The sequence below is a fragment of the Anarhichas minor genome, unplaced genomic scaffold (assembly GCF_050575085.1).
Source record: "Anarhichas minor isolate MPS153535 unplaced genomic scaffold, ASM5057508v1 ptg000002l, whole genome shotgun sequence".
NCBI classification, from domain to species: Eukaryota; Metazoa; Chordata; class Actinopteri; order Perciformes; family Anarhichadidae; genus Anarhichas; species Anarhichas minor.
Window position 1 is genome coordinate 6,550,878 of NW_027466448.1, and position 70,718 is coordinate 6,621,595.

Sequence of the window (70,718 nt, forward strand, 5' to 3'; positions counted from 1 at the left end):
GACTTAATTCAGATTCATACGTTTTGACATTTGAAAGGATTTACCTGCCACAGACAGGGGAGGCAAGTCAGAAAAGTATTGGTCTTTTCAATGGGATTAACAGACAATAAGAAAAATATAATATATTGCCAGTTTTATCTTTCAAATAAAATCCAAAAAACCTATAAAAGAATGAGATTGAAAGGAACTGTGAATGAGTCAACAATGAGAGATGGAGGAGAGATAATAAGAAGAGTCATTCTCCACACAGACACTGGAGTATTTCTCTCTCCCCGCTTTAAAGGCAATATCTTTAAACCGAAAGGCAGACACACACTGCACACCCCTGAAATACATTGTGCTGCAGTATGAGGTTCATATGCAAAATGGGAATTTTATTTATTTGTCATTTTTCGCAATAAACAGGTACTTAACAATTCAAGTTCTCTCATTCTCTCATAGGTTTTCCCTTATTTCTTTTTCTGTTTATTTGTCCACTGTATGTATGTCAAATCAACATAGTCCTTAAAGAATCTCAACTGTATTTTTCTTTTTCTTTCTTTATCCTCCTTTGATTTTCTCCCATTCTTTCACTCTATTACACGTCCTTACTGGACTCTGTCTTCGTTCATTGCTTTTAATCACCGCCGTCGACAAAAAGAGACTCTATAGAACAGCAACATCTTTTCCGATGCTGTAGAAATGTCTTGACAGGCCGAGGCATACAGTACATCATCTGCTCATCCATGTATGTGTAGCCTCGGGGGTTTGTTCCTATATGCAGGCTTTCAAGATGAAACTAGTAGATTCATTCAGTATAATTAGTCATTAAGGAAGGCAAATGCAGACAGCAAAGGAAACTCATTGTTGGTTTCAGTTTGAATATCACACTGGGAAAAGTACATCTCCACATTAAAGCTAAAAGGAAAAGGAAAGACAGATGATGTTTGTACATTTTATTAATTCATGAAAAAGACCTTTTTATATATTAATTTTTTTCTGGGTTTGTTTCCCCAGTGTTGTGCATTTTCACAGTTTTCAATATTTGCCAGAACTGACCCATTTTCAAGTATTGGTGTAAAAGTCAAAGCTGAACAGAAGTACACAAACTGCTTTAACTATTTCAGTGCTGTATACGCGGAAAACAAACCAAACAAAAATGAGAAACATACAAGTCGCTTATTTTATCTTCTGTGCTACATCTGGGGTTGTGTTTCAACCATGGGGACTGTGTTGATTTGGTTTATGAAGGAAAACCGCAAGATGAACTTTTCAATTTCATGGGATAGAACCACAAGTCAAAGTCAGAAAATGAAGGCTGGCGATTGTGAACTTGGGATGTCTTATTGGTTTAAATAAAAGGGTTTGTTGATTCACTGATGATTCGTGGGGAGTTCAATAGCTACATGACGATCAGAAGCAAAGGAAGCAGCCCTCCCTTTCAACCACTTGGCTCAGCCCTACAAGCAGAACACACCACAACAAAGAATCTTCCACATGGCTACATTTTGCATTTGTAATGTTTCTCAGGAAATACAAATATGCGCGATGCATTTAATGATCAGAAACAACTGAAAACAGGCCTGGTATTGAATGCCAAGAGTTCATGAGTTACTAGCAATGTCCTACTGCATAGTTTTGGCGTTATCCAATTTTGGCACCATTGGCCCTCCATACAGCAAACACACAATGTGCCATTTTGTTTTTCTGTGGCTTATTTAAGGAAGCACATAAAGCATTTATGAAGTTCTTCTGTTGTGTTAACATAAAATACACATTAACACATCCTAACAGATTCAGACACACACACACACACACACACACACACACACACACACACACACACACACAGAAGACAATTAGTGCCCTTATCCTACAATATATGCTGTTGATCGTTGACAGGCACCCACTCAATGACCCCAATACTTCCATTTCTCTTTCACATTAAAGCATGAATCACTTCCTGATTATTAGTAAACAGGTGTGTTTGTGCATATGGCTTTGTAGCATGTGCATGTGTTCAGACGGTCCACGTGCAGGGCTGATGAATGAGTTCTCACTGCCAATGTACTGCTGTGACAATCAGATACCACACCAGGCCTGCTCCTTTCCCCCCAGGGTGTGTGTGTGTGTGTGTGTGTGTGTGTGTGTGTGCGTGTGCATGTGAGCGGGCAAGCTCTGTCCCTGTTTTATGACAAGGACGTAACCTTTCATGCACTGTGTTTGTGTGAGAGAGAGAATCATGACTCAACAACAGCGGAAGCACATCAGTGGAACTCCTCATCCTGCCTAACACACACATGCGCTTGCATGAATACACACACACACGTGCATGTTGTGAGGGCGGGAAACATCTGCGTGTCAAGGTTCAATAACATTAAATGTAGTCCAGCTCAGGTACTATCCACGGTGTCCATGGGTCATTGCAAGACATGATGAAGCAGATACAAATACTACGTCAGGCGAGAGGTCGCTGAGTTTATAACATGAGCTTTCTCTGCTGCATTCAAAACAAACCACCAATTGAAATAACTTGTGCTTGACATCCAAGTTGGGCTTGGTAAATGTCACTGTTATTTTAGGCTGGCTATAATGTCTAAATGGATTTAATTTGTTGACACCCTTCATATTCATTCCGCCGCCTCTCGACTGTCTGCAGTACATTTTAGGACTTTGACAGCTCGCCTCACCCAAACACTTTGACCCTGACCTTTGCTGTTTGGCCTCACTTAAACCTCAACCATGACTTTATCCGGCCATTGCGTTGCATGACACCGACTCGGTGCAGTTCAGCCCATCTAGGGCATGCAAGTGTGTCACTGCAGATCTAATTATGACAGCAATCCCCCAACAGCCTCTTACTTCTCTTCTCCCTTCTCCCTGCGACCCAGCCTGGAGCAAAGGCTATCGCGGTTGAGCCGAGGAGGAGTGGTCTGCATGTAGCCATGTGTAAGTGAACAAAGCAGTTCAGTTTGTGGCATCAAGTGGACATCGGGAGTTGATGTTTGAGCTCTGGTTCAGCTAAGCTCTCAATATTGCATGCTAAATATGAAGCTAGAGCCAGGACACGCTTAGCTTAGCATAAAGCATTGAAACACCGACTGATTCCCCCTTTTTCCAGCCTCGTTAAGCTAAGCTAACTGCCGGCTGTAGCTTCGTATTTAGCTTACACACATGAGAGTGGAATCAATCTTCTCCTCTAAGTTTCTGCAAGAAAGTGAATAAGCATATTCCCCAAAATGTCAAATTATTCCTTGGTAGAAATATCGGCCAAATCATAGTACTTGCCTAATGAGACATAATGTCCTAAAAAAACACAAAACCTGTTTGAGGGATAAAGGCTTTGTACAGTCACTAGTAAGGAGACGCTGATGAACTGAAATAGCAGCAGCTTACTGATCTTTGTGAAATACATGAGCAGGTGAGACTTGCACGTAAATTATTTCTTTGGTTTGAGACAAAACACAGAACTTGGTCAGAGCAGTGAGCTTGCAAGATGTTTGTAACATCTGAAAGTGAAATAGAAATAGAAAAAGGAACTTACAGAGCTCATTAACAGATTCTAAAAGCTTATGTGTGCATAAATAACTTTATACCCATATTTTGGCTTCTCTCTCTGCTTTTAAGTGTTTGGAGTTTGCAGCTGATGCACTTTTCAGAGATTAACAGCCAAACAGGCATCATCTCATTTAATGTTGGTGTCTATAGCTGACCAGAGCTCTTTATGTATGCGTGTCTGTGCCTTACATTTGCTGGCGGTGAAATAAAGGGAGAGAAACCCCCACGTTTCTGCAGCGAGAGCTACAACTGGCAGGGCAGAGAAGCGGGTCATCTATATGCCAACCGAGCAGTCAGGATCAAACTTGCATGCCTCTTGCTCTGCTCTTCAGCCTCGACAACAGACCAAAAGAAAGAAGAGGGGAAGTCAGGGGGAGGAAGAACTCTGGGGTAGGTGAGGATTACAGATGATTGAGGGTGAGGGACAAAACCACCGTTAACATGAGAGACATGTTTTGAGTTTTAATATTACAGAAAGACAAGGGGTGTTATTGTTTTGAAGGAGGGCAACAATTATATATAAAATGTGTATAAGATTGTCAAGACTGACAGCCCAGCAAGTATCCTGCTGTTTTCATTCTCCAGTTATCAAGTCCCCAGTTATTTCTCCTGTGGCTGCTTATTAATCAAAGTATTGATTGTTCAATGTGAGCAATGCAAACACAGTTACTCACTGTGGCCAGACAGGATGGATGCTACGAGAGAAGGGAAGGAAGTGAGAAAAGGGGCCCTGAGATGGAGTGATACAGAGAAAGGAAAATAAGTGTTCTGATGTTGAAAGCAATGCCTATAAACAGAATAAAGTGAATTAAATGAGGTTAGCTGAGGAGTGCCATTGAGTACTTTGTGCTCAAGTTGTTATTGCACGTCATTGTGCTGAGTGCTATTGACGAGGGTTGGCTTCACTGGTGTTCTCTGGTATCAGTACAGAGCATCACTTCTGTTGCATAACGCACTTGAAACACAACTAGTTAGTCGGGTTGTATAACTGTGTCTACGCATAATGCTGGTTGTACTCGTGAGACAATACATCTGTCGTGTAAATGCAACTGAACATAAAAGCCTTCAGACCCGGGTCTTCTTCTGTGGTATCGTCCCTGTTCTAAACCCACACATTCCAGCACCAACATGTCTGGAAGAGACTGGACAATTGAGCAAAAATACTGCATTGCACTGTGTTTAAGGCGAAAAAGTTTGCAATGGGAAGCAATGTAAACTTAAGGCAGCATGGATTGAATGTCTTGCATGTTTTTAAAAAAAAGTCCTAAAATCTAGTATGTCAATGCAACAACAAACACAATTAAATGCACTCTTCCCAGCCCATAAATAAAAACACAACTGGTATTCATACACAAGGTTTGTGCATATCCATGCGTGTAGCATGTGTGCAGACATGGTCATGTAAATACTTAAATCCACCCACACTCACAAACCCCATATCACTTGGCCCAAAACAGCCAAAATATAAAAACTGAAATGAAAAAAACAAAAGAAATTATTTTGTTCTTCATTTTTTGCAATGATTTCATTTAGCACAGTGCGACCCGACCCAGTTTGAAGGTAGAATGGTTGCAGTTTGTTCACTCCAGTTTCAAAAGTGTGTTCAAGCCCCCCCAACCTCAGAGCAACAGCTGGTCTTCTTCTCAGAGGTGGTTTCGTTTGCCCGTTTTTCTCTCTGTCAGTCTCTTTTGAAACATAAGAGAGAAGAATATAGAGGCAAAGAAAAGAAGGGAAAAGGGTTAAAGCAGTGAGAGCTGGTGATGAGCAGGAACAAAAGAAAGAGAAGAAATAAGAGATGATACGGTTCAGGTATCCAAGGCCAGTCTGGTCAGTGAAGCAGGTCAGTATTTGGGTGGGATCACCACCATGGGGTCACCATTCTTTGGCCGCCACATCAGCACCTGGGCGTCATTGGCGTTGGGCTTGACCATGGCGTTAGAGGAGATGGGCTCACTCTTGCCCAGGATCTTGGGCTGTTCCTGGGCCACGGGCTCGGTCAGAGCAGCCCTGTGACCCAGAGGCTTCTCTGGGTCCACTTGGATGTGAAGCCGCATCCTCCAGTGGATTGTCTGCAGCACAAGTGTCTCTGAGGTGGTCTGGTTGATGGCCACCAGCCACGTCATAAAGCTCTGGTCGCGGCGGATGCTGCTAAGCTGAGGCACATTGCTGTCGCTGACGGGCACGCCCCAGGTCACGCTGGGGTAAAAATTGTCATTCATACTAACAGTGAACTTGGTGTCCTTCTTGGTGGGGCCTACCACAGTGCAGGTCTCCGTGGTGTTGCCGTACCACGGGTAGTTCACCCCATCCGAGTCGCTGATGGCCTGGATTTTGCCATCACGCAGGTCGGGGAGCTCCCAACTCGACCTGGAAGTTAAAAGTCACAGATGAGGATTTACCCAGAAATGGAGCTTATGTGGCTGTTGTGATTAAAACAATTGCACTTTATTACAAATTTGGTCAATTTATAGTTTTGGTCATCATGTCTATCGGTTATAATAACTGACGGGGCAAGAAACACTAGCGAACAACAATCAAGCTGTTTTTTATTCAAACCACTTCCTTTGGAAGCGAGCATTCGTGAAATGTAAAATATGGCGTAATTGCACAACTGTATGCACACACAAGTGCAGTACGCCAAAGTTAAACCAGGAAATTGTAAACTGTCATGGATGTTTGAAACTGTTAGTTTGATAAAAATAATTTAAATCTGATGTCATCATTTCTGTTGCTGATATGAATCATGGCCAGAAAGTACAAAAAATAAGAGTTGTAACAAACCAGAATTATCCTTTAAATTTATCTCTGGCGCACTAAACCAAACCAAAAGGATTCCTCGCGTAAAACGCTCTCCAGTCTAATCCTCTCTGTATAATAGCGGATAATTTGCATCTTAATAGTGTGACAAGTCTCCTTCTTGCTATCGTTACCAACAACACACGACAGACACAAGGAGTTGACTCAAAGCCTCACAGTTGGATCTTCTCGAACTGCAGAGGAAAAACAGAATGCAAGAATAAAATACTGTGACACACACAGCGACACACACACACTGAACGGCTCAAGTGACCTGACACCTCTGGTCTGTCCGTCTATGGATTTTCTGCCCGCAGCAGGAATAAGATTACCTTTCATTCACTGAGGCCGAGGATCAGCAGGACGGACGAGATAACAGTGTGATCACCAGCCACATAACTTCCTGCCTGCTTGGCCTGGTCTCGCATTCTGATTTATGTATTCACCCAGGGGGTGAGATTAGCATGTTATGCATGATAATAGCTGGCCCTTGTGCGTGTGTGTGTGTATGCGTGCGTGCAAGTTCTGTTCTTAAAAAAAATATCACTTAATCCTCTCAACGGATATGCCTCCAAAGCAATTTGCAGTAATTCTCCATTTTGTCAGGAACTCAGACGATATTTTAACAGTGAGCACATCAAGCAGAGCCGACTGCACACAGGTGCGATGGGGAGTCGTCCACCCACTGAGAAACTGCAATCATGAGTAGAGAAAGCGTTGCAGAGATATGGCTCACTTCCTGTTTTTTGTCTTCACTGCCTGCGAAATGGTCTGACATAAGTGTTGTGAGTGTTTGTGACAGAACCGCAAGGATGTTGAAAAAACATTCACTCAAAAAAAAAAAAAATATATATATATACAGTATATATATTTATATATATATATATATATATATATATATATATTCATATATGTATATTCAACTGCATCACATTGTGACTCTTGAGTCAGTTATTGCAAATGTTGCAATGCACTCGAGCACAGTGATTCCCAACCAGGTACTCAGCTCAGGGAGTACTACTGCAGCTGCCAGGGGGTAAAGATCGTGGATTATGATTTGACACAAAACAATATATGTATCCACAGATTGATTGAGCTATAACACCTGAGCACCACAGGTTGTGACTGAGAGTGTGTGCAAACTAGTTAGCAAGAGAGCAGTCTAAACAGTTAAAAGTAATGGATGGCCGAAATAGATAGCAAACATTTAAAGGATTATAAAGAGTTTAAAGAGTTAGCTACACATATTGTGGTTGGAATAGTTGGCCAAAGAACGGATAAATGGTTGATTCGTCCAGCTTCAGCCACTGGTAGTAGCCTACATTGTAAACTTGACCAGACTAAAAGAAACACTGAAAGTTCAATTGTATAAAATATATATTTTTTAACAATATCCCCTTTTATATAGTTAATACTGTTAAATAACATCCAGTTTAAAATCAAATGAACACATCTGGAACATGACTTTCATTGAGAAATCGTGTATCTACTGAGCAACATGGAAACACAGCTCATTTCCTGTTGCTGCAACTTTGCCGCAGCATTCATTTGCATGTTGCGAGCAAATGGTTTCAAGTATCACAATTCTGTTGATGAGGCACAATGACAGATGGTGAAGATTGGACCAACTTTGTAGGAGTAGAAATTAAGAAATAGGATGCCAATGCAGTTAATGAATCAATTACAGCATGCGTAAGCCTCACCACCTGTGTATGTGTGTGTGTGTGTCGTGTGTAGACTACCACACGGCTCTACCAAGAATATTGGCAGGAAGTTCCGTCTGAAATATGAATGTCTCGCCTTAACGTTCATTTTAAGAAACATTAGAGCTAATGCAAATCCTATCAAACTGTTACAACATATACACACTCGCTTCTTTTTTAGTTTCACTTCTGCCACAGCTCCTATTTTTAGCACCTTGACATTTTTAGGGCAACAGAAGACGGCTCATGTAATCAACATATGCCTGTTGATAAATACACACATCCTGCTCAACCGTTCAAAACTGTACCACAGTAAAGCCACTCTAAAAGACGTGGTACGACAAAACAGGGAGGAAAGATGATGAACGTGTGCAGAATCCAGAGCACGTCATCCGAAAGCCAACAGAGAAATCATCCACATTACCGTCTTCAGCCGTTCGGTCCAATTACAGCACGCTGAAGGTTTATTGCCATCAAAGAAACTACTTAGTATGAGAGTCTCAGCAGTGAGAGCAGGGCCCGTCTCTTGCATCCTAAGAGTGGCTTCAAAAATGAACATAAAGTATAGGTGGCCTTAATGTGGTTGTGAAGTTTAACGACTTTAATACCGGGGTATGCGATGATATAGAAAGTACATTTTTTAAGTGTGACGGCTACGTGGGGTAGAATGTAGATGTTGGTGATCAGTCTTCTTTGTCTATGTGGGTTGTCTGTATTTATGATTGTGCTGACATGACTTTGGAGAATGCTATCTCTTAATTGTGTATTGTTTGGACAGAAAATGTCGTGCCTTTGGAGCTTTGTTCCTATAAGCACGTATACTTACACACTACTTTGCAGCCCGTTTGTTTGTAGTTAATACAATCTTTAAAGGAATCTTTTACACCTTGAAAGATGAGAGAAACTTTAAAGTGGGGGAGCTATTCTATTTTCTGTCTATATTGTGTTTCAAAATTGGACTTTTCTGAATGCGTCCATGTTCCTTTTATACGAACAGTACAGCACTAACAAAAAAAGAACTTGACAAAAGAGCATGGCAATTCAAGATAAAAGAGTAAATATTAAAGCTTGGATGAAAAAAAAAGCTATTACTGTAAACACAAACGCAGTTTACAAAAGGCATTGATCATACTGGACTTTTAGAAAGTAATGGAGGACTTTCTCTATCTCTCTTTCTCACACATACACACACACACGCGCGCACATGTAGGACTATACTGGGTTTGGGGTGTTGGGGAGGGGACTGTGTCTCTAATCTTAGACGTGCAGCTGCAATGTCTACAGATAAAGCATGTTCTGGGTACATGTCAGCTTGCCCATTACAGGATATAAGAATGCTACATTTCTGTACCAATATCGCACACACACATACACACTCTCACTTTGAAAAAAGAGGAGAAAGAAAGGGACGGAGAATGAGAAAGAGGCCTATTATCTGTGTCATGAGCATTTTTTCTTAAATCTGATTTTGCCCATGTTTGTCACGGCTAATGCAAGATAACTGTGTATTGACAAGTGCCCTGCCCTCATATCTGTCAGGTTTTCAAGTAGCCTGCAGGCCTGCAGCCACAAGCCCACATACTGAAGATAGCTCAGCTACTGATTGAACATTAAAGTTCACTTTCAGACAGTTCAATTTATTTTACTTATCTTTCTGAATACAGATATTAATGTGTAATATGTTGATTGCACGGCACAGACTGATGCTGGCGTTCCACTGGGCAACTCAGATGCAACCATAGTCAAGTTTCACTAGAATATTTCCATTGAACAATGTGCTCAGAATGATGTCTAATACGAAAACAGGAACGCCAACACGCTCACAATGACTCTTTCTTTGGCCATGGGTCCCTCGTGTGCTTGAGTTCAAACAAACTATCGTGTAGTTTTCTATTTTTGGGAGATTTCTCCAAACGTGTCTCGTGTTTTAATCAGAGTTTGGTGGTACAAAGATAATAGATTCATCGTTTCAGTCATTTTTCAAGAACATTTTTTACTCTTTCTCAGGTTCCAGCAGGAGTTGCTGCTGCTCTTTGTCGTATTTGACAGTAATATGAGTACATTTGAAAATGTCTCCTTGGCTCTGAGAAGTTTTGACTGCCATTTCTTCAAAAATATTTTACATTTCATGGAACAAAAAATTAACTAATTAATAGAAGCAGAAAAATTCTGAATTGTGGAAGAGGTGACAGTTGCATCAAATGAACCTAACCGAGCTTTAATGGCTTTATTCACCAGTTATAATTCTCCTTAAAATAATATTTGTCATTATTGCCTGGTCCATGAGTCTCAACCAAATGTGCTCAACACATGCGCATCACCTAACCATCACCTAATAATGATACTCACATCCCCTTGTTTCCATACGTATTGTAGAACTCCATGTGGTTACAGGCTTGAATCCAGCCAATGGTCCATGTCTCTTTACCGGCTACTGGCGGCACTAGGACCCGGGCATAAGCTCGGAAGTGCGGTGTCCTGTAGCGCAGGACCACGCTGGATGACTCGTCGATGCTGGTAGGCTTTGGGTCGATGGAAGTGTTCACCTCCACGACGATGATACTGTCTCGGAAACTCTTGGGCTTACACCTGATACTCTGGATACAGCCCATTGCATTAAATAGTAACACAATCCACAACAACGTCCAGAGGTCTGAAGATTAAGAAAGACGCATGGAAACAGCAAGAAAATCACCACAGGTGGATCCACATCATGTTTTCCAGAAAAAAGCTTACCAGATTGAAAAGTGCTTATTCATAGCAGACTGTCTCAGAAAGCCATGCATCTTTGATGCAAAAACTACTTTCAGAAAAGAAAAAGAAGACAGGCCTAGGAAATCTTCATATTTGTTGAGCGCATGCTTTCCGGTGCGTAAACGCAACTTCATCAAACAAGTGCAGGTACAATAACTTTCCTTTTTCCGTGCACTGATGTTTTCATGCTGTCAAGTTACAAGTCATCGCTTTCTCAATGCGCTTTTATCACATAAGGATTTGATCTTTTTTGGCGACATGCATCCATTGGAAAGATGCGCGTAAAAGGTTCCGGTTAATTATGAGCTAAATAATTAACAAATACTACTAATGTTACATCTTGGCGTCATGTTCTCTTTTGTGTGATTCTTTACGTCACTACCAGCTCATCGCTGGACCATTCAAAGGCTAATGCTCTCTGTCCAGCTGGTGACAGGAATCATAATCAAAAATGTTGTGCTGGCCAGTGCACGCGCGGACAGTTACAAACGACTAATGGCAGCGCAGGGGTGACGCTCATATTATGTGGAGCAGCCTTATGTCCATTTAATCCGCAATAGCCTCAATTCCTCACAATAAAAAGTGTAATTTAACGATGGAAGCGCGTTACACTGAACGATTTTATACATGTGCGGATTAACGGCTCGTGCAGTGCAATTGCATGAATTATGGTCTATTTTTGGCTGACAAAAATAACATGCAAAAAAGTCTACCTATAAAACAGTGCACTGGGAAGTGTCCAGTGTCTGTAGCAGGGTGAAATCCTGGAGAAATTCAGAGTGAACGGCGGCACACACAGTTTCTTCGGTCCGAGAGGTAATTCCGTTATCTCCTTCACAGTCGCTCCCGTTATTTGCAGCTGCAAATTATTTCACCGTCCCACAGAGAGAGGTAGCCTTTCCACAAGCATTGCAATCTAGTCGAGTTTCATCCACGCGACATCCAAAGGACACCGCCGGGTCAACTTTATCACCCATTTCACCGGATCCATTCTTAGATTTTTACAAAATAAATAAAAACAGCCTATAATGCCTCGAAAGGGAGAAAAGATGCCAGCTGTCACATAGTTCGACCGAGCCGACAGTTGCAGCCCTGTCTGTGATGGGATGCAGTTCAGCCGAAATTCCTGCACAAGCTGTCATTTCTCCGTGCTCGTCCCATCGCTGCCACGGCAGGTTCACCCCGCTAGGTATTGGTCTATTTCAGCTGCCTGGGAAGCAGCTTTATAAGTATCGTTGAGGCGACACTTCCGCTCTGGGTTGCAGGCATGCCGGGAAATGTAGGCGCAGGGGATTGCAGCCTGATACAATTATAAATATTTTAACAGTTCACCTCAAACCACCTTCTAGGCCTTTGTGTGATGTCGAAAATTATATTTTGTCCCTTTACATATGCACGTTATAATGTTATTAATAATAATAATAATGTATTCTAATTATTAAAGGTTATAGTCTTTGTGTAGTAGTGGCATTTGTTTACTAACTTGATCACATTCATTTAAATAATTAACCTGGGGATAAATATACAATAATATGAACTTGTGCATATTTATTTATGTTATAAACAATGTTTATATGTAATGTAATATTCAACTGGAATTGCCATCAACATTCATGCCAATGAAGTTTATTTGAAGTTTATTTATTTCGGGGCAGGCTGGATATGTCTGTGATCGGTCATGATAGGTAAGAAATAATCTATAAGATCTATGGTCTGACGATCATATTTTGATTATGTGGTGTGATTTTATTTTTTTTATTAGCTTTTTGTTTGGGAGCATTGTAGCACTTTGCCAATCCCCCCCCCCCCCCCCCCCCCCCCCCCCCTCTCTCTCTCTCTCTCTCTCTCTCTCTCTCTCGCTCAATAAAGCTGGCATCACAATAGGGTGCTCCTCGGTCCTGCTACTGTCTGTTTAAGCACCTTGGACAACTCCGCTCCACAGCAGAGAGCACTGCAGAGGTGGAATCGGGTTTATGCGTAAACTACGTAAAATCCGCACGGAAGTACCGAATGCTGCACTGTGGCTGGGCTGCCTCGTCTTCGCCCTTTGTTGGGGATGTTGTGCTGACGGTTAACCGTTTCAGGGTTTTGCCCGCGTCGCTTTATGCTAGATCCCCCCCCCCCCCCCCCCCCCCCCCCATCTCTCCTTGCCGCCAGGATATCAGAGGTGTTATGGAGGCAGATTTAGAGTATTCATCCTTCGCTTGGTAAGACGACTCCGTGTGTTGCGTATTTCTTGCACATTTCCTACGCTGAGCCTGTTGTTGTCAGCAATACGCGCAGTAAAAGCACCTGTTTACCGTGTGATTGTGCCATGCTGTGGCGTAACGAGACGCTCATGTTGTTATTTTATCTCCATGCTGTAGATCGGGTTTCACTGGATTGGCCGAGGCGAATGCCATTCAATAGGTCTCTCCCAGCGTGCATGGGCTGCGGTATAAACAGCATGGCCATCGCACATTCCAGTGATTCTAAATATATCTATTAAGGCCACAGGAGGGGGAGGACTTGTGTAGGGGGGTTTATCCTGGGACGTTTCACTGTCGTGGTGAACTCGCACCACTTGAATCATCTTCAGGAGATTGACAATCGGCTGCTGCGCCCACAGAGGAGAGCGTGGCCCTATCCAAAACAATGCCCTCGAGTTACAATGTGAGATCCAGGGCGCGGGAGAGAAACAGCGTCCTGAGCAGACCGGAGTTCGTATCCCTGAACCAGCCTCCCCGCGGCGGTGGCGCCGTCGGCGGCGGCGGTGCTGGCGGCCCCTCCGAGAGCCGAGGCGGCGCAAGGCGACCGGGTCAAATCAAGCACCAAACAAGCCAGCCGAGTGAAGAGCCCGCCGACAATGGCACCAAAATGCCAGAGGAAGACTGCATGCAGCTGAACCCTTCATTCAAGGGGATAGCGATTAACTCCCTCCTCGCCATCGACATCTGCCTGTCCAAGCGCATGGGGGCGTGCGCCAACACGTCCTCCTCCTGGGGAGGCTGCCGCTCCATGGTGGGCATGTTGGCGCTCACGGGGCACGGCATCACGTGGATCATTGGCACTATCGTGTGCCTCACGAGGAGTAACACTCTGGCAGGGCAAGAGGTGCTGGTCAACCTGCTGCTTGGTAAATGCCACACCACACTCACCATCTAACCAGCTCCAAAACTTTCAGTAGCAGTTCGGTACCCAGAATGCACCGCACAAGAGAAGCAAGTCACTAGAATGGCATGCGCTCACAACCTTCTTTCCCTTTTCTGGGTGAAGCTATAATTCACATTCTGTCTTTGGCCTGTGAAAACAGCCAGCTGTGTCAACCTCCACTGTGTTGTAACTGCAACACCTAAAAATTGTACTTATAACTGACTTATTACTGCTCTATAAAGTATCAATGAATGTATTATTTACCATTATAAAGCCATGGGCTAAAAGGTTTAAATATAAGGTATGGCTTGTTAGGAAGTGGTACCAGTTTGTGTTTTCAAACTCAGACACTTAATTGTACAAAATAGACCTTGTGCGTCATTCTGATTGGGCACGTTATACACATTGTGATGATTGTCCCTCAGCAACAGAGAAAAGAAGAAAAATCAGCAAAATTCAGACTTTGCAAGAAGAACAAGACAGAACGTCAACATTTTTGTTCAGTAAAGTCAATATGATGTATTAAAGGGGAGGGGTTTAATATTGCGTTTTTTCCTGGTGTTGATGCAACTTCTTATTATGAGTTACACCGCACCAATATTTACTGTAACAATAGATGCCATCCATCAAGTACTGACTCAAAATGACAAATATGTCCAAAGTATTTTCTGCAGAGTTGCATCCTACTTTAAGCTCTGATTGGAAGCCAGTAAATCTCTGGATTTAGGAGACTGTTGCATTGTGTTTTTGACATTGTTCAGCCCCAAATGCGTGTTCATTATTTGTCGCTCCAGGATCATTTCTAGTCTATTGAGGTCTGTCTGGAGAAAATCTACGAACATGCTGAACAGTGGTGGGGAATTAATATTTAACGCTGACTGAAATTCTGTTTTGTTTTCACCTAACAGGGAAGTAATCAGCCCAGACTGGACTGTCAGGTTTGGTTTAATTCAGTCTACTGCCATCAGCATATAAACTGCAGTGCAGAAATATTTCCCATACAGTGTTTTGAAATGACTGGGACTGTCTACAAGACTACTGAACATGTCCGAGACTCCCGAAGCAGACCTTGACTGTGCAGAGGATGTTCTCATCTTTATCAACCGAGGTGTAGCTCTGCTTTGGTTTCTTCTTCTACTGTGTAACTTAGTTACTCCTTAAATATACATTCATTCAAAAAGGAAACATTTAGCCAACTAGTAGATGCTTCAGGTATGCAGATGTGATTGCAACATAATCCATGACATCACTATCGTTGCTTCTCCAGATGAGATCAGATAAGTGAGGCTGGTGTACTCTGAATGCCCAACTCCTTGTACTGTCTTTGAGGCCTGCATGGATGATGACGGTAACAAACAGACATGACATCACACAGCTGTTGTCTCTAATTCATTTGTCACTGTGCTGTATGGAACAGATAGGTTAGCATTATATTTAGAGTGGCTTACCTGTAGTCCTAGACTTTCTAGTAGCAAAAGAATCCAGCAATACAACAATAATTGAAGCGGCTGTAATCAATATTTTTATTTTAACGATGGACCACATGACTCTTTGTATGTGAAAGTTGATTGTAGCCAAGAACACTGAAGAACATAAATCCTGTGAAGCTGTGAAGAAGTCACACGATCAGCAAGTTTTTCTAACACAACCAGGACTTTTTAGGGGGGGGGGGAAACTGCAAAAATGAAAACCAGAATTTTGATCAATAATCCCCATCTTCCTACTATGGAGTATCAGTCAGTTGAAGGGCACCACAAACAGGCTTGAATTTACAGCTGATAAAATTCATTATCATTGCTTGACTCACCTCACCTGGGCCCTGCAGCAAAGTCCTCACTCACATCTCACCGGTTTCATCGTCTGCTTAGCTTATGTCCTGAACAGTTATTACTTTTTTAACTAGCCTGCTCACTCACCTCTCTTTTGTCCCCTCACCTCTTCCTCTGGCATTTAGATTTCTCTTCCACCCCACTAGCCTGCCTTTATTTTGCGCGTGGCTGGTTGAGTGTGCATAAAGATGGCAGGCTTGAACAGAAGTTAAAGACAGCAATGGTAGGGATATTTTTGGGAGTGCCATGGAGCTATAAAAAGCATCTGCAAATGTCTGGTATGAGGGCTCAAAGCAAATGCTAGACGGTATTGTATGCCTTATTGGTTATTCTTGGTCACCAAGATATCTGTTTACAGATGTACTATAGTTGTTTTCTGCTTTATTTGAAGACATTTGAGGCAGTTTGTTACTCTTAGATGTTAATTATCTGTACAATACCCTTATCACTATTGTTCTGTCCTGTATTGTTTACAGATTTATCAAAAGTCAGAGTCTTAATCTTTCACCACTGGAATTGTCTAGGTTATAGCATTTTAATAACTCCCTTTTTTTCCCCACAGCCCTCATTGTTGACATCCTGACGGTGGCTGGAGTCCAGAGGCTGGTGAAGCGCAAAGGACCTTGGGAGATGGCGCCGAGCTTCTTGGACTGCATCGCGATGGACCTCTACTCCTTCCCCGCTGCTCATGCCAGCCGTGCCGCCATGGTCTCCAAGTTCCTGCTGTCTCACCTGGTCCTGGCTGTGCCGCTACGCATCCTGCTGGTGCTGTGGGCCCTCCTGGTGGGTGTGTCCCGGGTGCTGCTGGGGAAACACCACCTAACTGATATGGTGTGTGGCTTTGCGCTGGGCATGCTCCACTTTAGCTTGATGGAGACGGTGTGGCTCTCATCAAGCACCTGTCAGAATATTATTTCCATCAGCACGCTCAGCTGGAGCCCCTTTTTCTGAGCTTTTGATAGAAGGCTATGCTTGCACACAAGGCTTATTTGATACACTAACCTCACAATGTCAAGAATGGAGTTATTTTTGTAAAGGTTTGAAGTTCTTATCGCAGGGTGTGAACAGAGAAGCATTCATATTTAGGAATCAGATGCTGGCTTGCATGTAACACCCAAGACAGGCGGGTCGCAAGACATCACGAAACCTTCATAATGCTTCACAAATCCTAGTAGCTTCAGTCAAACCTACTAAAACGCACCTCTACTGCTCCTTAACATTAGTTAAGTGCTAACGATAAAAGGAGAATTAAGACAACTGCAAACTCACAATGATTTGGCGATAGGGTTTTTGAAGATTTCTTTCCTTGTTGTTTTCGATTTGTGATTCTCGTGCAGTATGAAAGCTGATACCATTTATCCATAACTGAACCCCTTTCTATTCAACAAATCCTCTCTTGAGTCTCTGTGCCGCTTCCTCTTTGCCATCTTACTTCCCTTTACATCCTCCTTCCCTGCTATCTCTTCCTCTTTTCTCATTTGTTTTGAATATTCACGTTTTTCTTTTTTGGAATAGTGATATAATTAAACTACGTTGGACACTGAATAGTTTGGTCTGAGGCTATACTATTGGATGTAACAAAAAAATATTTAAAGTGGATGTTGCTTGGATATTCCACATTCTTCCTTCCTTGGCATGACTATTATGTTTGTATATTTCTGATGGGATTCTGTTCTTCTTACCGAATGTTTATCAAATATGAACTTTTTGGATGCCACTGAATTTAGCTGCTCGTGTAAAACAAATGTCACACTTGCGCAGAATTGATTATTTTTCTCATGAGGTCAAGTATCATTTCCTTATAATGTGCCATTTATGCTTTAATGAGTTTAATGTTTTTTTATCGCAGATATTTCTCTTCAGCTCTTTCATTTCAGGCTGCTGCAGTCAGCACATCAGCCTAACAGATGCTTATGTATGGTCAATGATGCTGATTCTGTGCCCCACAAAACAACTGAAGCGCGTGTGTGTGTGCGTGTGTGTGTGTGTGTGTGTATGTGTGTGAATATTGGCATACAAAGTAAATAATGTTAGTTAGAAATATCAGTTTTGAACAAATTATGCTTTTATTTTCCAAATATTTTTATGGACCTTTGAATGAAACCCGCTGTTTTTTTTTGTTGCAAACTTTTTTTGTGGTTTGATGTGTAAATACAGTTTTTTGTCACCTACATTAGTTTGCGTAGTTCTGTACAGGGATCTGTATGTCATGTTTGTACTTTGTCTTTTTCCAGCATTAATAAAATGAGGCGGGCTGTCAGTAAAACGTGGATGCCTGTGTTTTTTATTATTTTTTTGTTTGTTTTTATTTTCATTTTCAGGGTGAAGGGTGTAGGTGTGTGGTGTTGTCATGCATCTGTTCATCTGAAATACTCAATACAATATAAGGTTTTTACAAATGTCTTAAAATGAAATTTGGGTGAATCTGTGTGCGAGATAGAATGAGGAAAACATAATTTGTTAAATGATAATGAATCAGCTGAATGCTATAGGAAGCTTAACTGCTTTATTAGGCGGGTTTCCGCAACAAATTGTTTTGATCGCTTCAATAATCACATGGACTGTTAAGAATCACATGCTGGACTACTTGGTCAGCAAAATAATAAAGAAGTATGACACCCAAAGTCATGAGACAGCTCTGACATGCGGCATTATACACTTTCTGGCTGTGGTAAACAAAAGGGGAAATTATTGCTGCAAAAAACATATATATATCCTACTTGTTACACAAAACAGAAGCTAATGGAAATGGTTAAAAGCATTACATCCTTACATCAACCTAAAAAAGAATTGTGAAGATCCTCTATTACATCTCTGCACTTGCAGTGCAACTGTGAAGCCGAAAGAGTGCTCTGTTCAGTATGCAAAGTAGGGTTTCACTTGACATGAAGCTTAAGTGCTTTTATCAACATACAGTGTTTCAGCCTTAGTCTCACGATTGCCTGTTAACTGCATACACATCATTTTAGACCAAATAGTGTATTTGACTGGGAGAGCAAACATGAATGTATCGATGCAACAATATTTCTGAATGTCATTAAGTCTGTGTCTCTTCAAAGCCTTTAACTCTAGTTTCCTGTCACACAACTCTTACCACAGAAAACAGACAGGAAACAAGGGCAATGCAATGTTGTGTGCCCTGAAACGGTTCAAATAGCAGGAACAGAAACTGCTTAAAAAAAACGTCTGGCAGAGTCAGAGGGGAAAGAGATTCAGCAGTCAAAGATTTGTGTTTGTTACCTGATTAATTGTGCATTGTTAGACATCAGAACAAGTTGTGACCACCTACAAATATCAAGGCATCACAAATAATCAAAGCCTTTCCTTCAAATGTCATATTGATTCTCTTTTAAGGACCTTCTGTGTCTCAATGACATTACCTGCCTAAAAATAACAACAACAAAAAAGCATCACCATATTAGAGCTTGTCCCAGTACAGGTTTGTTTGATTTTACACCCAAATCAAGGCTATACAACCCTGCATATAATGTACCCAAAATATCCCTGTGGGTAAGAACTGATAGTGCTTGCAGGTCTGTTTCTGCACTGACTCAACAGATGCCACACTTCCTGCTGCTGTGTCTTGATGCTCTGTTTGTGTCATGCTCTGAGGAAACATTAGACTCCACCAGTTCCCAGGTGCCACTGACCTTTGTGTATGCTGTAGGTATGTAGCTCTGAGCATGTTTTATTGCCAAACGGGTATTCTGGAGATTGTCAGTGACAAAAAAATAAAAGCAGTTGTCACTAGTCTGCAAAATAGCTTTATAAAGATTTAATGAACTTACAAAAAAAAAGAGGGTTTGGGCCCCATTGGAGTTAATTATGTGTTACACTAGAAACATCTTATAGGCCCACTGTTATCTGCTTTAATAAACATTTGTTTCAATTCATCATTCTTAGCTTGTGTCCAGTTTAAGTCAGTGCAATGTGACTTTTGTTAAATATCTGCAAGGGCAACATCAATATTACTGACTTTTTTTAATTAAAAAAGGACACAGTGAGTGCTGGTGGATCAGTATATTTGCAGCCGTTTAAAAGGAATGGTTGATGAAGGGTAAGACAAGTGCTCCCTCTAGAGGGCTCTGCCTGTCTTGGCTGTTATGAGCACTGGCAACGCTGTGGAAAGATCTTGTTTTTACTTATAACAGACCCTGATCTTTGAATATCAGCCAATCGAGTAAAAATGCAGGATACAGAGAAAAAATCATTAAAATCATTGAATCTGTTGCTCTAGATTTGAATGCTCTGCATCTCTGTTTCATGCTCATTCCCTAATTTCATCCCTTAATTTATCTTTTTTCCTACTGTCAGTGGTGAGAAAATTTGTAATTAAGTAGACAAATGAAAAGCTAGAATAAAGATCATATTGTTTTTCCTTTTCCTTTTTTTGATGGAAATATTTCAACTGACCAAAAAACTAATTTTCTGTCGGAGATCAGTCATAATAGTAAAGAGTCAGTCACACCTGGAATAAAATCACAGCTATAATATGATTAAAAGCTGTCTTACATTTCAATTAATTTCAATATACATTTAAGATGTATTCTCAACATATCTTTTAATGTATTCTGCACACATCTTTTTTTTATTATTATTATAAAATATTATAAAGTGAATTTGTTTGCTGTTTGCCTTTATTCGAAAGTGATCAGGACAGAGGTAGAGGGGTAGAAATGCAGAAAGGACCATGTACATGGGGTGTCAGATGTTATTTATTGCAGTTAATAGTAATGGCCTACTCTCATATATTTATAGATAAATAGAAGTTAACACTAGAGGAGTTGACTCTACCCTACCTACCCTGCCGTTGTCTACCTTATCACCTAATCCCTGGGTGCTCCTTATTTAATCTCATATTATTATTTTAATTAAATGTTAATAGGCCTGCAATGACATTTACAGCAGTTTGTAAGATACATTTTTTTTCATAAATGATGATTGAACATTGCTAAAATGAATATGATGTTCCTGTAGTTGCTGGAATCAACCAGCAGGGGCGCGTGTTGTGTTGTGCCAAAGACGTTTTGGTGACGTATGACGTTTGTCGCGAGCCGAGCCAGCCTACACACAGCCGTGATCATTTCCAGGCCGGGTAGAACCCCAGCAACACCGCTGAAATCGGTTCAACCTATGAAGATTGGGCTTTTCAATCTCCATCCATCCTTTGAATAGACAACATTTTGTGGAAATATATCACCGTCACTGATCCGAAGATACACTAAGCCGTTGAGTTGGTGAGTTATGGAGGCAGGTGGTTGTGTGAAAATATCCCAATTTTGCTTGTCTTTCTCCGCTGCCCAGTTTTATTGTTGCTTTGTTCTGGGCAGCAGCCATTTTTAATCGCCTTGCCCTACATTCCCATCGCTGTCGTGAGACCGTTCTGTAAAAAAACAACAACGAACGGTTGAAAATGTTAACATTGGTCTGTGTGTTTACAGAGATTTCCCTTTAAAAAAGCAGTGTGTTTTAATATTGCCATGCACAAATGTAAATGCTGTGAAAACTCCAGGCCTACCAAGGTTGTTTTTGAAACACTAGCTAGAGTGGAAGTTAAACGGGATCGCTGTTTCGCTAGTTTTTGACTGGCGAAGCTAGCTAATGTTAAATAAGAACAAGTGGCTGTGTGTTGTGATATCTACGTGCTAGCTTGGATATACAGCAAATGATAAATGCATCCGTATGTTCACAGTCTAATACGTGGTAAAATAAATAAATACGATATGATACACAGCTCCCCAGAAGCACAGCCACTGTTGGCCATGTTTACATAGCCACTGACTTCAGTCACCAGCTAGCATATCTGACTAGTGATGGCTAGCAACAGCACTTACGGTCCTTTTTGACGTTTGTGTTACGTTTCAATTCAACGTAAGTTAACGTTAATATTCGTTTTGACTTAATTACCTGCTAAATAGACTAGGCCTATTTTTTGTTTTTATATTAACGTCAGTTGTTTTTGTTGTTGTGCAGCGAACTGGCTGGTGTGTAATGTGCTGGAATTAGCATTAGCTTCCAATGAGGTAACGACACCCACAGCTAACGTGAAGGAGGTCAAACGTTATTTTTGCTGCCGTCCAAAAGCATGTTATACTTAAAGCTTGTAAAGTCATATGTTGTGCTTGTTTCGTTTTGTATTGATTGTGTGATTGAAATAACCGTTAAAATGTAAACGCTTCAATGCATTTCTAATGTTAGCTGTCATAACGTTAGCTAACCAAATGTCACCTAACGCTAGGTTTCTAATTTTGGTGGTCCCTAAAGAAATGTTAGGGTTTATCTGAAATGAAAGTATAAAGGAGTGGTATTATCTGTTTTAATACTCTGCTAAATCGAACTCGATGGACCGATGTTTTTCCTGGTAAATCCCGGTAAAAACGCCTATGCGGAGCTTCAACGCAGCGGCCTTCGATAACCTAAGTTACGTTACGGGATGTCTGGTATTCGGCTGAAACGAACATCATTATTAGCATAGGCGTTTGTACAAAATTCAAAACATCTGGGGGCTTTTATTGCTTTAATCTAGTTATATAAACAAAGAAACACGAGCATTTAGCCTAGATTATGAAAGCCTTGTGTTTCCATCTTTGTCGTGTTCGTACTTATTATTATTATTATTCGTACGTATTAAGCAATCACCTCGAAATGTTATAGCAACTTAACGTTGTCTTGGTCAAAACCATTTTATTTATGATCAAAATAATAATAATTCTGCTTTCCTATGTATAACACGTTGGTGGATCTTGTTTTACTGCGATTGCTATAGTTTATATTTGCGGCCACATGAGCTCCACTGGTAAACCCAATGAATTTATTGCCGTTATATTTCAATTTAGTATTTACAGTGTCTTGCATAATTGAGTTTATCTACATGTTTTTGTGTACATCTGTCGTTGGTGCCATTAGAAGTTACAGTAGTAAGTGCGGTATGTTTTTGCATGACATTGGATGTATGTCAGCATATTTCTGTGTGGTAACAAGGAGTGTTTGAGCGAACAATTGTTATTCAAGTATGTAACTTCAGGATTTTGTCAGACGTGAACTCTGGATAAGCGCATTAGTGTATAAGCTTAACCTGGTGTGTTGAGTGCTTGGTTCTAACTTAACTGCATATGTGCCACAATCCAAAGCTTTCCTACAAACATTTAAAAGGATATTTCTGTCAAAAGGCTTAAACACATTTCCCCCTTACTATTAGTGGTATCAAGCCAAATGGATGGTTAATGTGACGGACTTCATTTTGTGGTGATCAAAGCATAGAACAAACTTTTTTTTTGAAATACCCAGAAGCTAAAGAAACGATGTTCCCTTTTACTCTGGATACTCCACACACCTGAGCTGTTATATCATACATAAAAAATGGTGATGCTCAGATTGATTGGTGTCTGGTTTGAACACAGTGATTTTGTCTCATTCACACCTGCATAACATTACTATTGACATATAGAGAGCAGCATGTCTGCAGTATTAGTTTTGATCACAGAAACTCAGTTGTTTTAAAGTATGTATTTGTCCAAAATACCATTAATCCTACACAAGCAACCTTGCCACTTAGGCAGCATGTCATAGACAAGTAAGGACAGTGCCCTAATGTGTGCTGTGCAATGCCAATGGAGGGGGACCTGAGATTTATTTTATGCAAAGTGGATTTCTTTTATTAATATATAGAACTTTGAAATTATAAATCCTATATTTACATTTCTCTTTTTTTGTAACCAAAAGACAAAACAAAAAAACTGAATGCCTCAATTACAATTTGCCGCTTTTTGCAGCTCCTGAAAATGATTTTTTTCTTTTAAAATATGGTGTCTTTTCGTACTCGAGCATGAATTCACAAATGACAAAATGTAGATACTACCCATCCTCACACGTTCAGATAGATCAGGACTCCAGACTAACTTTTCCACTGGTAGCACATGATTTGGTCCCACCCTTGTGTTGGGACAGCATGGTATTATTCAGTGATTGAAATAACTAGGCACATTTACACCAGTACTGTACTTAAGTTCAATTTTGGTGCTACTATTGAAGGAAGTATGGATTGTTTTGTGAACTCTTACGCTGCAACGTCGAGTTCACAAAAGCTAGGCAGCGCTACGTGCGCACGTATTGAGTTAAATTTCTCTCAGCTGCCTCTCAAAACCAGGTGCATGCACGTGGTACGCGTGACGAATGCGACCACATGAAATTGTATCTCGCACTCCTGAAGAGCCCTGAAGATGAACATCCTCCACCTTGAAGTTTGAATGTTTTGATCTCACAGTGAGGTCTGTACTTACGGTTGACATTTATTTTCCTCCCGTCTTTGTAGAATCAGAAGGCACTGGGAAGAGGCACAAAGAAAAATTTCCATACTAGATGACATTACATCGCAATGTCCGATCGTTTGGGGCAAATAACCAAGTCCAAGGATGGGAAAAGCAAGTATTCCTCACTTAGCCTATTTGACAAGTACAAGGGAAAATCAATAGAAAATCAGAAAAACGCAGGTACGTTTGATAATTTTTTGTCTCTTCTCAATACTTGATTACTTTCTTTGCATCTCTTGTTACCGTGTGTATATCCCACTGTAAATCTCATTCCCCTTGCTTTATCTACCCGTGTTTTCTCTCCCGGCAGTTCCGCGACATGGCTTGCAGAGTCTTGGCAAAGTGGCCGCAGCCCGGCGCATGCCCCCACCTGCTCACCTGCCGAGCTTGAAGTCCGAAAACAAAGGAAACGATCCCAACGTGATTATTGTGCCGAAGGACGGTACAGGATGGGCGAACAAGCAGGAACAACCCGATCAAAAGAGGTGAGGATAGAATGGTTTAAACTCTCTAAACTACCCACTTATCTAAGTATTATATTAAAGTTCAGGGAAACCCACTGTGCTACAAGTAATTATTTTATAGCTTATTTTAAGATACGTTGGCAAATATCATAGCTTTTCTAGTTTGTGGCTTTCGGTCATAAAGATGTAGGCTGTTGAGCAATGAAGGAAAACAAGTTAACTCTACTGGGTGCAATGGAAAGGTGCGTTCTAAGAGACCAGTATCGACTTAATACACGTTTATCCTTCTCAGAAGGCAACGTCCGGAAAAAGTTGAATAAAGCTTTGAGCTTTGTTGTTACAAAGCTTTATTCTTATGATTAGAGATAGTTGTTGCCTGGAGGTCCAGTCTGTCCACCTAAAGTCTTGTGTTTCTCTGCTCTTGCCTTTTATCAAGTCATTGTACCTGTAGCCCGCTCTGACATAATTTAACAAAACTTTTTTTCCTTGTAGTTCTATTGCATCAATACCACAGCTGCCGGAGTTGCAGCCACAGCTGGCTTTACAGAAATCTGTCTCCAATCTTCAGAAGCCCTCACCGGTAGCCAACCAGGAGGTATGTATGTGTTGCTGTGGTCATGTACAACATATGATATATATATATGATATATATATATGATATATATATATATATATATATATATATATATATATATATATACTCTTGTGCAAGAGAACTGGACTTAAAATACTCTTTCTTCATTTCCACAGAACGCAAACACAGGTGGACCAAAGCAATGGGCCCAGCTAAATGGAAAGGCAGTAGAGCAAGATGGTGAGTCATCTCAGATGTATCTGTAATTGAGATTGAGGTGTGTTTAAAATCAAGATACATGCTAATGTCCAGATTGTGACCCCACACGCCTTTGCCACTAAGTCCAACATTCTACTGTTTGCGTAAGGCAGACAAAATGTTTTTCTTAATGCAACTTCTTTCATTGACATCAGGTTCAAGGGTCTTAAACCGACTTCAGCCCTTCTCTCACGAGGAATTTCCCACGCTAAAGGCAGCTGGAGAACAGGACAGGGCTGGCAAGGAAAGAAGCGGCTTCGATCCGTCGTATGGGCCCGGACCAAGCCTCCGCCCCCAGAGTAAGTCTTCACTCAAAAGTGGTCTGGCCATCTCATAGATAACAGGATGTCTGCTGGAAAGCAAATTATTAAATTGGCCCATTTGTGATGTTCTGGATTAGCTGTTCCAGTGTTAATGAAATCTTAACTCTCCCCACTTCAAGATGTGACGAGCTGGAGGGAAGGTGGTGGCAGGAACCTTCAGCCCTCGTCCCTGACCCTCGGCTTGCCAGCTGAACCTGAGGTTAAGCTCACTGCCCTGGTTGAGAACGGCAGCCCTCCCGCCTCATCTCACCCCCCTACTGCCAGCACAACCTCCTCTAGTGTAGCGACGGCTCAGTCACCAGTCCTCGACCCCAAGGAGCCTTCGCTGCGACCCGCCCAGCCTGTCCGCAGAATAACCATCCCTACTGCTCTGCAGTATCAGCTTCACCACACTTCGACTGCTGTCTACCATGACATGTTGCCTGCATTTGTAAGTACTATGTGAAATAGCCAGAAACAACACAAATCCTTTTGACGGCTTGTTGTTTTCCTGGTATGAACACATTGTGTCCTGCTGTTTTCAGATGTGCTCTAAAGACACACGTGAAGCCCCAGGTACTGACCATGTTCCTGCCACTGTAGCAGCTCCAGCCCGATTTGAGAGCAAACCCACTTTTAGACAGAGCTACGCCAAACCTGAAGTTGTCAAGTAAGTACTTTCACAATGTGCGAGCATTCATCCGTTAATTAAGTAGGTTAACAGTCCGTGTGGAGCGCAAAAGAGGCAGAGCGCATTGGCAGGAATGCAATTTTAGAAGTCCTCGGCTATCTTGTGACAATGATTTAGATTAGTAAACTGTCTACTTGTGAAACACACCGATCGTAGACGTCATCTCTCCAGTCTCATCTGTCGTCAGACCGAAAGCCAATGGGTTCTGAGATTGGGCTAATTTGTCTTTCTACCATCTCTGATTGCAGTGGCGATGTTAGAGGAGAGAACCGCTTTGTTCGCGCTCCACCTCGACCCTCTTCTCAGCCCATCCGCAGGCCTGGAGACAGACCCCAACGTCCAGCCATCATTAATCCAGATGACCTGAAGGATCTGGATGAGCTCGACAATGACTGTGAGGATGGGTGGGCAGGTCAGTATTTTTAAGACTCGTGTGAACTGCCTTCACCAAAAAGTTGAATAGGTAATAGAAAAGTAGGATTTTAATCGCAATCACTGGCTGTAATGGAGCTCTGTTTACATGCAGGAACTCCCACATTGTTTTTCCTGTTTCCCAGCTGAGAGCATGCAGATAGGATACCGACGCCTGTTCCCAATGCTCTATATCTCATCCTACATTACTGTCACTGACTGTTACTTTGTTTCTCTAGGACTCCATGAGGAAGTTGACTACAGTGAGAAGCTTAAGTTCAGTGATGACGAAGATGACCCCTCCGGTGATAAACGCAGGATGTGGTGAGAGCTCTTTCCCGATGGCTCATTGATGCTCTAAATACGATTAAACTGTTGTGTTTTTTTTTTTACATAATTTAAAGGGCTCCTGGTTAAATTTTGATGCGTTATTTTTTAAGGACTGAATGGGAGAGGGAGAACCAGCATCAGATCCAGTCCTCCCTAAATTCAGGTGAGGTGTCTTATCCTCTGGAGGGCCCTGAGGAGAGCTATTCCTTCCAACATCACCATCACGAGCAGCCCAGGAAGACCAACAGCAGACATCTCTCCACGGACACCCTGGTAACAACAAACTATGTTGTGTTTTTCCACTCTCATCCTCCTCCTCCTCTGAGATGACTCTAAGATTAACTTATTATGATGTTATCCACAGTTATAACACATCTTGTTCTTTAATCCCTCCGTGACTGCAACACTGCAGAGCATATGAATAGCAAGTAAGACTGTCATTGTGAATTGGGAGCGATGACCTTGCAGTAACCATAGTGTCTGACTACTTTTCACTTGCCGTGTCTCTTGTTTGGCAACTGAAAACATCGTGACAGACATAATAGAAATACAGATTATGTTTCAGTTTTTTTGGCCTGTTTCAATGGGAGAAAATTTGTCCCTAAAATTCCCTGAACTAAACGAGTAGAGTTGCATGTTTGAGGTTCTTATTTGATATTTTCTTTTTGTCAATGTGAGTGGATGGACTTGGCAGACAATGTAATTTAGGGTATCCTTAAAATCATTAAATCTTTTTGGTCACTCAAGAGATTTAAAATGCATTCTAGGAAACATGCTAGATATTTTTTATATTCTCTGATATATACCTCTCCCTTGAACTGCCTTTGTTCCGTCTCTAGGCCCAGCAGAAAAACCAAGGTGAGCCACTGGCGGACCAAGATGATCACCAGCGCCAGTCTCAGGCTCCAGCCAGGGCAAAGTATGTGTCACCTGAGCTGCTGGAGGCTGTTGAGAGAGCTCGCAGACGCCGGGAGGAGGAGGAGAGGTGTGCCCGCGAGGAGCGGCTGGCTGCCTGTGCTGAAAAACTCAAAAAGCTGGACGAGAAGTTTGGGAAGACTGAAAGGCAGACATCAAGAACAGAGGAGGGCCAGAAAGAGGGAGAGGGCAAAGAGGCTCCACTGTCCCCAGACAGGGAAGAGAGTAAAGGCCACAATGAGAACTGGCAGTACAGCACAAAAGGTAAAAACCAGCTTGTAGATGTGTCTACTTATCGCAGATCATCATGGCAAATTCTAAGCATGTTCTGTGATCAAATGTTTTTTACAGAAGGAAGTGAGTGTCCCCAAGACAGCTCTCCCGGCCATAGTTACCGCGATGAACCCGCTTTCTCTAACTACCGTGCCAATGAGGATGAAGGCCAGGAGCCCTCCACCCCCCCAGGAGACTACAGTGGACGTCATCCCTCCAAACCTATCCCGCCCCGCTTTCAAAAGCAGCCCCAGCACCATCAACAGCAGGTGAGCACCGGCTGATACACCTTCTAACCCATACATTCGTTGTGCACAATCTCTTAGAAGTGTATTTGTTGCATACATTCTACAGGAACAAGTATACAAGATGCAGCACTGGCAGCAGTCAGGTCACACTGCCCCATCCGGCTCAAGCCACGGCCAGCGGGGATACTATCCCCCACATGTTCTCGGGTTCGATCCCCGCTGGATGATGATGCCGCCTTTCATGGATCCCCGTATGGCCCAAGGACGATCTCCTGTGGACTACTACCCCGGTGCTGTCCACTCTTCAGGTGAGCAATAACGGATAATTTCACATCTGTAATCACACTTTCCTCCAGTTTTTTTTATCATGAGGATATGAAATTCAAACACTGATTTGTTTTCAGCAGGAATGATGAAACCCATGATGCATCCAGACCACCTGAACAGCCCTGGTTCCGATGAGGGATGCCATTCCAACCTGCACCAGGAGAGGAGAACCCCTTCCACTGAGCCGTACCCCATGTGGAACCAAGATGGCTACCCCATGCGCAGCTTCACTCCACCTTACCAGAGGCCGCATGAAAGCTCAGACAGTGGTCAGCCAGAGGACAGGTCAGTTATTGTGTTTTAAATATTAGAGCCGTTGAATTTTGCAGTTCTTAGATTAAGGCATTATTTCATTGGAACTGGCCTCACAAAACATTCCCACGTAAAACCCTGCTTACTGACATTGGCCTCTGTCTGTTTCTGTCATTCTTCATCTTCTTTTGTGTCTTTTTTCCACAGAAGTGATGTGGCCTGCACCCAACAGGACTCCTATGAAGAGAGGGCCAATGAGTGCTTGACCCACCCCCGAGATGATATCCCCCATCATGCCTACCAGAGCCGAGGCCCAGACAGAGAACACCAACACCATGACCAAGGCTTGCTGACCACTGCTCAGAACCACTCCTTGAGTCATGCAGATGGTGATTACCCAAAACAAGACTCGAGAGACAAGCATCAGAAAGACGGCGGTGAATCTCACGATGAGAACTTGGACAACTGGAAAAGAGACGGAGGCCAGAAACAAGATGGAGGACTCAACAATGTCCAAAGCCAGTGGTCCGAGCCCAGTTCCAGTTCCAGTAGTAGTGTTGGCCAGCCATCTGAGAGCAGTGGGCGCACCTTGACTCGCAGAACTGGGCCCATCAAGAAACCAGTACTCAAGGCTCTCAAAGTCGAAGATAAAGAGAATGAGAAGCCTAAACCTGAGCCCGAGGAGAAGCCCGTCCCCTACCGCTTGGAGAAAGAAGTCCTTACTAACGTTTACGACTTGAAGAGAGATAACCAGCCTGCCAGCAACAGGCGTTCAGCATCACCTGTTGTTGAGAAGCAGCTTGAGGAGAGGCAGCGTCAGTCACCAGCTCCCACCAAAACAGACAGGCCTCTGAGCACCCACAGCGATGACTCTCCCAAAGAGAGCACATGGGACAGTGGCAAGAACCAGTCACTGAGAGAAAGCCAGGAAATTCGGGAGCCTCAAGCACCACGCCGCAACAACTGGATCTTCATTGATGAAGAACAGGCCTTTGGTGCAGTCAGGGGAACAGGGAGAGGCCGCAGTCGAGGAGGATTTAGGGAATTTAGCTCAAGAGGTGGAACCCGTGGTGGCCGAGTTGGAGAAAATCTCAGGGGGGCTTACAACAACAATAACAGCAGCAGTGGCCCTCAGCGGACAGGCAGAGGCAGAGCAACTAGGGACCTTGTCACGGTGGAGGAGTTCCAGAGGGGCAAGCCCCGCAGGCGCAATGTCAGCGAGACCTTAAGCGAAACCTCAGAGTATGAGGAACTGCCCAAGAGACGCCGCCAGAAGGGATCTGAAAATGGAGAAGGTTACACAGAGTCTGGAGAAGTCCGTAAGGCTGATAGAGACTCCTGGAGATCCAACAAGGTGTACACAGATGACCAGGCGGCCCAAGATTCCAGAGAAAAGACCAAGGTCAGCAGGGGTTTCGGAGGTCGCATGCTGCCTCCCAGACTGAACACCACTGGAAGTTACAGCCGAGGCTTTGGAGGATCCAGGGACATTTCTACATGGAGGGGCCGTGGGCCCCAGTTTAGTAGCACTGGTGGCTCCATGCAAGAAAATGGTTATGTACCTGGAGCTGAGACTACTTACACCCGCAGACCCCCTGTTGAGCGCGAGGCTCTCAACTACCCGCCTAAATCCACCGGCTCCTTCGTCGAAAATGGCACAGAGGACCGTGAAGGAGAGTACTACTTCGACAACGACAACCCTGACAGGCAGATGATACGAAGGCGGCGTCCACCCCGTCAAGACAAGCCTCCGCGTTTCCGTCGTCTACAACAAGATCCTCAACCTGGCTCAAACCAGTGGACGAGCGACGAGTACATCAATGGAGAGTTTGCAAACCCCTGGCCTGCTCGCCCCAAAGGCAGCGGGGAGGAGAACTGGCCCAGCGGCCACTACACTGGTGGACGCCCGAGCCAGCACGGTCAGGTAGAGGAATGGGAGACCGGATCAGAGAACAGCGACTTTGACTGGAGAGAGAAGCGAGGTGGAGGTGGAGGCCCGGCTACACAAGGACACGGTGATATTCCCTCAGACTCTGGCCACGGGGAGCCAGGCTCTGGCGAGAAGAGGGAACTTTGCAAGAGGAGCTTCTCCAGCCAGAGACCGTTGGTGGAACGGCAGAACAGGAAAGGAGAGCCGTCACTGCTGGAAGTGAGCAAGATGTCACGTACGCCGGATAATCCGCCCTCCTCCAACAGGAGTGACAGTTGGCAGAATGGAGGGACTTCTTGTAAAAGGTGAGGTGAATCATAGAAAAAAGTTGAAGTAATTGTCTTTTTTCTCCACAGCATTGAGCCTGAATTTCAAATCATCCTGTTTCTTTTTCTTGTTGCTCCAGCTGCTCCTGTAGCCTTTGCTGAGCCTAATTTGCTAACTGAAATATATGTTTTAGATATTTGTTTTTAAGTGCGAAAATGAGACTTATTTGACCACAGGTTTCTCAGAGGTTATTGTTCATTTTTTGATGTCAGAATGCCCAATTAAAACCCTTTGTCTCTCCCTTTCCTGTTTTTCCAGCAGAAGCTCAGATGAGTCGGGCTCAGTCTACGGCATAGAGCAACCAGAGGAGCGGGAGCCCAATGAACCCTCGGGGAAGAAAATGGACAAGGAACTGAAGCAAGGATCTATCAAGACGGACATGACTGAAAATCTGTCCCAGTATGAGCTCAGCAGCTACCCAAGTGAGTTCTTTCTCTTTTCTGATGGTGAACTGTTGCCCATATAAATTTTAGAATTGTTGCTGCTACATTTCTATATTTCTAGGACGATGCTCATCTAATTTAAACTAAAAAACAAACTGATGATGTTGCATACTGTTCACATCTGCAGTTCCTACCTATCTGCAGATCATTTTGCATTGACCACATGCCTGTTTTGTAGTTGAGGGGGACTCAGGGGGACCAGTTTCAAATCCAGACGGATACCAGGATGCCTTGTCCAAAAAGCAAAGACGCCCACAGGAGGACGATAGGAGGAGGAAGGAGCAGGGATCTGCCGTAAGTTAACATATGCTCTGTAGTCATGCCGGGGATAAACGCAAAGTGTGTAGTTTTTAACGCTTTTTATCGTTGTTGCCTGTGTCAGGTTCCAGTGAAGAACAGGATCATTGCATCCAAGATACCGCCACGCTTTGCAAAAAAGCAGGGAAGCATGAGCCTTGAACAACCCGAGGACGCGCTGTCTTCCAACAACCTGGGAACTGAAATCTGGGAGACCAACAGCTCAGGTAGTAGACAGACCCAACTCTGACAACGCTTTGTTTTTGATGCTTTTGTCAATGCTATTTAGCAGTAACATTATTTTAGAGCATCTTTGTTTTATTGTAACACACAGCAGAATATAGCTTTGTAGCTCTGTATTTATCAATTTCATAGATGGTTCAAGGCTTTTTTTGTGAATGGAAATTGTGTGAAAAGAGACTAATTGATTGCATTCTTCACTAATGGAGTTCATTTATCTTTTTTAGCTCTTTCAGTACAGTCTTCAGGAGACTCGTGGACTAAACAGGTGTCTTACACTGGGAGCGAGCCCAACTCTGAGGTAGTAAAATGCAGTTGCTCACTGGAACTTACACTGCATATATTCTCTGAATCCTGGTTTTGTTTTATTATTAACAAATAACAAGTTGGCTACAGCATTGAGAAACGTCAACCAATCTCTGCCTTGTCTTCCTCTTGGCCAGGACTCTGATGCCGGCCCAGAGCAGAGTAAAGAACAGCACAAGCCAGGGCCCATCGGGAATGAACGCTCCCTAAAGCACCGCAAGGGGTCCGAAGGTGTCGATCGGCTGGAAGGTGGCCCGATAACGCCGGTCAATGGTGTGGACCTCCACGTGGACACCGTGCTGCCTGTGCCTCCTATTGAGTTTGGCGTCAGTGCCAAAGACTCTGATTTCAGCCTTCCACCGGGCTCCACCGCAGTTCCCGTGTCCAATCCTGTCAACAAGCTTCAGGACGTACTTACTACCAATGTGAGTGATTATATCTGTACTTATGTGGTGTCTTGTCAATAAAATAACGAATCCAAATGCGTTAATGATGCGACAATAGTCACAGGAATTGTCAATACAATGCTCGCAACTGATTTATCCTAAACTTGTTTGTTTTTAAACAGACTGTTCTCAATCAGAGTATCCCCATGCTGCGTTCCAACCACCTGCAGCCTGGCATTAACCTCAACCCCCTCTCCTTCCCCAGTGCTGACCTCACTCTCAAGGTATTTGAATTACAATCCATTAAGGCAAAACTGATTGTTATTCAAACATGTCACATCAACCTTAAATGTTTCTTTTTCTTCAGATGGAATCGGCCCGAAAAGCGTGGGAGAACTCCCAGTCCCTCCCCGAGCAGGGCTCTCCTGGCGGAGTTGTCTCCGGTGCTCAGCCGCCGTGCAACATTGGCTCCTCCAGCGGTGTCAGCTACAGCTCCTTTGGAGGGGTTTCAATGCCTCCAATGCCTGTGGCGTCAGTAGCACCTTCCATGTCCATGCAAGGTAAAACTGCATTTCATTTTCTCTATTTGATGAGGGCTTAATCTTTGAGTGGAACTAAACTGAAAGCCTTTTGTTTTTCCCTTTTTTGTAGGTAGTCATATTCCCCCGTTGTATCTGGATGGTCATGTTTTTCCCAGCCAGCCCCGCCTCGTACCTCCCACCATGACCCAGCAGCAGACCTACCAACAGGTAGCGAGATAGACGCATACACACATACACACCCGCACAGACAGTTTGTGCTTCGTTTGTGTTTAAGCAGAATTGTCATCATGTTAGTTCTGTTCATCCATTCAGGCGGCGGCCGCCCAGCAGATTCCGATCTCTTTGCACACGTCTCTTCAGGCTCAGGCTCAGTTGGGGCTTCGGGGAGGTCTGCCCGTCTCTCAGTCCCAAGATATGTTCAGCTCCATTCCCCCCTTCAGGTACTGCCGCCTCGATCTATCAAGGAATTTCCACTGGTCCCATCAATTAGCTTCACTTTAGTCATATCATCTATGTAGTTTGAATGTTTTCCTCATGCTGCTGCCCTGCTGTGTCTCGGTCCTTTCAGGTCCCAGGTTTACATGCACCCCAACCTGTCACAGCCCAGCCCCATGGTGCTGTCGGGTGGAGCCCCTCTCAAGGGGCCCTACTCTCCTTTCCCCGGCATGCAGCCCTCAGACATGGTCAAGACGCAGTCAGGCTCCCACTATCAGCCCATGAATGGCAGCCAGCAGCTAGTCTACGACAGCCAGATGAACCAAGGGCCCGGTATGGGCTCCTCCCAGCTAATGGACTCTCAGCTCATCCAGGTTAGTGGATTGCTGAAGATACTGTATTCCTCTTGATGCTGCTAAATAACGTTCCTGTTAGCTCCCCACGTATAAGCCTTCATGGCATAGTCAGACCATCATTGGACAACGTTTACATTAAAATCCTTGTTTTCACTAGGTGGCCATGCCCCTACCTGGCTCTCAGCTGCGCTACGGCTCAGCTCAGCAGCATCTCATCATGCCACAGTCGATCCAGCTGCAGCAGGGACAGAACCTGTCAGTTGGCGGCCCACGTCGAATGCTGCCACCTGGTTCCCAGGGTGCGGTCATGACCGGCAGCCGAGAGGTGGGACTTACTGATCTTATGATGCTCAACCAAAAAAACTGCTCTGTTCAGGGATTAGTGCAAGAATGGACATCAAACTCCATTTTATCCCTCAAAAACATGTAGACAAATAAAATACTGCATAACTGTTATCTATAAAACGTCTATAATTGTTTATGTGACAATATGTCTTTCTCATTGCCATATTCTCAGGGCTCACAGATGGAAATGAAAGGCTTTCAGTATTCTGATAAGCCCAATCATTCCCAAGGCATGCCCGGAGGGTCCTACAGGTGAGTGGAAATGACTTATAATAGAAGAAATCTGTCTCAAACAGACATGAAGCTTTGCTCTGTCAACAAGTGAGAGATGTTGTATCACAAAGGTGTAACACTTTTACTTTCTTCCTCCCCTCTCCTCATCAGGCCTGGGTCTGCCAGCCCCAGTGGGAAGCCCTCTGGTCCTGGAGGCCTGTTGCCTACACATTACGCTCAGCAGGTATTTCTTTTTTTTAAATGTTTGTGTTTGTGTATATCCTGCATCTCAAAAAGATTGCTTTTAAGAATTAAAATTGAATAACATGATTGGTTAAACACATCCACATTGTCCTCACCTGACATAAATAGATGCACTGATGAGATGCGTTTGAAGAAACAAACCTGCGGCTGATTTAAATTCAGAATTTTTTTTCCGAAGAAATTAAATTCTGAAATGCTAATTATTTGTGTTTTCATTTATTCCCCCCCCCCCCCCCCCCCTCCTCCTCCTGTCCCGGGCCCAATAGGTCCCAACTGCTCAGGGCAGCATGGTGATGCACATGCGCCCCCCCCCCCACTGGCCCTTTCCCCAACCCCATTCAGAGACCAGTCATGCAGGTCAACAAGCCTGTCCTCATCCGCCCCCCCCCTTACCCCAATCCTGGCCGTGACCTTTCCCACTCCACCCCTCCCTCTGTCCCCGAGGCCCCTATTAAAGGGCCAGAGGATGGCATGAAGGTGAGCCACCCACTGTAAATATAGGTAATTTGATTTCATCCATTTTCTTTTTCTCTATTTGCATTACTTGTGTTGTGTATGTTGTTGGTGTGCCTCTGACTTTAGATTCATAGTTAACATGCTGTATCTGACAGGTCTTTATAGGATATATGTGTCGTGCTGTAAGACTGATCTGGCATAGTGTGATTCTATACTGTTAATATTGATGTGTTTATAACGTTAACTGTACTATCAATGTTTCACAGTTGTCTAGAATATTCATTGCAGCATTCTTAATCCATGTGGTAGCAGTAATAACTTGTATTCCTGTGTATATGAATAAATGTTCACACATTATTGGATAGTCTAAGGCTGATAGATGGATAGCTGAGAATGTTTCCTGCCTCATGACACTGTACAACCCAAATATATTATATTAACCCAGTATAATAAACATAACACTGTTTTTCCAGACAAAGCATAAATTGGCAAAGTACCGTATTTTCCGCACTATAAAGCGCACCGGATTATAAGGCGCACCTTCAATGAATGGCCTATTTTAGAACTGTTTTTATATATAGGGCGCACCGGATTATAAGGCGCATAGAATAGAATAGCGTCGTAAGCGTGTCTCTTGAAAGGTGCCATTTTGGGGTCTTTATACACACAAGTGGTGTTGGACTAGGAGTAAGCACAGTACCGGTGTTTACCGCGGTGCGGCTTTGTAGTTTACCAGTCGTACTGAAACATTTTGACAGAGTGCCGTGTACAACCAGTATGGATCAACCAATTAACCAATTGATCCATATATAAGGCGCTCCGGATTACAAGGCGCACTGTCGTTTTTTGAGAAAATTAAAGGCTTTTAAGTGCGGAAAATACGGTAACTGCTGATATTGACAAACGATGCAGACGGATAGAATTGTCCCTCTTTGGAATCTAATATTTAATATCAGCCTCGGGCTATCAGTGTTGGTGCATAAATGTATTGTCTTCGATGTGCTGCTGTAGGTCTCGGTAACGCTGCCTCTTCTTCGTGCAGAATAAAACCATGCGAGAAGTGCGCAAGGCGGTGGGTGAGGGAAAGACCAGCAAACTCCAGGAGCCCCTCCCCCCCACGGGGCAAGCCAAACCAGCACGCTCTGGAGCCATCAAACCACAGGTGGTGCAAGTAGAGGAGGCCATGGCGTAACAATGGACCTTAAAATCCTGAACACCACTCCGCCTGCCAACACGAGCCCCTTGACCAATGTCTGAGCCTACCAACACCCACCTGATCCCAAGGCTCCATGGCAAGGGGCCTACATGCAGACATCATGATGAAATACCCCTCTTGAACTATCAGAACTGGACACTATTATTTCACACCACGTATAGAGATATATAAATATATATATAAATATATACATAGACAGTCTTTTAAACAGATCTCTTCAAGGTCCTCTTTAATTTATTATTAGTCACTTTTAAGAGATTGGTAAAAGAGAAGAGATATTTCTGTGTTTTTTGTTTTGTTTTGTGTTTCTCTCCAAAGTGGAGAAAGGAAAATGGCCAACTCAAGACAGACGGTTCATTTTTCATACCATTTTGCCAAACTGTATTTACTCCCTCTTTATGGACTGTAGCTGTCAAGACCAGGCAGACTCTTGATACAACTATGAGAAGCTAAAGTCTGTCAACACTTTTTAAACAAATTTAAAATGCAGTGGGGCACTTTTTTGTCATTTTTGCTGGTAATTATAAAAGATCATCACCCATTGCTGCTATTGGTAAAGGACTTATTTTATTAACCCAGAAAAAAAAATAAAAAATCCTCCAATTTGAGGACACCATTGCATGTCAACATGGCAAAACGTCAAGTGCATCGCCCTAGAAATGCATCTTCTTAACCCCGCCCACGAACTGTGGTGAAACTCAAGTTCTTTCCTTTTGCATTCTTCTGCTCGCTCTCTTCTGTATGTAAATTGAAAACTAAAAGGTGGACATTTTTACCAAAATCATGTTGCTTCCATGAAACTTCACTGGCATTGATGCAGCATGTGACGTGCTGAACGTGGGTAAACTTTGCGGCGACACCTTTCTTTTTTCTTTCTTTTTTTTTTTAGAACCGAGCGAGATTTCACAAAGACTGTACCTGAACTCAGCATTCATAGCGCTGCCATCGACTGAGTGGATGTTGCTCAACCAAGCTGGCAACACACTTTGTTTTTGGGGGGGGGGGGGCTCATTGTGAAGTTTTTGTGTGGGCGAGGGGGGGAGGGAGGGGCTGCATTAGCAATTGCTGTAAAGGACCCCCCTCCCCTTAAAATATCTGATTGAAATGTTTGCTTTCTTCTTGCTGTGTTTGGGTTGTAATGAATCAAATCTGTTAATGAGCATGTGATGTAAGTGGTGGTTTTTACATCCCTGTCTTCTTCTTTAAAGGCTCTTAAAAGACGTTTCTCGAATTCTGTTTAACAGTGCTGTGGAGACCTGTGAAGGAACGGATTCATCACCATTTGATTAGTCAGCATCTGGTCTCTTGAGTTGGCACTAGCAATAAATGCAGCCTAACTATAATCACAATCAGGGTCCAAATAACCTTTTTTTTCTCCTCTGTTAGAAGCTAATGGATCACATGTGAGGGCGTTTAGCATCGCTTGTTGAATTAACATACAATTTGCTTCAGCTTTATTTGTGAGCGCTGCAGTTCCAGAGGACTACGAAGGACTTTTTAAAGTGTTTGTTCTATTTGAAAAATGTGAAGCTGTTGGAATCTTTTTTTTTTTTTTTTTTTTTTTGTAATAGACTCATTTTGAAACTCTCAATGCCAAAACTGGTTCAATGTTACTGCTTACCATAACGCTCCATGACACTACAAAATGTTGCGATTTATCTTTGACAGTGTTTCACTGGTATATATGTATATGCATATTTTACTGTACGGTCGCGCCTCGTCAGCGAGGGGAGGCTTAAACCCACATTTCATTTTAGATATTGTGGCACTATAAAGGATTTAACGTTGAAAAGGTCACCGTGTTCTCAGAATGGACTGCTTTCACTTGTTGTTAGGTTTATCGGGCTTGGAGTGTTTTTGCCTCTCATCCCTTAAAGATCCTGATGCTTCTCATCACTGTACCTGCACCAAAATGTTGCCCTGACTTCTTTTTTTTTTTTTTTTTTTTGGTGTACTTCTAAGATGCATATTTCATTTTGTCAAAGGACCAGTGCTTTCTACAGCTGATCCAGCATTCTATTTATCCTACCGGATCTTTATCCTTTCAGATATTTGGTCATTACTCTCCCTTGTTTAAAAAGAAAAAAGAAAAAAAGAGCTTATTGAAAGAAAAGAAATAAAGCAGTTGTGATTTCTTAAATGTACTGTTGATTCTGTATTCTCACTTTGTCATATTAAAACCATGCATCAAATTCTTGTGGGAGCAGAGATTTTGGAGGAAATGATTTTAGGCTACGTGGCAAAAAAAATGAACCAAGTGTTCATGTGTTTGTGGTTTTAGCATATCGAGCAGAAGTGTTCAGATCAGCCACCGGAGCACCACCAGTGTTCTCCCAGTAGTTACACCTTAAGTGGACCTCACCTTCAATGAGCATTTCCACTTAAAAATATGTTTTAACAAACATTTAGTTTGCGTGGACACATTTGACATAAAACCTAACTGGAACAAACATTGTCTTGTTTCTTCGTCTGTCCTCTACACACTACTGTAATCCATGCAGGAAATTTATTAGATTATGCTTATTTATGAAATGAAGGTTGCTTACATCTTCAGGCCTCTAAAAATCACCCAGATGAGACGAGGGGTGTAAAATGGTTGTTTTAAATACTCAGAATCCAGCACTACTAGAATCCACTGCAACACTGAGTGAGATTACAATAAAGTTAAGTTTATTTTTACCTTTAATTAAATCGACGCGATAATTCTCCAATGTCTGGTCACTATTTCGTTAATAACAGTGACCCACAATAATAACGCACCTGTGAAAAAGGCTGGTTTGGTGACGTCAGAAATGTCAAATTCCTTGGATGTTTGCAGGACAAAGAGACTTGTCTGGACGAAGAGAGTCTTCCGTCTGCAACTGCGTGGTGGTCTCGCGGAGTGAGGAAGTCTCGTACGTCACCTCCCAACAAACACGGCTTTTTACCTCCGAGCATTTTGGGTGTTTCTACTTCGGATACATAAGGTAACTTTTTTACTTTTTTTTTTGTTTAGACCCCGCCGTGGTAGAGATGTTGTCCCGTGGCGTGTTGCACGCGCATACTCTTTGAGAACGTTTAGCATTTGAATTCAGCGTTTTTTGGCGACCATGTTCACGAGGCTCTCTGAATATTTGATGTTGATGCTCTGTTTTTGCTACAATGTTACTAAAAAAACCACTGTGGGGGCCTAAAAGTGACCCAGTGCTTTGCTTCTAGTGGGGGTGAAAGTTGGCCGTAGGCTTTATAACACATCTGACGTTTACCAAAATGAACCGTAGTTCAGAAAAGCTTTGATTCTTTAATGTTTGCCTAAATTATTATTTACCCAGTGTGCAATGTCTCTCTAAATCAGATTTAAGCTAAACGTGCATTTGCGTGTTTTACCCGTCTTGTGGGGACGTTAAGTCTGATTACACGGTCATTTTGTGGGGAGCTGACTCTTTCATGGCGACAATAGCACGTCCTCATAACGTCATATTTTACATTTTAGGGTAAAGACTTGTTTTAAGGTAATGGTTTGGATTAGGCTGGCTGTCAGGGTAAATCTCCTGGAAATGAATGCAAGTCAATGTAATGTCCCCAAAAGTCATGAAAACACGTTGTGTGTGTGTTTAGAAGTTGAACATTGAATCCAGATTTTTACATTGTTGATGTTCTCATCCAGTTGCAAGTGATATTTGGATCCTGGCAAAAACCCAATTTGCTGTATTTCTCATGATCGGTGACGTGGTTCAGATACTGGTGATGATTGTAAAATGTGTCTGAAAAAAGATAGCAGCAGGGTTGTTGCACTGCAGTCAGTACAGAAGGGTTCCCTGTAGGACATCTGTAAAGAAAGTGTCTGTGGAGTCAAAGCGGTGTCTCCCTCTGGTGGTTGTACCCAAAAGTCAGTGAAGAAACCTTTAACAGGTATCAGGACTTTGTTTTAAAAAAGACATTTAATTTCTCATTTTAATTCTAACAGGCATCATAAGCCTGTTTGTTTCAATATATACTTGAATAACAGGTGTGTTCCTGTGACCCATGATGGTGACCAAGGGTGGCGTCAGGTCCGATGAAGGCCTGATGATGATGCAGGAGCTCGACGACCGGCTGAAAGAGCAGATTGACAAACTGGAGCATGTTCGCCTTGGTGCTGTCGAACTGAAGGACAACTTGTCTGGGGTAAAGTCTGCAGTAAATCCCTACCTGATCTCATTTTCCTTGAGCTCTCTTCTATTTTGACATTCATTTCATCTAAAAACAGAGCACCAGCACCGCCGATCTTACCCAGTCCATCGCTGACCATCTCGAATGGTTGAATCACTTGTCCGAGCGAGTGGAGACTCTTCACATGAACACGGCTGTTTTTGTTCAGGTGAGAAATGGAAAATAGAGTTTCTGATGGCATCTGGGTAATGTGCAAAGAAAGATTGGCAGTAATCCTCTATTATTTTTTGAAACAGCACCGTGAATATTATAATATGCTATGCCATAATATTAAAAATGGGTCTTAAACACAAATTAAGGATATACATGACAAGGACACGTACTAGCAAAGCAGAGCATAGTACATAAATGGTTTACATTGTTTTGTAGACTGCTGAATCATCATCTATGTGAGAAACTTCATTTCGGCTTCATCTCTTTCCAGATGAATCCCAAGCCTCGCGCATGGGCAGGGAAACAGAGTTCCAAACATGGCTACCGCTTAGGACGTCTCCACCAGGCTGACGACGCCCAGTCAGAGTTTGGCTGGTCCCCCATCCGCACAAGACGAAACAGTGACGCTGCCTCTGAGATGTCGTGTAACTGGTGATCTGCTGAGGTTGCAATCAGTGCAAAATATTGTACAGCTCACTTCCACCAAATTGATGATTGAAGAACAATTGCACTTGTTTTTATTGGTACATTTTCACTCATTCCAATACATGTAGTGTAATACTTAACATTTGTCTATGCCCTGCATGAGTTGAACACTCTAAATGATTTAATAAAATCTTGGATAATCCTATCTAATCAATGTGTTGGTTTTATCTCCACGCTACCTTTTGTGTAAAGTTAGTGAAATTGCCTAAACTGTGTTACTTTTACATTTTTAAAAAACATGACATAGAGTTGGTGCACTCAGCAATACATTATTCGAAATAAAGTCTATACTAATAAAATACTTTGGAGGCAATCTGTTATGCGGATGTAGTTCAGCGTCTTCACCAGCAGAGGTCGCTGCTGAAACTCCTCCATTATGTTACTGTTCGTTTGTCTGTTGTAAATAAAGCTTTGGCAGAGTAGCGTGGGTAATCGTTCTGCAAGGAGCGTCACATTACCCGTAGTAACACTACCTTTCTTTTTTTTTTAAAAAAGGATAATTTTGAACACGTCACGAGTTGTCCTTATTTTTTTATCTATATTAAATATTTTGGGTAACGAGTGAACCCCTGAAAACATGGCAGAGAGTGACTGGGATACCGTGACTGTGCTGAGGAAGAAGGGGCCGACTGCTGCCCAGTCCAAATCCAAGCAGGTTAGCATGAACACTTTGTGTTTTTAACTTTGTTGTGCAGCACACCCTTAATTATGGATCCTCTAAAACGAACCGCGTTTCAAGTTATAGTGAACACCAAATTAAACTGCTAGTGCGTAGTATATTTGTAAAAATGTAAATGTCAACACGTGGTGTATGGGTTAACTCGACTGGTCCCTCATGCGTCGTGGGTTAGTTTAACGTTAGCTAGTAACAATAACAACAGTGGACATGTTAGCTAGATAGCCACACATTATTATTATCATTAAGCTATCGTAGAGTCTCATCGGTAAACCAAACCTCACCCAGAAAATATTAACGTTACACAAGGCAGGGAGACAAGTTAGCTAAGTTTACTGTTTGCTTTAATACTCGACGGTGACCAAAATAGCAACTAGCTAGCTAGCATTAGCCAAATAACCTGAAGATACACTTGGCTAACGTCAGTTAGGTTAACCTTACTCTACTTACTCATAAGTAACACCACCCAATTAACAAACGTATGCTCTTAAGTGTGATAGGACGTCATGCACAACCCGTATAGAGATGTTTAGTGATGATTGTTAGCAAAACATAAACGTTAGTTGAACACCTACGATCATGCTGTAAATGCCCGAAACGGTTACAGACAAATCAGCATTATTTTCTGACATGAATATATGTTTTTAGGGTTAGTCCTGAGCATGAAATGTTACCAGAAAGATTAGCAACAGACTTATTGGTTGTAAAGTAGACGTCGTTGTGCTCAGGCAGCTCTGATTATGTTGTCTTTTATGCGTCAGATAAGCAGATTCGTTACTTATTAACTAACAGTTAGATGATTTATAATGATAAGCCAAAAGCTGAATATAACCTGGTCATAATGCAATCTACAGTCAATGCATCTGGAGTGTGTTTTGAAGTTTAAGATTTGAACATCCATCTTTTCTCTAGGCAATCACTGCTGCTATGAGACGCGGGCACGACGTTGAGACATCCAAAAAATGTAAATTTATACTTTCTGTACAAATGTGTAATTTTCCAAGTGGTAGCTAACCGCTGGTGCTGTGATTATGCTTATGTTGCACGTCTACCACCCCGGATGATGCCCCAACATCTCTTTGATCCGCTTCTCGTCACACAGGGTCTGCGGGGCAGAACAAACAGCATCTTGTGACGAAGAACACATCCAAACTGGACCGCGAGACAGAAGAGCTGCACCACGACAGGGTTCCCCTGGAGGTGGGAAAGTACATTCAGCAAGGCAGACAGGAGAAAGGTCTGACCCAGAAAGACCTGGCCACTGTGAGTATACAGTTATCCTGTATTGACGTGCAAAATGTAGCAGTCGGTGGTACTGCTTGAACAGATGCCGTTTATCAGGATTTGTAAAAACATTGTGGTGTCAGTTTTTTTTTGCTATAGTGTAAACAAATGCAGCCCGTAAATAGATATCCAGCAACAGGAAGTGTTTGAATGGTTTTGCTGGCTTGTGTTATAACATAATTATTCATCGCAAATGTTTTCCTCAGAAAATTAATGAGAAGCCTCAGGTCATCGCAGACTACGAGTGTGGGAAAGCAATTCCCAACAACCAGGTCCTGGGCAAGGTAGAGAGAGTAATCGGTGAGTATTTTGTGAGCTTTTTTTAAGAAGGTTGTGTGTTTGTAGACCTTGGTGTCACAGTACGTTATAGACTACATCAGCTTTGCCCTCAACCCAAAAGCGACGGCTCTTATAATATAGACTGTTAGTTACGTATTGTAACTCCCGATTCTATGAGTATAGCCGTCTAAGCTGTGGGCCCCTCTGGCTCCATCTACACCAGCTGAAGCAGCAGAACTTTGGTCACTTGGCCGTTATTTTTCGCAAGTCCGTACGTAACAGAGGTCCGTGCGGGGCACAAGTGTGCAAAAAAATCTTAATGACTGTGCATGTACGCAGGGCTGAACCCATTAGCGACAGCTCCTAGAGGGCTACGCCTATACTCATAGAATCTGGTGTTGCAATACGTAACTGTTATTCATCTTCTGTCATAAACAGGGCTGAAACTGCGTGGGAGGGATATTGGCCTACCACTGGAGGAGAAACCCAAGAAGAAGTGAAAACATAGCCTCGAAATCAGCCCTCCCAAATCCCACCTTTCCCTGTTTCTGAAACACGAACTCTTTCCCAACCCCACTTCCAAGAACCCTCAAAAACTCTCCCCCCTCCCTCCCTCCCTCTACCTGGGCTGATCTCACCTGTGTCCTGCCTGAGGACCTGGTGCTCCACTGCATTACAGGCTGCATACCGAAACAGTTTCTTGACCACATAATCAAATGATTGATTGAACGTCACACACTCGAAGTTCTGTGAATCTTCTTTTCACCTACGTCTGCTTTGGCATGATCGATTCAACTTTTTGATAGAAACGTAAACTCGTTTAAAAAGTAGAATTATTTTTCATGACCAAACAAACTAGTTTGACTCATGTCAATTCTGAGCATGATGTTAAGCCGAAAGTGCTTGATTGCATCTTTTTTTTTCACACACTTGAGACAGTGAGTGGATGTCATAACAGTGTTGAAATGTTTTTAATACTGTGCTTCGCTTTGATCTAAAAAATAAAGTTTGGCAGGTTGTGACTTTTCTGGGTGTGTATTTGTGGCCACTGTATCGCAGGATTTCATAACAAAAACCTTAAAAGTTTGATTCAAGCTGACATTGAAGCTGTCATAGAACTCTGGTATTTTTTGCAACGCTGACAAAGAATTCAATGTTAAAGGTGCTAGTGTTTCATAATGACAAAGGCACTAATCGTACCACAATCAGTATTAAATGTACACAACTAATAAACTAACACATTTTTTTTTCTGTATTTTTGTACCACATTTTCATTTAAAACTACATTTGGATCACCGTACTCTACGGAGTTGGGAGAAAATGCTGCAAAAACTTGCAAACTGAATGTAGTATTGAATTGATCCACTAGATGTCAAAATACTACCAGAAATATATTGGGACTGTTCCACTCTCCCAATACTCTACTACTGCGTAAGACCGTTGCGTTGTAGTTAGACTTTTAAAAGTAAAAAAAAAAAGTTAAGAACTTAGGCATTTTTTGCAGAGATATATTGAAATGTTCTGGCGTGTAATGTTTATTTTAGAGACATAAAAAAAATAACTGAGACATGCCGGCACCCTTCAAACACTAAAACAACAGGCCTCAATGAAGCTTGGCTGTCTACAGTGTTCCACTTCCACCATGGGTTATTGATTAGACAACTACTTCTACTAGTGGTAAGGCTGCCTTCTGTTTTATTAAAGATTAATGGACCTTATTGCTGCAGAGTCACAAAAGCAGCATGGTAAGAGAGTGCAAGTGGGACAGAATACATTCATGGACTGATTTAAAAAGGACATACAGAGGTCAGGAAGTGCAAACCATCAAGTCCTCTGTCCCTGATTAGCCGCTATCGAGCCCTCCAGTGCTCCTGGATTGGTAAGATAAGACCCTGTGGTGCCCCTGGAACACCTGTGAATCAATGTGGAACGTGGCACAAATTTTAACTTGCATGTAAATAAGAGGTGTTACTCATAACATTAACAATAGAATGCTGCAGGAATAAGTCGTAAAACCCACGCTCATGTAACCGTGGTGTAGTTTATTTATTACCTGACGTTAGCTTCTTAGTTTTGCCAATTTACGCTTTAATAATCATGAAAGTGGTGCTCAATTGTGAAGATTATTGTGCAAGTATCATAAACTTGTGTTTGCCACAGAGCTTGTTTTCGGCAATAATCAAAAAGCCAATGGAAAAATCCCATTGGCTTTTTGTCAAGGGGATCCGCGCGATGCTAACTTCCAGGGTTGGTCTACACAAATGCGTCATCCCTGAAGCACTCTATGGCTCTGTGGTATTTAAGTGCACCAGTGAGCCAACATGCACAATACCGAGACTGAAACTAAAGCAGCTAAATGGAATTCAGCCATTATTGATTTTTTCTTTATTGTGACATGTCAAAATATCCTTTGCCATGGCTTCAGATTTCGAGCTTATGTTTTGTGGTAAAGGGACTAACCCACCCACAGTCTAAACATACAGTAGAAGCCAAGGAGTGAAGCATGCTGTTGCAGGTCATGCCGCAAAAGTAAGTGCTTCACCTGAGTGGGAAAATTGTTGCAAACAGCATTGAGCAGGAACCAACAGGCTACGAGGTCAAACATGGAACCAGAAGAGCCAGGAGACAGACAGAGGACAATGCTAGCTGCCCTACATCTCCATTGACCTTCATTTGGTCATACTCCCCAGTGTTAAGTGAGCACACTCTAATGGTTCTGTTGAACTGACGGAGCAGGAGCACTCCGGGGTTACTGTCAAATCAGCCACTAGCTGTGCTTTTAATTATGTGAATGGAAATGGCCTGGCTGGTAACTTTGAGCCAGCCAACAATATCCAAACTGGTAGCGGGGTGAATAGATACGTACAGGTTAAATATGTCCATTCACAGTCATTTAAAGTGCACTTTTTGGATAGATGCAATAGCGGGAGATGGTAGTATTCACAGATGGTATAGAAAGATGTAATAGTCATGATATTTACTAGTTAATTATGGCTGGATGCAAAGTAGTGACTTTATGGTGGGGTGGGGGCACTGTCATTACGTTTGTGTACTTAAGATGTCTTTACATTGTATATCTTTGTCTATGGTTGGCCATCCATCTCTGGGATTAAGGAGCAATGGCAAGGAGGTAAGGCAGCAATAACCGGTAAGTTTAACTGTCCTCTATGTCCCACAGCAGTAGCATTTACACCATATTCATTCTCTAGTAGTGGGGAGTTTTGGTATGTTGTGTTTGTTTGTTTTTGTCTTCTTAGATCCTCTGCTGAAGCCGGTGTGCTGGGATGCATATTTGATCAAATCAAGTATTCATCCTCCTGACCGGTGTTCACTGGACAAACAAAGGAGGGAGCCTTGCTGTTGTTACCAGGGGGCTATTTGGATTCTTGCTCAACAGGCTGCTTCACTCGGTGAGTGTGTGTGTGAGTGTGTGTGTGTGTGTGTGTGTGTGTTTGAGAGAAAGAGGGAGACAGAGACTGACTGCGTTCCTGGAAATGCCATTCCATTGGTCAAAACACCATAGCAACATAGTTCCACCTATGACAAGGGAGCAGCCAGTGGTTTTGAAGGAGTGATGTGAAGCAGAAAGCTACATGGGTGGGGGTGGGTGGGGGGGTAACACTGGGGGAGGGATTGGAAGTCTGGGGTCTAGTTTTGGCCTGAGGCTCCAAACTCAAAATTGAGATGCAACTACACGTACAACCTGTTGTGTTGATCCGTGCAATGCGCTCTATGTCTCCCCTACAACAGCAAACGCTTCTCTTTCAGCTGACTAGAGTTTATTCCTCTTCTGTTACTTTTGTTCCCGTTTATATTTCTTTCAGTTTGAAAATTGCCTAAATTGCTTTAATCCTCGCACAAAGAAGTAGAATTGTAGTTTATGTTTATTCACAAATTTCAAAAGAGACACAGTGCTGCCTTGCATAACGTACTTTGGAGCAAAAGCGAATTCTACGTTGGAAAATATTGTATGACAAGAAACATAAAGAATACGTTACTTTGTATGGAATTGTATCCAATCAAGCCCTCATTTCCTGTTAATCTCTAGTTATTAAGACAGCAAATAGAATACATAAATTTTCATATCCAAGGAATTTATGTCTAAAAATTGAAATCTCTTGCCTGCATTCATTAGTTTAACAGCAGAGGCAGCTGGTAATGCTAACATAACAACTATAGCCCTTAGTGGCCCAATCCATAAAGGGAACGCATCCAAAAAAGACCCAAACACCAGCTAATACTGTGAGAAAATATATGCACAGTTTATTGAGAGTTGCAAATAGGTGAGGCACACACAACATAATAAAAATCAACAATGTATAGTGGTGAGATCTGGCCATGCTTTTCTTCTCTGCAACATTAGAAACATCAGTCAGTCATGGACGAAAACCTGGTGCAGGCTGTTAAATTCTTGACTTTATTAAGAATTCCTTTGTTGGAGATAAAATACTCATGAACTTGAAGTTTACAAGAGGCAAAAAAAACAAAACAAGCCTCGATAATCCACATATTAAAATAAACAGAGAAATTCCAGTGACTACTACAGGATAGCAAATTGTATCATAAATATTTTGTAACTCCTGCTCATATTAAGACCAGCTCGGGCTCATTTTCCTCCTAATATCATATACAAATTACTGTACAAAGGTGTTTCTAGAACATTCGGTGAAAGGCCAGTTTCACAAAGGACGAATGATCAGTAATATTTACATTTGACTTCTGTGTCACTGTAACATACAAAGAACAAAAGGCACTGTTACAAATGTAAAAACATTTAAATATATACTAAAAGCGTAGGGAAAAACCGGGCATCCATTCAGTAGAAGCTATTTCTAACGTTGCCACTTGTTTTGTCGATCCAATTAATATTGAGTTGTTAGACAGTACGGCTTATGATAAATTCATACTAAGTCTTTATTATGCAATGCTGTCTAACAAGGACTGTGTGTGAATACATGAATAAACATGACGGAAAAGGTGCAACAGTGTAAGTCTGCTAGTAACCTCATATTTCTATTAAAACTCAAAGTTAGCTGCACAGTTACGTAGATACGACGCAGCATTATGTTCAAAGCTAACAGAATACGGTTATGAATTATTAGCCGGCTCTCAGTGGGTAAAATGTCATAATTGATATTTAATAAATACACACAATAGAGTGTCATACATGGAACTTTGGTAAGTGTATTATAGGGTTACGAATACTCTTCATATGCTTCCTTTTTTGCAGATGGACGCATCACTGGCACAAAGCGTTTCCAGTCGCTAAGTTAATCTTTTCATTAGTTTGTCCATAGAGCTGTGACTGTCGCAAGAACATTTTAAAAACAGCTGAATGTTCACAGGTCACTTATTTGCTAAGTCGACAGTCTGTAGCACGATGCTGTTTGTGTAAAAGGTAGAGAGTGGACGGTTAGGTTGATGCACGGCTCTCATGCAAGCAGCAGTAGCGCAAACAGGTGGGTTTAGGTTCACAGTATCTCCCATCCATAGTGTCTAGACACATAACTTAACTGAAATGATTGGTCGCTCTCGTTCACTCATTCACGCATAACTTCAGCTCCACTCACACACATGTTTAACCCGAAAGGAAGCCGTCACTTTAGCGAGTAGAGCAGCTCAGCGGTATGGCAGAGAGACAGAGGGTGAGCCGAGGAAAAGTACTGACAGCACAACCAGTCCTCCAGCTCCGCGTTCCTCTCGGGTTCCAGTGAACGCTCTGCGAACTTCATCATCAGCAGGGCCCTTTTCACATCCAGCCAGTTCAGGAGGCCCTCGTGCCGGGCTCCGTCAACAAAGCCGACCCCCTGTGCATGCCTCTCCCGCTGCTGCTCCATCAGGTCCTTCCTGGGGCCCCAGAGCAGGCTCTGCAGTATGCGCTTGGCCTCCTGGATATGAATGCGTTTGATGGGGTCAGGTTGAAGCAGGAGCTGGGCCAGCCTCTGGAGGCCGGCAGAGTACAGGGAGACGGAAGGGATCGGTGGCAACTCTTCACAGCGGTAGTCCTGTTCCTTCAGAGCTGGACTCACTTCAAATGGGTTGGCTTGGTGGAGGAGCTCGTAGATCAAGATGCCTGTCTGGAACTCGTCAAATTTACGGTACTGGGCTGCTGAGAGGATCTCGGGCGCCAATCTGGCGTGGTCACGTTTGATGCGAGGGTCCACACTGGTTGAGGCAGCGTCTTCGGGGGAGCGACGCTTGGCCTTAGCAAAGTTGCTGATGAGGAGCCGGGGAAGGTGTCGCTGACTGTCACCACTTGAACTGTTACTGGTGCCATTGTCGGCGGAGGTTTGTTGGGGGAACTTGGAGGGCCTGCGTAGGTGAGGCACCAACAGCAGGTTTTCGAGGCAGATGTCGCGATGCGTGACCCCGTGCTCCTTCAAGTGCTCCAGGCCGTGGCAGAGCTGCAGGAGGAGGAAACATACACGGCGCTCGTAGACTTCTGGCTGAGTTTTATGGAACGCAGCCCACTCCCGTACAAAGTCAGCTGCCGTCTGCCGAGGGATCTCAGAGGTGATAACCACCACTCGCTCTCGTTCTACCTGTTGAACGGGCGCAGACATGGAGGGCTGAGGCAGCGATGATGCAGGGGTATTGGGCAGAGAGACTTCGTCAGAAGGCAGCATACTCTGGGGGACGCAAGCGAGAAAGTGTCCGCAGTCCTGCTGGACGTTGAAGTGGGGAGGCATGCTCTGCTGCACTGAAAGACCGTAGAGATGGCCCTGTTTGGCCTCCATGGATGGACTCTTGGAGATCTGGAGAGGTATAAACACAAAGATCAGTGGGAGGAAAGGATTAAGAAAAGGAGAAGAAAGAGAAGAAAGGGAAGGAAGGGGGGGGGGGGGGGGGGGGATTCCCCACACAGAGACGGGAAGGGAGTGGAGCCAAGAAACATAAGAAAGGAATTCTTGTTAGTGAGGTTCCAAGGTCAACGTCAATTCAGTCCCTGCTCTCATTCAAGTGAAACCAATGTCTATGATGCAGATTTAAACCCAATCCTCAACTGAAAAGATTAGAAAAGCTGAACTTGTGTTTTAAGTAAACTACCACGTCACTTCAGTGTCTTTCATTCTCTTGCAAGCTGTGGGAAAATTCCCCAACACTAAAATCTGAATTCGGAAACAGACCTGCACATGTTACAAATCTCAGTGTGTGTTGGGGTCAGATGTATTATTATAAGCTCTTCTTAGTGATTAACTGGACACAAATCCACTTTCTTGGAGTTGAATCTTTCAGTCAGCAAAACACCGGTAAGCACATCAAACAACAATTAATGAAGTTACACAAACACTTACTACACTTCCGTCTAACCCCATTCAATGCTGAATTCAGTTTATAACATGATCATCTGTCTTTGTGCTGAATGGGCTCATTCTACATGGTGTGCATTGGGTGTGTGTGTGCTGGCCTTAACAACAGAAGCGAGGGTTTGTCTGACTGTAAATCCTGCCTGGAATGTGAAGATTAATTGGGCCTAGAGATATTAAGCAAGACTGTGGGCAACCCACGCTGTGGCACAACACATACTGTACAAACAGCTGCTGCTTTGTACAACACTAATGACTTTGGGACAAAGGTTAGCGAGTGTGTGAATCCACACCCTTCTTCCTAGTTGTTTACACTACATGCCCTGAAGGTTTGTGCTGTGGTGGGAACATCCCATCTGTAGTCTAAGAACAAACAAGACCACCGCCCAGTTTTAATCTCTTCCTCCTGTCCTAAAACTGTCAAATCCCTGCTTAAAATATCAATTTACAACACTCACCCACTGAGCAAATGATTCCTTAAACAACAGTAAAGATGATCTTGAGTGGGCTGAGAGTTGGTCTTTTGACAACAACCTCTCTGAGCGGACAGAATAAACCCGATCTGTACATTACAAAAACACTTAATACTACTCACGGTTGTCCGTGGCACGATGGAAAAGGACTAATAATTGAGCGATATCTTACTTCAAACTAAAAAGGTTAATTTGGATGTGCTGTAAATAGATAATATTGTTGTATTTCCAGTAAAGAAGCAACTCAAAGAGTGTTTGCTCCCCTCAGAATTCTGGGACCTGCAGTATAACACTGCATTTGCTCCCAATAACCAAAGTTTACACCCAAATGAATCAGGACCAAAATATTAAGGATTATAACAATAAGGTGTTCTGGAAGTGAACATGGTTATACCAAACGCATATTTCACAAATGCCCTATATAAAATACTTTAGGCTTAGTATTTAGGGATTACCTTTACAGCGTAGGAGTTGCTGGGGTCTGAGGCGCAGGCAGCAGAGTAGTACACAGCATCTCCTGAGTTGCAGCTTGGCTTGTTGGAGGTGAGCCTGAACAGAGACCAGTTGCTCTCCTCAAACCTAAGTGGGTTCCTCTGGGAGCGCGTGAAGTGATCCTCACATTTTAGAGCCAAGCGGCGCAGAGACTCAGCGTACAGGCCTCCCAGTTTGGAGTACACTCCTTCCCTACTGTCTATGTTACTCAGAAGGGTCTGGAGCTGCAGGCTAGAGCCCAAATTCGGCGTAGAACCCGGTTCTGAGGACGAGAAGGGCACGCTGAGTTGCGGGGAAGAGGAGCAGGTGACGCTGCTTCGGCAGTGGACACCCAGACGCCCGTGAGTCTTCAGCGGCTCATCCAGTGTCCGGGACTTCGAGGGTCGGCTTAGCGGGGCATGGCAACGCTCCAGACACTCGTTGGAAGAGAACATGGGGCGTGGGTCAACAGGGCTGGACGGTAAACTGGAGCGGGAGCTGACATCAGCAGGTCGACACACGTTGCTCTCCGAGCCAGTGAACGGGAGTCGTGGGTAGGCTCGGACAAAGGGTCTTCCGTTGGCGCTATCGGGAGCTGACACGGTGCGGTTGACCATTTTTTTCTCCGGGAGTGGAGGTGGCTGGTTACTTAAGGTGGTAAAGGAGGGCGGGTGCGGAGATCCTGGAGCCGAGGCCACTGGACTTCTGGAAAATGGAGAAGAACAAGACATCCGTGTAGCATCCCGATAACCTAAGAAGAGAAAAAGAAATGACATCAGCAAGTCTGCTTACAATGAAAGTAAGCGCAGATGAGAAGATTGATACATGTCTGTACGCCAAATATGAAGCTACAACCAGCAATCAGATATCTTAGCTTCACAAAGCATAGCATAAAGACAAAGAAACAGACGGTAACAACTCGCCTGGCCCTGTTCGAAGGTAACAAAATATTTTCTACAGCTTAATCAAAACAGATTTAGAAAATATGCACACATAAAGACATACAGATAGAGACCAATGACCATTCAGTGACACAATATATCCTTCACTTCTCAGTGAGCTTGTGAGTGAAGTCCCTGTAACCTCACAGTACTCACAGACTCTCATATTCCTGGGCGACGGCTGTGAACTTGATTTATTTACTACACGTCTTCTGTCACTGCCTGCTGCTCAGCCTGAGCACCAACACATACCTTCTTTGCCTCAAAACAGCTGGAAATTTCCACAATCCAGGGTTCAAGCTGACACTCAAAACATCTTCCATCCAATTACGATCCATTTGTTAATTAAAGACTTAAAGTAAGAACTTGACATTACACTAGAGGAGACAGATACCGAGATAATTGTGTGGTGCGGTCTTCAATAACTGCTTTCACAGAGGGAGAAGACTGTAAAGGAAAGAAAAAAAGAAAAGTACTCTGTAGGATGTAGCCAAGCCCTTTTTCCCTCGTTATCAGAGCCCATAATTATCTCTTCAAACAACATTGCCCAGGAAGTTACAGCAATTACAAGTGTCTGTGCCACAGAGGATATGTGAAGGTTGACAATAATTTCAAAACCAAGGACTCGTGCCACTCATTCTGAGTCACTTGATTGCAGAAATCTGGAACTCACGTCAGGAAAATGAACCCCGTGTCAAAACAAACTATGAGTGTACGTCACAAAAGAGGAAGAGAAGAGATAAGCTGACAGGCTGCTTGCTGAAGTTCAACCCTGCAACGCTCCCTTTCCTCTTTTCATTGTTGTTGCACATTTTCACTGTGACAAAGGGCATCTTCATGGTCGAACATTGTGATACAGCGTCTGAACAGCAAGACAGTTGACATGCAGGCAAACAAACCAAAGGACACGTCTGTAAAAGCTGTGGAAGAAGCACCTAACTTGCTCAATGAACTACAATTATTTGCTTTATCAGATACTGTATCAGACATGTGTGGTCCTCGGACTCCAAGTGCACGTTTCTATTGGAGCATGAATGAAATATGTGTGAGTGTTACTTACCAGTGTCCCCAGTCAGGTTGTCAGTGGAAGCAGTGGATAGGCTGGAGCCCAAGCCCCGAAGAGATGAAGTAGGGCTGTCTGCTGACCCGTGTTGGCTGCAGCGATCCAGCTCCATGTTGCTGCCACTCATCTTACCACACACTCTGACGGAGAAAACAGCAGAAACAGGGCAAGTAAATAAGATGGCACGAACAAGATACAAACATGCATTTTCCGTGTCCGCATTGCTGACATCATTGCCAAACATCCACCTCGCCAAGTGTAGCGTCCACTGGTAGTTCAGTCTGCAGGTGTTCCGCTGAAATACAACCTTTTCTTTTTGTGCATCTGTTCAAAAATGTGGAACTACTCCACTTCCCCTTGATGTTTTCTTATTTGCACTATGCAGTGCACACTGCCTCTTTTTAAATGACGAACAACTACCACCAGGACTAGTTTCACTTCCTAATTCAAGAGGCACACTTCTTGATTTTGTGTTGATTACCAACTGCAACAAACAAACGGTAAACTATAAGTAAGTACTAAGTAAGTAAGTACTATATCTCAGTCGTCATATATGGCCCTAAAGTGAGACCGTGACTTTTGTGACACCGGACAATGTGGCTACAAGTGGCAATTGCAGGATATTGGTGCATTTCCCAAGATACCCTGGAATCTGTTGCTTTAAAAAGGGAACTACAACAATTTTATACATCGAAGTCTGCTCACAGGTCTTGGGGAGTATTCCTGCATCAATTAAAAAAGTTGTATATATCGTTTTGATTGCTGATGAATTGTCTCAAGTGTTTGAAAATGAAAAGAAAATCTGGGGGTGTTGAGATAGAAAGAAGTGAGCTGAACCGATTTATGTAGCCCGCTCCTAAGAATATCTACACCAGCCCAACACACCCAACCAAATTGTCAGCTCTTGAGTTTCATTGTGAGTAATGTAGGTGCCAGGTTTTAATAAGGCATAAGAATGCGTGAAAAAAAAACTGCTGCAAGTTATGCTGAATGCTCTCTCTCTCTCTCTCTCTCTCTCTCTCTCAAAATACACTGTCGGTAATCAAACGTAATCACGGTTTTAATGATAGTCAAAATTGGAAAGTTACTGTGGTGTATTGTGAAAGCTGTAACTGTTACACCCCTATACAAGACCAAGTAATGCTGCAGGGTGCTCTGATGGCCTATGGGTGGCCTTGGTGGACCTCTATTGCATGCCATTTCCCATCCCTCTCTCCCTTTGTTTCCTGTCATCTCTCTACTACAGACTTTAGATAAGTGCATAGTGTACCACAAAAACATTTAAAAAGCTGTGGCAGCAAAACCTATAAGTGTATTGAATTGAGTACGGGTGTGTTTTTACGCTTATGAATGCAATTTTTCATTTGTAAGAAAGATTGTGTTATTTCTACTTTCAAAAGTTACACAACTTTGCGTGATTTCTTTTTACTTGCTAGAAAGAAGCTTTGCATTCTTCTTGTTCAGTTTGCCTGACCAGCATGATAGCCACTTATAATACCAATGAAACCTGTGCATGAGCAGACTTCCTAATCAAGGTGACCAATTAGGCTGAGTGACAGCCATTCACTTGTCTCATTATACGCGCTAATGGCTCAGGGAAGCAGGGTCTCATCCCATCCCTTTATCTCTCTTTCATCGCAAAAATTACTCCTCTATCCATTTATCTGCTGGCCCCCCAACTTCAATTCCACCATAAATCAGCGAAACAAACAGCTGAGGAGGAGAAAAGGAGGGGAACACAGGGGGGGGGGGGGGGGGGGGGCAGAGGGTTAGGTATTCTCCGTGGGCAGTTAGCTAAAGGATCCACTATCATTTTACAGACAAAGGAACGGCGATGAAAGGCAGTGGAAACGCTGAGGCAGAGGAGAAATTGCAATGGGTGCTGGAACTATGTGCATGTGTGCGCCTGTGCATGTCTCACTCCAGATCTCTTCAGATTTGTATCCAAAACATGAGATTTTCCTTCGGTGAAAGAATGTCATTGCTTATGTCCTGTGGGAGGATGTGCACGGATGAATGAGCCTTCTGAGCAAGGGCATGCGAAAAAGACCTTGGAGCGGATTAGGACTGCGTGTAAGAATATACAAGCATTTAGGGGCAATTATTTTCTTTATATAATCTGATGATTGTATTCTTGTTTGGTCAGAAAAGAGTGAAGAATGCCCATCAGCCAGCATAAGATGAAATCTTCAAATAACCTAAATGTTTTTGCCTGATTAACGATTTAAAACCCAAATATATTCTCTTTATTGTAATGTCAGACAAGGAATTAATGAATCGATTACCATAATATTTGCAATTCATTTTCCGTTGACGGACTAATTGACTAATCACGATGGAGACAGTATCAAAATGATTTTCCCACTCTACTTGGAATGTTTTATTCTAAACGTCTATTAATAAACGTCTTAATTGCTCATTTCCTCAGAATAGATTTAATCACTTCCTTTGCAAAAACAAAGTCTACGTGAGCCATCGTGATCGCCGCAGTGAACCCGTCACACGTTCTGCAATCAGCCCAGCAACGACATTCACTGTAGCTTGATTTGTTTACATTTTAAATCTGGGTTACTAACACACAGGATCTGTTGGCACACATGCTATCCCGACATGTGTGTGTGTGTGTGGTATTAATAAAGCTGTGTGAAGGGATCTGGGGGAGTTTTTAAAAAGGGATCGGATTGGGGTTACAACTAACTAGCTACAGATAGCAGTGCGACGGTGTAAAATGAGACCCAAACTAAGCTGCAGTGTTGTTGTGGTTCACACGACCGGTTTCACTTCCTGACTCTTATTTAGGGCCTTCTCCGTTGTAAATATATAAAATGATGACAAAGTACTGTATGTCATTACATCCACACGTTCTCTCTCCAGGGCTATTTTATGTCGAGACAATAATCTTTTCGTGAAAGTCAAAATCTAAGATGGTTATACAGCATTAAGAGCGATGGGGATAAAAACTGTAAACCTACAAAACAACCAACACATTCATGTTGATACGCAATTCAGGGTTTTGTTAAAATGAGGTGGAGTCAGGTATGAAAGCAGGCAAACTCAGAACGTACCCGGGTGTAGGCGGTATCATTAACACCTGTACAATGTAAACCAATCCCCTACAACAGTCATGCAACATACACAACCTTTAAGAAGCTTACAATGTTGAGTTGTTGTTGAGACAGAGAGGAACTGATTGAACTGTATTTCATATTCTTATCATCATCGTCATACAAACTGACAAAAGGTGTTGTTTATTGCATTGCTGCTATTTTGGATTGCATTATATCGTGCATGTGTTTTTGTGTTAATTTGCAACCTCTGTGTAACAACCCACTGCAGCGAACAATGAGATGCACGCTTTCTTTCCCATGATTGTAGGATAGTTACCGTGGCTGTATAGCCGTATAAACTATGTCTTTGAAACACAGATCCATTAATGGTTAACACCAATCCTTTTATCTTTTGCAAACGGCTCCAGCCTTGCCTTGTTATCTTCTCCACTGTCAGCTATCTCTTTCCCTTATTCAGTACGAGACACTTTCATTTATTTTGTCTAGCCCAAAATCACAAATCACAAATTTGTCTCAGAGGGCTTTACAATCTGCACACATGCGACATCCTCTAACCCGGGACCTTCACATCGGTACAGGAAAAACTCCCCCAAAAAAAACCTTTAACGAGGTACAAGGCACTTTCATTTATTTGCCCCACATCACATTAAGTAACACACTTTGTTCTGTATCAGTTTCACTTCAACCGTCTTCATCTTACAAATATTTTAGTCTTACCAACAGTATGGACTCAAAGAATAACATAATTTAGGCAGAAAAGGATTTGAAGAGATGAAAGAGAGGGGGGGGGGGGGGGGGGGGGTTTCTTCGTGAAATGCATACAAACTGAGTCAATTTTCCTGCGCGAACAAAAACGTAACCACTTCTCTTCACAAGTCTAATGATAGATGCGAAGTCAATACCTACTGAGGATGAGAAAAAAAGATGCCATAAGGTGCCTACCTCATGCTGCACAGGCAAAGGTCCTTGTCGGGCTGGCCGGCACAAACTGCCCCTGGATCAGACTGGCGGCTCTCTAAAGCCCCGCCATGTGTAGTAACACAACCCTGGCTCCACACGAGTCATATGTGTATTTAAAGTCCCTCTCAGCAGGAAAAGCAACAGCACCTATTAGATGTGCAAAATGTAAGCACCCATATCTCATATATAGCATTCACTCATTGACCTAGTGGTTCACTTCAGGCGGCAACAAGATGCTATCTGTTCTGCTGCACAGACGGGATCAGGACGGCTCTGTGGAGGGAGGGGCGGCACGCCTTGGAACGATAGTAAAAAGAGCAAAAGGCAATTCAAACCCAAGTCAAACTCAGTGGACTTGAATCCACATGGCTGATCTATGAATTCTACTTCTATCGATGGCAACCGACTTCCAGACAGGGACACTTTGGGAGTTGCCAGGGGCAACAATCTGTTCACTGAAGCCCCTCCCTTTGGCAACCTTCAATGACCGGTGGAGTGGACATGCCTTCTAAAAAGTACTTGCACACACGTGCATGATTTAGGTACATGCACAAACACACCTCTTAGGCTGACCCACCACATCAAATGTAGGTTGACCTGTTCCGAGGGATGAAAGAGTGGACATTTGGTGTTTTCCACTGTGATCAAAGGCTCTGGGAGGCAGACTTTTCCAACCATCTGTGGCTTTTAAATGATTAAGCATATCCAAATGCTGCTTCACGGGGTTCCATTCCATTTTCCACTCACTCCACACACGAGATTATCTTATTCTTCAATAATACAATCTGTATGCAGATTTAGATTCTGGTTCTCTGCAGCACTTTGGTCACACTTGTTGATTAAATACACTAAACCCACGTATACACATGGAAAGCCACAACTGTCGCTGGCTGGCTCGAGGCGTGTTCCCACATGTGTCACAACAAGGTGTATTTTTATCAGCGTAGTATGTTGGCAATGTCATAACAGGAGAGATAGGTCCTTCCTATCTACTATTACCACAAACATAAGGGCCCTTGACATGTGATCAGCAATCTGTGTTATTGACAGTAAAACAATCCCACTCAGCTTTTGCTGACTCTAGCAGCTCAAGATGACAGAACATCCGTTTGTCCCGAGGAAGTCACAGTCGTGTGTTACACCTCGTCATGTCGTCTCAGACAGAGCAAATTGTATTTTGAGGAGATCATTTGATGCTCTAATAACTGAAACAACACAAGGCCTCTTCTCTGTTTCTGCTTCGGTGTAGCTGACTCAGACAGCGGAGTGTATTCTTAGCCTCATGCAGACTCAGGTTAAAGCAAATGGTACTGCTAATAAATGACTATGTAGGCTTGGGGCCCTGAGTAGAGTAGGTCACAATGGTGCAGGTCTTGAATAAAAGCGAAAATGCACGATTCTGCACTTCCTGTAAGTGATGTAATTAAATATTGTTACTAAGCATTAAAAATAACCAGGACGTGAACATCAAGAATTGAAAATACACATGCAAACAGTGCAAATATGATATTTCTTTTGGCCAAAGCTGCAGCAAGTGACAGCTATGTCCCTGTATGATCTTTTTTACAGTTATTGTGCTGCAGCCAAAACAAATAGACAGCAACGTGACAGAGCAGGGGACTATTTAACAGACCCATTTGTGTGTCAATTAGAATTGGAATAAGTCACATTACTGGCATGAATAGAACAAGGCATGCATTGAGGAATGTGCCGGAACAGTTTGAATGATCACAAGCTGCAAGAATGGAGGCTGATTCAAGGCTGAATAATGGTGCTGTGAAAGGGGGAAGGCACAGTGAGGTTTACACAGATGACTGCAGTAAGATGCATATATGTGCAGAGACACAGGCAATATAGTATAGCTTATATTCCATCAGCAGCACTAACGCTATATACATATACAGTCCCATCTGAGAGCACATATGCAGTTATGCATTTAGACTAAGTGCATGTTGAAAGTGATGAATTATAGAATTTAGTGCCATGGCTAAATTACAGTCCCATTAGTTCTCATGCAAGGTAAGACTGAAGGACAGGCATGCAAATATGTGCTATAATGGGCAGTTCAAGTTTGATACATGCACAGCATTCATCTTACAGCAAGTGTTCAGTATATTAGTGTGTAATTAAACCTCTATTAGACCTTTTCTTTTACATAGCTGCCGTATTATAAACAATATTTAAGACCAACCCTTTCTTGAGATTGCTGGTGTATTTAATGTGAAAGTTTTAAAAAAAAAAAAAGGCATATAAAATTGTTGCTGAATCTGGAAGAAAAACTAACTTATGAAGCTGAATGACGATGGTGAGATTAGTAAAGGCTTCATCATCTAAGTCCTAAAATACTCGTCATATAGTGGTCAGAGATTCCAAAAAACGTAATTACCATAAACCGCTTACTTTTCAATACTTCATATTGCAAACTGAATACCTTGATGATTTGTGTCGATTGGTCAAACTGATTCAACAATGTCTAGGCCTCACACCTCCGCTAACTTCTAATTGGCATTTTGTCATAACTTCTGACATTTGACTGACAAGGTGATTGACTGAAAAAGATTAATAACATTTTCATATATTTTTCTGGGATTGAAACATAGTCCTACCCAAATACAGTAGGTAGTGTTCTAACCTATATGAGGATTACTAATTGAATGTATAAAAGCCAGACAAAAAGTTCTCTGTTATTCTTACCTGTGCAGTTTCTTGGGTGGGGGAGGCGGTGGATTGGGCTCATTGTTGGCAGCTCCCTTTCCTGCTGCCAGCAGCTCTGATGAGCCGCCATGCAACGGTTGCTTGGACGGCATGCTCCCGTTATGCTTGCCCTCTTCCTCTGCACCGGTGCCCTCAGTCTCCCCCTGACAGGCACCATTGTTGGGCGCAGCTGGGGGGGCCGTGCCTGGCTCTGTCATCGGAGGGGGGCTGCTGTGGGCCTTCGAGTCCATGGCCTCCTTCCAGACAGCAGCACCATTTACCAAGCCTGTCACCCTGGAGGTTGTCCCCGGGTTGGCAGCCAACTTCTTCTTCTGTCCCTCTTTCGGCTCTCTCTCATCCTCCTCCTCTTCTTCCTCTATGCGACAGTTCCAGCCAGAATTGTGGTGGTGGGGCTTGTGCCAGCGTTCAGACACTACTGCGCTGTGGTTCTCTGTATGGACCTTGAAGTGGCCCTCTCTAGCAGAGACGAGGAAAAGCATGGGGAGGTCAGGTAGCGGGACGGGAGAAGAGATGGACGGTGAGAGGCTAGAGTTGCCCAGTCTGGGGAGATCAGGAAGAGGGACTGGAGAAGAGAAGGACGGTGAGAGGCTAGAGTTGCCCAGTCTGGGGAGATCAGGAAGAGGGACTGGAGAAGAGAAGGACGGTGAGAGGCTAGAGTTGCCCAGTCTGGGGAGATCAGGAAGAGGGACTGGAGAAGAGAAGGACGGTGAGAGGCTGGAGGTGCCCAGTCTGGGGAGATCAGGAAGAGAGACTGGAGAAGAGAAGGACGGTGAGAGGCTGGAGGCGCCCAGTTTCGGGGAACGGGTGGTCCTTTTCGGGGGAATGGGTGGGCTGGACTGAGGCTTGAGGTGGAGAGTTGGTGTAAGGCTGGCTTCTGGGACCAAAGAGGATGCACTGTGGCTGGGACTGGGCCAGCGGAAAGCCGGGCTGCTGGGGTCTTTACGTGCTGTGGGGCTGAAGTGGCATTGGGTGCTGATGGCTGAGTCTGGACTGCTCAGGTAGAAAGTCCTGTTCTCCTCTGTGTGAGCGGCCATTACTGTGATGGTGGCCCGTTGACTCTCTCCTGACAGCTCAGAGCCCTTGAATGAGTTCTTAGTCTGGTTTGGGGACACAAGATGGGATTGCACCCCATTTCCTTGTGACCTGTGCTTTTTCTTGGTGCTCTGTGCATAAATGGGTTCTGAGTCTTGTTGTTCATTAGGAGAGCTGGGAGCTGACTGTAAGCCACCCATGGCCGTTGGACTTTGGGGGCTCCCTGACTTAACTTGTCTTACTCCGGACCCCTCTGCCCCAGGAAGTGAATCTGTACTACTTCGGTAAGAACAAGAGGAGTCCGATAGTCTGGTCTGCTCAGATAGGACGGGAGGAGAGCGGAGGGATGGCGGAGGGTTGTGGCTAATGGTGTCCACACTCAAGGCTGTGGTGGGGAAAGTAGTAGAAGTGCTGGATGTCTTAGTTGTAACAGCAGCAGTACTCCAACAGCTGATACCATTGCTATGAACTGCAGTAGGACTGGAAGTGACGATATCCACAGAAAAAGGTATCTCCACAGGAGCCAGATGGGACTCCTGACAATTTGCCCTGGCAGTCACACTAATTCCATTATAAGTGCTCTTGGTTTTTGTGGTGGTTGTATTGTGCTCCCTACAGATGTCTCCATTGGCGTTCATCTTTAAACTCTGAGAACTTCTACCCTCCTCCTGGGTGACGAAGATATTGCTAATGATCATGGAGTCTTTAGGCAGGATGTTTGGGGATAAGGAAGCCAGGGAGAAGCAGTTGTTGTAGTCCATCTTGGTTTCAGGACTTTGAAGAACGGGCTCTCTATGGGCCTTGTTGCAGCCGTTACTATCAATGTAAAGAGACGACAGGTCCAAGAGTTTCTTCAAGCCCATACGCTCAACTGGGCTCTTTGTGTTCTCCTGTCACACATAAACATGAGCACACATTAATGAACAGGTACATCATGCTGGGGCAGTAATAAACTCAAAGGTATGTTACAGGAAAGAGACATTTAAGAGAATCACCTGCTCTATGTTCATGTTGACGTCAGTCATCGACTCGTTGGTGTCAAGGCTCATCATAGTGGGTTTGACAGCGATGGTTGGCTTGCTGTAGGGTGAAGGCGATGTTAATCCAGATTCTTCATCGCCTCCCAGGATGCTCTTCAAACAAGCGGCTGGCCCACTGCCATCCAGGCCGCCGACAGTCTTGTGGTGTGCACTAAGCGGGTGGAAGCAGTTCTTGCAAGAGCCGGGTTTCCACACGTGTTCTGCAAAGTCGCTGCACGCTGACATCTTTGGTTTGCTAAATCAGATTTGGTCAGAAGCGGCGGTTGAGTGATGTGGCAGATACCGGATGAACCGTCATGGCTGGTCCACAGAAGGTTGCAACATCACAAGAAGAGGAGAGAGAAGAATGAGGTACATTGTTAAAAGAATAAAGTCATGTTTATTTAATCACTTTTTTGCCATAGATTGTATCAGAATCAGAATCCCACGTGTCTTTTTACCCAGTAAAACTACTTATATTACATAAGAACTGTCTAAAAATCCACTTCATCCCATCACATCATCTTCCACACATGTAACTTACAGAAACTATTCAGATTTTCAGAGCATCAAACTGGTTGAGAGTCTGCTCATTTTGTCTGGGGATGCACAAATCTGATACGCCACCTTATAAAGCAGATTGGGTTTCGGCTGTGACATGACCAACCTAGTAAATAAAGTGTATTTGCTTTTGTCATATTAAAATTCAGTGTTTTTTGCCCCCAAAAAAATGTGATTAAAAAAAAGCTGTGGGTATCAGATCTGCAATAGACCCTGAGTTGATGTATTAGAATCGGACAGAAAAAGTTGGATTAATTAATTTAAAATTTTTTGCCTTTATTTTTCAGCCGAGGTGTATTATTTTCTGAACCAAGAAAAAGTAAGTTGAAATAGCTTTGACATTTTCTTGAAATCGTAAAGAAAGTGATGAGGAAGTTCAGGCTGACAAGTGTCTCAGGGATCATGAAACCCCCGTTAGGATTTAAGTGTCTTCCGCCGATGTAACTTAAGAAGACCTGATTTGTGCTGTGCTACTTGTTCCCATGGTCTCCTAAATTAGAGGGTATGTGGTTTCTGTTCAACCAAAGGGCCTGCCGGTGTGAGCCTAGCGACATAAAAGCCCTCCAGAGTCCTCTGCAGCCCCCGACATGCTAGAAGACGACGGAGGCGCCTCAAGCATCCCGAAGGTCGGAATGTCAGGAATGTCTAAAGTCTCACCAGGGTGAATCTCACACCCACGACAACCTCCCATCCCCCTTCCACACACACACACAAACCTCCCACTCAACATGTGTGTCCTCCTTCTCGGACAAACAAACTGACCCACACACACACCTCCTTCCTCTCTCTCTTCTGTGTCCTGTTTAACAGGGTTGACAGTGAGAGGATCAACACCATTTCAGAGACATCATTTGTTGCCTTGCATCTGGGTGCCCGTCTTTATGTTCTTTACACAGCTTTAATTGCCTCTCAACAAGGTGCTGCAATGATACATGGCTACATTAGCCCACCATCTATACTCATTATCCCTAAAAAAAATAGAGGACGCAGGAGGATGAACACTAACTCCCCTAAAACAATGAAAAGGGCCAATGCACACTGGTGGCTTAAGTATGACTGTTATTTTTGGCATTCTTTAAGCCACAGGGATTCTGGATTTCTACACTTGTTTATTGACAGAAAATACCAGAACAAATGATAAGTAGTGCTTAGACTTCTTCTGACATTTGGTAATTCATGGCTTGAGTATTACAACATTGCCATCTATGACTGTGAACGGTCTAATGAAGAGATTTCCTGTTGGTAAAGATAATGCATGTTTACATTTTTCTTTGTTCTGTCTGACTCAGTTTGGGCAGGAAAGCACCCACTAGCACACTGTTTGTTTAACCGTTCCTGCGACAACAGAGGAAACAGAGCCTTGCCTTACATCTTATGGCATTGTGCGCGTCATACGAAGCGATGACTGATCATTCGGCTACTAGTCCTGGTGCTGTCAAGAACAGCCCGACTGCCAATCAGGAACATGTCTAGGGGGTTTCGTGTGACGATCAGGCAATGACAAAGAATAGACAGACGGAGCACTGTGTGTGTTTACTAAGTTGAGACTAAACTGACAGGGACAATTTAATCTATGTTGTTCTATTTTCCCCGCAAGGAATCAAAGAAAACAACAGAAGTGGACAAGTGGGAATTTCATTATAATTCCAATTTTTTTCCCCTCAGAAATACACCTCAGTTTAGGTTATTATACCTCTTGTTTACACGTTCATCCCTGCTTGTTTGAACGGAGATAGACCCCACTGTCTACATTCCACACACCTTCTCAAGCTCAAGGTCCAATATTTCTCACTTCCCCTTGTAAAAACACACACGCACACAACACAGGGCATAACCGCTAGAAGTTCAGCCATATGACAGAATTCAAGGCCTGCCTTCGGTAAAGAACTCAGACTATGAAAAATATCTCAAGAGCATGTTACAAGTCGGGGCTCGAAAAAAATAAGATGAGTGCAAGGAAAAAATGATTGTGGTTAGATGTTGATCTGATGTGGAATTCATAGCTTTTGTGGTCACCTAATACCGACACTAAGAGCCTTGAAGACACAAGCCACATGCACCCATGACCCCTCACACACAGTTGCATGGCCACTAGATGTCTCAAAAACACATTCATTTACTACCCTATTCTGAGGGACTTTAATCATTATATTCATAGTCTGAAAACCAAATTGGGTTGTTAGTTTCCCATGAAAACACAAAACTAGGCATTTGCTCGGAGCTTAACAGGCTGTGATGCACTGAGGAATGCAGGCAGGGTGCAATGTTAGACTGGATGGCAACAGTTTAAATAGCCCAGCTATAGGGTGATCAAGAGGAGCAATTAAGGTAAAGGTTAGAGGGCTTATAGACACTCAACAGCTGGTAAAACTGGACTTTATGTGAATCCCTCTGCAGGCACCAGCAGCAGACACATTTGACCCCCCCCCTAAACTCACCAGCACGAACGCGCGCGCAATGGGCCAGCCTTAATGAAGTATAACGTCAGGTCATTTGATGGTTGTTATTCTAGGGTTACTGTATCATAATTCACCGCGTTATCCTATTGACGGCTTTTTACTGAATTGCCGTGCCTTGCCAAAAAAAATTAAAAAAAGCCCATACACGTCAATGAATGAGATGCCTGCAGAATAACAGAGTCCAGGAACTCATAATCCAAATAATTAGACAACCTATTGTCCATATTACGGTCTGATAACCAGGTCACACCAGCGTCTAGTCACCCGCTGTAAACAAATGCTTTCAAGAGTGACATTTGTCACGCCTGCCTCACTCACACAGCCCATTCATTTATTGGAGGGGAGGGGGGGGGGGGGGGGGGGGGGGGCACAACCTGTTTTCTCGGTACTCGGCAGGGATTTCCGCCAAAACTTGTGAACTTTTGACAGATATCTCAAAACTTCCACATTGAGGTTTGACTGTTTTTCTAGCATGTTTAGTAAATACGCATTCGTCATAGACAGCACATCCCACGTGCCTTGGTTTGAGCCTCCGTTTTAAGATTTGACGAATGATAATTTGGCTAAACACTTGTCTCCCCTGTAGCGGAATCCAGTTTACGGCAGGTTATTGTAGCAGAAAAACCCTTTATGTTCTCCCTCGTGCAGTGAGTGAACTGGCGAAAAAAGATGGCTGTATTCATTACCTGCTTTAATACAATACATTAATGTGAACATCTTGGCTCAACCTACATACCAACGAAATAGGTGTATAAAGGAATACAAATAAAAGCTATAATATAACCATGCCAAAGTAGCCAAGGTTATCTAGTGCCTATTGACTGGCTGCTTACCTGCTTGGACTTTCTCTTCCCTGGCAACACAAACGCTTTCCCCCCTTAAAAAAAAAACAGACCCCCTTCCAAAAAAACACAACTGATGCTCTTCTAGTTCCGATATCCGCTTGTCTTCAGGTATCCCACAAGCGACAGGTTAATGACCCGGGAGACCGTGAGCTGCTGCAGGCTGGTTTCGGCTCTTGGAGCTGCTGCTGCTGCTGTTGCTGCTGTTGCTGCTGTTGCGCTGTGCAGAGGTGGAGTGTTTGAGGCGGAGCAGGAGTCCTCTGCAGCAGCGTGGAGAGAGCACAAGGAGGTGGGAGGAGCTCAAAATCAACCATGCAGTCTGGTCAGTGGCCACTCTGACAGATTCTCATTAAGGCTTCTGTTCTATTAGCTGTCATAAGGATTTTATTTTATTATTTACAACACAGCTGTCATTTGATTTGCAGGAAATTACACAATACAGTGTAAATATATACCATAAATGACATACACACACACACACACACACACAAATTGTAAGTTGCAACCTGAGGCAAAGAATGCAAGGTCTCTCAAACTTTTCTTAGGGGGGGGGTTAAAAACCCACTGGGCTGTGTAGGTTTATTCTGCAAGCAATCCATCTTGATCAGAAGCCCTTTGATGTGGAAGGTGGATGTGTAGAAGCTTCCCTGGGTTTTGCTGCCCCTTCTCTCCTGCTACCCCCTGGACTGCTCCTGCTTCTGTTCATCATGGTCTGGGGTGACAGCGTGATAGAACAACACTGCCGCTGTTACTGAGCCGATGCTGGGCCCCTGCTGGTTTCCATTAAAGGCAGCAAAAGGAGAGGCAAAGCTCACAGACTGACAAACACAGCCGCTGTGTTGGATGAAGGCGGTTATCCATAGAGATTAACCTCTGAGCTGAGCATCTCCTCTTATGTCTTTTTGAGAAATAACACTGAAACAAGGTATTATCTGTTGGCTTTTTGACTCATTTAAACAGAACCAGAATCTGATCTCTTGTGTGTGCTCTTTCCATACATTTCCTTTTGGTTTTCTTTAGTGTGATGTAATGAGGCAACACAGACAGGCCCTGAAGAGATGGATAATGGCAGACACTATATGTCTGTTAACCCCCAAATCAACTTCCCTTTACTGGTCTACATCCTGTGAAGGGACACATCCATGTACACGAATCGATTGGACACAGAGCCCGCCTGTTTCCTGAACCTCACGCGAGGATTTATAGCAGAGCTGAGACAATCAGCATAAGTGCCACAACAGAGACTGGACCCAGAAAAAGTGAGATATTTTACAAGACCACCTGTTGAATGTAGAGTCACAAATCCTCTCAACAGGATTAGGAGTCTGTTGCATTGCATCTATTTTTGGCAGTGCAGATGATGAAACGATTCTCCTAATGGGATAATTCAAATAGCTTGTGCTTCGAATAAAAATATGCAACCATCTATACACCACTGCTATTTTGACTTGGCCTGCAAATTGCTAATTATTATGTCATAGTACATTAAATGCATGCAGGAAGTGGCATATCCGGTTCTAACATTGATGCGTCTCTGCACGCTGAGATAAATCTTCCATCACAAGCTGAGACTTTAGTGCTGAGATGTTGTGGGAACATCCAAAGTAGAGGAGCACAGCAGGGAATTGGAATCACATATGGACACTGCAATGTTGGAAGACTCCCCCCCCCCCCCCCCCCCCCACATAATTTCTCCAGTAGAAATTAGGGAGGAAAACCACAAGGGCAATTTAGAGAAAAGGGTAAAAAGTGGGAGGAAAATATATATTTCTTTGGCTAGATTACTCCTTGATTCACATGCTATATCCACCAAACCACTTGCCATAGTATTTATAAATTATTACGGATGAATTATACGTAGATGCCATTAGTCTGCATGTAGTGCATGCCACACACGTTGGTGCAGTTCTTGCTTTTGCTAGCATGATGCTGACGTTGTCAGCGTGTGTACAGCTTGTCCCATAAAACATTTGGAGTTGCTCCTCATTCACAGCACTTTCTTGAATTATGAAGAGAGTCGAAGCCACTTAATTTTAATCTGGCCATTAAAGGCTCTGCTACACTATGCACACTGATGAATTAGCAGTTTTTTTGGCATTCTGCACACAGCTATGAGTTTAGAGAGACTGGAATAGAGGCAACCACTCTCTGCTCTTTACACTGCAACATGAAGATGCTGTTGGAGGAGAGCCAAGAGATTATCTTACCCAAAAGAAGAAGTTAAGAGTGTTGCTCTCTTACTGTGTTTTCGGCTAATTGACAAAGCAGGTATTGTGCTGCTCAGGTTTCTGTCTGTTTCTGTATATCACTTCCCATTACCACAGGAGGCCCCATAAAAGATATCCTGTCACAACACCAAAAGGTCTTCGTTTGCATTTGGCCTGCCTGTGAAGAATACTCTTTAGTCAGTCACTGCAGACATTAGACTTCCCATTTGAAACTCAATGCTTCTCTGAGATTCTCCTCTGTTGAAAAAAAAAGAAAGAAAAGAAGCTCAACTCAAAGTTCAAGTGAAATTTGAACATTTTTAACAGGTGTTTGAAATGAAAGATGAAAGACGGAAGGAACCTCTGTTTGCACTCAGCCTGTTTACTGCTCGTCGGAAACACTACAAAAAGCAAGAGGGGCAGAATGTACACCAGATCCCTCAGGACTCACTTTCTTCTCCACAGGACGTCCCTTTTAAAACCTGAACATTCAAAGGTTCCCCCGCTTGTGTAACTGTATGCCTCTGAGAGCCAGGCACCAGGAATTAATTGTGTGTGTGTGTGTGTCAAAGGGAGAGGTGGGTGTCAGATTTAGTGCCTTCCCCCATCTGGATTGCCATAGCAGTCATGTAGAGCAGTTGGCGTAGTTAGGAATGCTAAGATAAGGCAAGAGTGCTCACATACAAAGTCAAACAACTCACACATAAACCCATCCTGTATACTTTTTATCCCCTACACAGCGTCTGATGACGATATGTCTCCATTACCTCCATCGTGGCATTCTTGTACCTGTCCCTACAGGCTTACCCTCTGATTACGAAACACACACAAAACACTTCACCATCAATACCACACGTAATTTGTTTATAGAGATTGAGGGCTTTTCTAATGCGATCTTACTGTAATTTACCCAGATTACTCATAATAGTATTGGATACTGTATGTCTCAAAGGTAGATCATAAGCTATCATATTTCAAAACTTTAAAGAGGTGGAGGCAAACCATTATTTTCTATATAAACCTTTACCTCCAGACGCCTTAGAACGCATTATCACAGGTGGTGTTTAAATGATCTGTTCTTTTAATTCTGCACGTAGGCCATGGTTAAGAGTTAACTGGCACTAACGAGTACAAAAGATGAGCTGCTTTAGAAAATAAATGGTTCTTTGATAAGAAGTCAGTGAAGCCTGTGTACATAAACATGTGAGGATAGACTACCAAGGAGCATTTTGGTGAAAATAAATAAATAACAGCAACATTAAAGCAATAGTATGACATTTTTGGGATATTTGCTTATTTGCTTTATTACTGAGTTAAATGAGACGGTAACTTTGTTGTTAGTGTGTTAAGCATGGAGCTAGAGGCAGGAGGCAATTAGCTTAACATGGCAAATAGAAATAGGTCGGCTATATAGCCAGTAGCTTAGTAAGTTCACATTTTGGGGTGTTGGTAACTTTGGACAGAGCAAGACTATGTTTCCCTGTGCTGTCAGTCTTTTCCTTGATTTCTCAAAAACACAATTGAAAGTGATTGCCATAATATAAACATATAATAATGATAATGTATTCAGGAGAGTTCTATAATACTTTCCATACCAATTTAACTACAGACCAGAGCTATATTTGAGGTGTCCCACCTGCTAAGCAACTTGAACAGGTTATTTCCTGCAG

General features: G+C 43.1%; 5 protein-coding genes across 14 annotated transcripts; 3 read left to right on the plus strand and 2 right to left on the minus strand.

Moving 5' to 3' along the window:
* Positions 1-920: 920 nt before the first annotated feature.
* fam78ab (family with sequence similarity 78 member Ab) lies at positions 921-12,001 on the minus strand. Its single transcript, XM_076087074.1, has 2 exons — positions 10,386-12,001; positions 921-5,904 (listed from the first exon to the last, which is right to left on the minus strand). The coding sequence occupies exons 1-2, from the start codon at positions 10,646-10,648 to the stop codon at positions 5,379-5,381; spliced, it is 789 nt and encodes a 262-aa protein (XP_075943189.1). The 5' UTR covers positions 10,649-12,001; the 3' UTR covers positions 921-5,378.
* A 906-nt stretch (positions 12,002-12,907) lies between these two features.
* On the plus strand, positions 12,908-18,021 carry LOC142946024 (inactive phospholipid phosphatase 7-like). Of its 10 annotated transcripts, none has more exons than XR_012952984.1 (5): positions 12,908-12,997; positions 13,157-13,905; positions 14,831-15,030; positions 15,190-15,270; positions 15,877-16,456. XR_012952984.1 is itself a non-coding variant. In XM_076087014.1 (3 exons), the coding sequence occupies exons 2-3, from the start codon at positions 13,425-13,427 to the stop codon at positions 16,700-16,702; spliced, it is 870 nt and encodes a 289-aa protein (XP_075943129.1). In that variant the 5' UTR covers positions 12,908-12,997; positions 13,157-13,424; the 3' UTR covers positions 16,703-18,021. The 10 variants fall into 10 exon arrangements, 2 of the variants coding, with proteins under 2 accessions (XP_075943129.1, XP_075943139.1); XR_012952985.1 differs by having other exon boundaries at positions 14,831-15,270; positions 15,877-15,974; positions 16,314-16,449; XR_012952987.1 differs by having other exon boundaries at positions 16,314-16,431.
* A 2,793-nt stretch (positions 18,022-20,814) lies between these two features.
* prrc2b (proline-rich coiled-coil 2B) lies at positions 20,815-39,005 on the plus strand. Its single transcript, XM_076087087.1, is given in 32 exon segments — positions 20,815-20,988; positions 24,063-24,240; positions 24,371-24,545; positions 25,017-25,119; positions 25,275-25,338; positions 25,512-25,655; positions 25,799-26,109; positions 26,204-26,328; positions 26,598-26,761; positions 27,000-27,084; positions 27,201-27,363; positions 27,930-28,269; positions 28,357-28,547; positions 28,633-28,834; positions 28,934-29,138; positions 29,313-31,340; positions 31,621-31,784; positions 31,984-32,099; positions 32,188-32,329; positions 32,570-32,643; positions 32,786-33,073; positions 33,217-33,318; positions 33,402-33,594; positions 33,686-33,783; positions 33,889-34,016; positions 34,145-34,385; positions 34,525-34,692; positions 34,885-34,964; positions 35,097-35,169; positions 35,456-35,494; positions 35,496-35,666; positions 36,688-39,005. Coding segments are annotated over 31 exon segments (6,642 nt in total). The 5' UTR covers positions 20,815-20,988; positions 24,063-24,125; the 3' UTR covers positions 36,838-39,005.
* Positions 39,006-42,098: 3,093 nt separating this feature from the next.
* Positions 42,099-44,949, plus strand: edf1 (endothelial differentiation-related factor 1). Its single transcript, XM_076087125.1, has 5 exons — positions 42,099-42,346; positions 43,280-43,331; positions 43,470-43,630; positions 43,858-43,951; positions 44,369-44,949. The coding sequence occupies exons 1-5, from the start codon at positions 42,269-42,271 to the stop codon at positions 44,428-44,430; spliced, it is 447 nt and encodes a 148-aa protein (XP_075943240.1). The 5' UTR covers positions 42,099-42,268; the 3' UTR covers positions 44,431-44,949.
* A 3,219-nt stretch (positions 44,950-48,168) lies between these two features.
* prag1 (PEAK1 related, kinase-activating pseudokinase 1) lies at positions 48,169-67,066 on the minus strand. Its single transcript, XM_076087138.1, has 6 exons — positions 66,833-67,066; positions 62,956-63,300; positions 60,908-62,850; positions 54,183-54,325; positions 52,166-52,932; positions 48,169-50,685 (listed from the first exon to the last, which is right to left on the minus strand). The coding sequence occupies exons 2-6, from the start codon at positions 63,223-63,225 to the stop codon at positions 49,528-49,530; spliced, it is 4,281 nt and encodes a 1,426-aa protein (XP_075943253.1). The 5' UTR covers positions 63,226-63,300; positions 66,833-67,066; the 3' UTR covers positions 48,169-49,527.
* Between the last annotated feature and the right edge of the window lie 3,652 nt (positions 67,067-70,718).

What these genes read in the sequence shown, in the direction of transcription:
- edf1 (XM_076087125.1), top strand. Translation starts at nt 42,269, where the DNA reads ATGGCAGAGAGTGACTGGGATACCGTGACTGTGCTGAGGAAGAAGGGG. An exon ending in CGTTGAGACATCCAAAAAAT is followed by an intron (nt 43,332 to 43,469) that starts GTAAATTTATAC and finishes CTCGTCACACAG; the next exon opens with GGTCTGCGGGGCAGAACAAA. An exon ending in CCCAGAAAGACCTGGCCACT is followed by an intron (nt 43,631 to 43,857) that starts GTGAGTATACAG and finishes TGTTTTCCTCAG; the next exon opens with AAAATTAATGAGAAGCCTCA.
- prag1 (XM_076087138.1), bottom strand. Translation starts at nt 63,225, where the DNA reads ATGTCAGCGTGCAGCGACTTTGCAGAACACGTGTGGAAACCCGGCTCT. An exon ending in CAACCTGACTGGGGACACTG is followed by an intron (nt 52,933 to 54,182) that starts GTAAGTAACACT and finishes TTCTCTTCTTAG; the next exon opens with GTTATCGGGATGCTACACGG. An exon ending in GCAACTCCTACGCTGTAAAG is followed by an intron (nt 50,686 to 52,165) that starts GTAATCCCTAAA and finishes ATACCTCTCCAG; the next exon opens with ATCTCCAAGAGTCCATCCAT.
- fam78ab (XM_076087074.1), bottom strand. Translation starts at nt 10,648, where the DNA reads ATGGGCTGTATCCAGAGTATCAGGTGTAAGCCCAAGAGTTTCCGAGAC. An exon ending in ACGTATGGAAACAAGGGGAT is followed by an intron (nt 5,905 to 10,385) that starts GTGAGTATCATT and finishes TTTAACTTCCAG; the next exon opens with GTCGAGTTGGGAGCTCCCCG.
- LOC142946024 (XM_076087014.1), top strand. Translation starts at nt 13,425, where the DNA reads ATGCCCTCGAGTTACAATGTGAGATCCAGGGCGCGGGAGAGAAACAGC. An exon ending in GCTGGTCAACCTGCTGCTTG is followed by an intron (nt 13,906 to 16,313) that starts GTAAATGCCACA and finishes TTTTCCCCACAG; the next exon opens with CCCTCATTGTTGACATCCTG.